Source organism: Aulonocara stuartgranti, assembly GCF_965226115.1.
Source record: "Aulonocara stuartgranti genome assembly, chromosome: 3".
Taxonomy (NCBI): Eukaryota; Metazoa; Chordata; class Actinopteri; order Cichliformes; family Cichlidae; genus Aulonocara; species Aulonocara stuartgranti.
Genome location: NC_138941.1, coordinates 52,341,791 through 52,413,879, shown reverse-complemented (window position 1 = coordinate 52,413,879; position 72,089 = coordinate 52,341,791). Strand labels below are relative to the sequence as shown.

At 41.9% G+C, this 72,089-nt stretch overlaps 2 protein-coding genes and 1 long non-coding RNA gene across 3 annotated transcripts; all 3 read left to right on the top strand.

Moving 5' to 3' along the window:
- The first annotated feature begins 21,023 nt into the window (after nt 1-21,023).
- On the top strand, nt 21,024-22,532 carry LOC309703779. The gene is made up of 5 exons (XR_014276031.1): nt 21,024-21,217; nt 21,311-21,401; nt 21,513-21,933; nt 22,233-22,401; nt 22,497-22,532. It is a non-coding gene; the product is annotated as an uncharacterized lncRNA (long non-coding RNA).
- Nucleotides 22,533-27,725: 5,193 nt separating this feature from the next.
- Nucleotides 27,726-30,507, top strand: LOC309702684 (uncharacterized protein). Its single transcript, XM_082527294.1, has 2 exons — nt 27,726-27,760; nt 28,007-30,507. The coding sequence occupies exons 1-2, from the start codon at nt 27,734-27,736 to the stop codon at nt 30,212-30,214; spliced, it is 2,235 nt and encodes a 744-aa protein (XP_082383420.1). The 5' UTR covers nt 27,726-27,733; the 3' UTR covers nt 30,215-30,507.
- A 28,902-nt stretch (nt 30,508-59,409) lies between these two features.
- LOC309703110 (uncharacterized protein) lies at nt 59,410-61,771 on the top strand (the record flags this gene model as incomplete). The annotated part of the gene is made up of 5 exons (XM_082527821.1): nt 59,410-59,537; nt 59,892-60,058; nt 60,163-60,414; nt 60,661-61,117; nt 61,755-61,771. The coding sequence occupies exons 1-5, from the start codon at nt 59,468-59,470 to the stop codon at nt 61,769-61,771; spliced, it is 963 nt and encodes a 320-aa protein (XP_082383947.1). The 5' UTR covers nt 59,410-59,467.
- Between the last annotated feature and the right edge of the window lie 10,318 nt (nt 61,772-72,089).

Genomic DNA, 72,089 nt, shown 5'->3' with positions numbered 1-72,089 from the left:
AATTAGCCTAGTTAGCCTAGGCCTGCCTGGGCCTCCATCTCAGCTGCCTGGGCCTCCACCTCAGCTTTGTATGCATAAAATGTGACTCCCCATGCCACCACAGGTCACTCGCCGTATTACCTCATGCTTGGAGTGCACCCCCACCTTCCTGTAGATGCTTTACTGGGGCAGGAGCAGGTGCTTGATAAGAGACATGACTGGCTGGTTGTGCATCAGCAGCGCTTAAATGAAGCACATAACAGAGCAAGGCAGTACACGGAGCAGAAAGCAGCAGAAAGGCTTGAGCTGGACAAAACCCGGGTCTATTGCCCCCCTGTTGAAGTAGGTCAGTTAGTTTATCTGCGACACTGGCCCCAAGGCAGGAACAAAATTCAAGACGCCTGGAGCCCTGTGGTTTATAGGGTTGTCGAAGTCCAGGGCAGCACACATGCAGTGGAGCCTGTGGAGGGTGGGCCAGTAAAACGGGTTCACAGAGCTAACCTTAACCTTGTATTGGCCCAATTCCTGCACCCAGGAAAAAGAAAAATAATGAATCCCCTGTGGTAGTGGGTCCTATGACAGAAGAGAAAACAGGCTGTTCAGATTCAGATCCTGAGTATGTGTTGTTCGGAGAAACCTCATACCCAATTGCAGAGCAGGGGTCTGGTGAAGACGGAAGCAGTTCAAAGCAGTGGCGTTTCAGAGTCTGTAAACACTGATGATGCTCGTGTTACTGCACCGTCTGCCTCTGAGCAGGTGTCCACACCAGAGACAGTTGCTACTGAAACCAACAGGGATATTGGGGTCATTACACCAACACCAGTGCCCCGTCGGAGTAAAAGAGCTAATGCTGGAGTGCATTCAAACCCTTACCATGTCCCTGTATCAGCATGTCATGCCATCACCTTGAGCCCTGAGGTGCTGTCTCAGTTATTGACTAATATGGGTACTGCCCTCTTTAAAGAAGCAGTGCATGAGTTGAGATATACCAATTGAGTCACCGGGGACGTTGACTCTTAAGCAGGGGAGAATGTAGCCAGGTGGAAGTTCGATATTATGGGACATGCCACTGGATGGCGCTGTTTCTTTTGGGGTACCCCTGAGAGCGCAAGGGATCATGGGGATCTACAGAGACATTCACGGGAGTGCTAGCTTGCATTGGTGTTATGTGGGTGTGCAATGCCTTTTTTCGCTGCGTGATCTGTTTTGAATGCAAAGTGTGCAACGTTTAAGGCACCAGGAGTGGCTGCAACCAACTTCGCCATTCATCTCAGAGGGATCTATATTCCGTTTTCTGCTGAATTAATGCACTGTATGTATTTGAGTTCACACTTGTATTATACTATCTCTGTGGGTAAGAGGGAAATGTACCTTGTTAACTGTTTAATCTTGGCTCTGTATCTTAGCAGGAGAAGCCACTACAGTTATTTTTGCACTGCTAAGTTTGTTTTATTTATGTATGGGTTTATATCAGACACAAAATGACACTAGATGTCCTTGAGTTCCAGATGCTGATAAAGTTGGGGAAATAACCTGCAGTAGCAGTGGGTTACCAGTGCACAAAGCTGTCTGTAACAAGTCTGTAACAATTTTATTTCTTTATTTTTACAACCTTTTTATTTTATTCTGAGCGCTTACTTTATCATTCAGATTAAAAGAGTCTTCATCCTCGCCTGGTCCAGCTTCAGCCTGTGCTTCGCCTGGTCCGGCTTCATCTGAGTCTTCATCCTCGCCTGGTCCAGCTTCAGCCTGTGCTTCGCCTGGTCCAGCTTCAGCCTGTGCTTCGCCTGGTCCGGCTTCATCTGAGTCTTCATCCTCGCCTGGTCCAGCTTCAACCTGTGCTTCGCCTGGTCCGGCTTCATCTGAGTCTTCATCCTCGCCTGGTCCAGCTTCAGCCTGTGCTTCGCCTGGTCCGGCTTCAGCCTGTGCTTCGCCTGGTATGGCTTCATCCGACTCTTTGTCCTCGCCTGGTCCAGCTGCATCCGAGTCTTCATCCTCGTCTGGTCCGGCTTCATCCGAGTCTTCATCCTCGTCTGGTCCGGCTTCATCCGAGTCTTTGTCCTCGTCTGGTCCAGCCTCTGCTTCTGCTACGCCTGGTCCGGCCTCTGCCTCTGCTTCTGCTACGCCTGGTCCAGCCTCTGCCTCTGCTTCAGCGTCGCCTGGTCCTGTGCCCTCCAAGCCTCGGCCGGTACGCCTGACACTTGGGAGCCGCCGCTGCCTTCCGCGCGGCCGGCCCCCTGAACTGCTCCGTGGTCTCCTTCGTCGCCGCCGCTGCCTTCCGCATGGTCGGCCCCCGGAACTATTTGACTGTGTTCTCCTGTGCCGTCTGCCGCCGGGCCGGCCCCCTGCTCGAGTCAACTATGGACTTCTGGACCGTCACCCTCCGGGTCGGCCCCCTGAGGAGTTGCGAACTGTTTCCTGTGCTCTTGTTGGACGTTTTGTTTTGTGGCCTTGTTTCTGGCCCTCCGTCCTGGGCCCCCGCCGCCCGCCCTTGGTGGGTTGCCTTGGTTTTGTCTTTTTGGGGTTTTGGGCGTCTGGAATCCGCCCTTGAAGGGGGGGCTCTGTCATGATCCTGGGTCTGCTGACCCAGCGTTTTGTGTTTAGTTTATGTAGCCTTCAGGTTTCCTAAGTTCATCGTTTTCATGCCTAGGTGTTTCTAGTTATTTTCCCCTCGTGTTTCCACCATGTTAAGTCTCCCCTGCTTTTCATGTATTTCATGTCTGTGGCTTATGTTGTCAAGTTCAGGTTGTCATGTCTATGTCTCACTCTGTTTCCTGTTTTATTGTGAAGAGGTCTGGCGTTTCTGTGTTCATCGTGTTCAGTTTTACTCTCCCACTGTGACGTCATTATGTTCATGTGTGCCAGCTGTTTCCCCAGGTGTTGCCACTTCCCTCATTATCATCCTGTGTCCATTTAGTCTGTGTGTTCTCAGTCATTCTTTGTCAGGTCGTCCGTTGTATTCACCCGTTGTACTGCTCCGTTGTTCCTATGTCTCTGCTCCAGGTATCCCTGTCAGTTCGTTATGTTTAGAGTTTTGTATGTTTCGTTTTAGTTCACCCAGTTTAGGTCATTGTTTAGTTTTCATCGATTCCCTATTATTTTGTACCCTCGTTTCTTGCCTTAATAAACAGCTTGTTTTGTTATTCACATCTCATTTCGGTCTGCGCTTGAGTCCTTCCCTGCAACATACGGTCTGCCCTAGCCAGACCGTGACAATTTGTGTGCGCCTAACTCTTTAAAGTTAGGCGTACCGGTACGCCCATGGCAAAAAGTTAGTCTAGAGCCCTGTAGAGTGTTTTTTCACAGGAGCTTCTGCTTCAAAGGTATGATAAACTCAGCTGATAAGAGAACACAATGGAGATGGGGACATCATGGAGGAGTATTCATGAAGAAGAGCCCCAGAAAGCTAAATGAAGATCATTCATACCTATATTAACTGTCCAAGACTGATTTGGGCCTCGACAGAGTCCTGATTCTTCTGATTAGGAAATTAAACGCTGGTTTCTGTCATTCTGATTCTGATTATGGAATGGCTCTCAGTGCAAGTCAATGTAACTTATAGAAATTTATAAAAATTCTTTGAGGTTAGGAGGTTGAGAGGGCTGTGGATCAGAGTAGGATGTCAGGCAGGTGAATTCTGATAATGAAATTACATCCTAGTAGTCAAATGACTTTCAAAGGAAATTAAGGCAATCCTGTGAAAATAGTTTCTTTCATTTGAAAAAGCCAATATTAATGACCTAATGGAACAGTTTATATCTTATACAGCTTAAATAGTTTGGAAATGATCTTCTAAACCCTCAATCATAGAAAGGCTTTTAAGTTAGGCTCAAGAGAAGCGTAGAGTGTTTCTTTTTCTATCTTCTTTTTTCAATTGCTATGTGTATATACACCTCTTTGCATTTTGAATATTAGTCATTATTAATTTCTGGCTGTCTTTCACAGTGAGGCTTCATCCTGTCTTGCAGTTGGTCACAGTAGATGGCAGACCCTTCCTGGGCATGGTACTGCTGGAGGTTTCTCCTGTTAAAAGGGAGGTTTTCCTTGCAGCTGTCATCAAACCCTTTGCTCATACTCAGTTTTCTTTGTATTATTGTAAGGGTCTTTACCTTAAATTATTAGGCAGCTCAAAGCAAATGTTTGTGTCACTTGGCACTGAATTGAGTTTACCTCTGACTTTGTGTAATCAATCACCTGTCATGGTCCTGGTTCATCTGACCCAGCATTTTGTGTCTGTTATTATTAATGCTATATATTCTGGTTGTGGTTTTCTAGTTCTTTGGTTTTGGGTTATGATTTTTCTCAGTTTAGTGTTAAGTCATTATTGCTAAGGATTATCTTATTGCATTGGAGTCACACTGGGTTAAATATGTACACTTGGGTTTTAAGGGGTATTTATTATTTTCTTCTTTTTTTTTTTTTTTGGGTTGTATGGAAGCCCCAAATGCAATTTCATTGTTCTTGACAATGACAATAAATAAATAAATACTAAAATACTAAAGTCATCCCTATCTGTGTGTCCCTTCTGCATGTCATGTCTCTTAGTTCTGTCAGTGTATATTACCTGTTTTATTGTGAAGGTCTGTGTCTTATGTCAGTGCATTCAGTTCTCCCCGTCTCGTCATGTCAATTAGGTTCAGCCGTGTCTCCCTCATGCTCCTCGTGGCACTGTCTGTGTTGTCTCCCCGAGTCTTCTTGTGTTTCTGCCATACGTTTTAAGTTTTCAGGTTTTCAGTTTTATTAATTTTCTCAGTATGTTATCCTTAGTTTCTGTTTATGCCCTCTCCACCTCTGTTTGCACCTAACCTGAATAAAACTCCCTTGTATCTAAGCCGTGCCTGCATTTTGGGTCCTCTATAACAACTCCACACCTCTGTCGCCGCAGCTGTGGAAGTACGGACCAGCTGGACGTGGAGATGCCTGGCCCGTCGGAGCCACCTCCGAGAAGAAAGCAGAGCCGCGCTGCCAGCACGTCTCTCCACAGCAGGGTTTTGGGACTTCAGAGCAGCAAGATGTGGTGAGTGAAAGAGATACTTTTTCTGTTTTTTCAGAAATTCGGACTGTTTATTCTGGGGCTGTTTTTCGTATGCCTAATGGTAATAACGGTGGCTCCCTGATTTTTACCTATGATCACAGAGACTCCCTTTTCTGAAACCATACCTGAGACTGTCAGCTCTGGCTTTAAAGATTTAAGGGACTGCTGTCCACCTGCATCTGCTCACTCTGAACAGTGAGCTGATTTCACTAAAACCTTTTTTCGTTGAGCCTGGTCATTTGTCAATGTGTGATCCTACTCAGCTCCTACTTCAGCCTCCATCATCTCCCCAGTGTGCAGCCCTGCTGTCTGTATTTTCATCGGTTCAGTCTCCAGTGTTGCCGTCGGTTCAGTCTTCAGCTCACTCACCTGCTGCTCAGCTGTCTGCAGTTCAGTCGCCAGCTTGGGCTCGTGTTCCAGTGCCAGCCCAGTCTCCTGCTCTTAGCACTTTAGCGCAGCCTGCAGGTCAGTTACCTACTCTGTTGTCTGTGGTTCAGCTACATCCCCAGTGTGCAGTTCAATCATTAAAGCAGCTTATGGTTCAATCATTAGTTTAGGTATTAACTCAACAGTCAGTACAGTCATCAGTTCAGTCATCCACTCAACCATCAATTCAGCTAGCTATACAGCCAGGGGTCCCCACACCTACTGGCCCTGCATCTGCTCCTGCTGGTGACTCAGGTGAGCTAATCCAGCACTCCGTGGCTCCCAGGAGAGCCTGGCAAGCACTTCCTTCTGTCTGTTGGGGGCTCTGGAGAGCATGGCTAACACTTCCTTTTGTCTACTGGTACAAAAGGTCTTCTGGCTCCACTGAAGGGTCTGAGGGGCCCATTCAGCCATCTTCTGTTCCCGCTGGATGGTCCAAAGGGCCCGTTTAGCCATCTTCTGTACCTGCTAGAGGGTCTGAGGGGCCCATTTAGCCATCTGCCTCTGCTGAATGATCTGAGGGGCCTGTTCAACTGTCTCCTGTTCCCGCTGGATGGTCCAAAGGGCCCATTCAGCCATCTTCTGTACCTGTTAGAGGGTCCCAGGGGCCCGTTCAGCCATCTGCCTCTGCTGGAGGGTCCTATGTTCAGCTATCTTCTGCCTCTTCTGGGGGACCTGAGGAGATGCTCCATACATCTTCAGTCCCTGCTGAAGGATCTGAGGAACTGCTTCAGCACCTTGTGTCCGCTGATAACTCTGGTGAGTCCTTTCAGCCACCATCTGCAGGTCCCATGCTGTCGCCTGCAGCACCGCCACCGGCTCAAACGTGTGTGACGGCCACATCGCCTGTTGTTGTTACTCCATGTAAGATCCAAGATGGCGCCGCGTATGGATGCCCTGGTGCTTCGGTGCGTTACTTCTGTCTTGTTTTTGTGCATAACTTCTGTGTGTGGGCACTCCTCTGGATATTCTTACACCAGAGAAGAGCTTCTTAACCACAGGACTACAACACCTGTGGATTTACTTCCAATATTTGTCGCATCTGCGGCAGATTTACTGCAGACTCTGATCAGGAAAGTGAGACGCCGAAAGAGAGGTAAGCGAGCCGGCGCACTTGTGCGTCTGAGGAGACGTGGACTGCGAACTGCTCTTCCTGGGATCTTCCTTTCCAATGTACGCTCACTCAGGAATAAGTTAGACGAACTGGCCCTGATGAGAAGCATGAACAGAGACTTTGCCTCCTCCTGTGTCTTATGTTTTACGGAGACGTGGCTTTGTGAGGACATCCCGGACTGCGCGCTAAAGCTGGAGAGCTTTCATCTGCTGCGCACGGACCGGCAGGCCTCTCTCTCTGGTAAGACCAAAGGTGGAGGTGTCTGCTTCTACATTAATAGTGGCTGGTGCACAGACGTAACAGTGATTGCTCAGCACTGCTCTTCCTCTCTGGAATACCTTTTTATTCACTGCAAACCGTTTTATTCTCCACGGGAGTTTGCTTCATTCATCCTGGCCGCTGTTTACATCCCGCCAGATGTGGATGCGCAGGCATCTCAGTGCGCACTCGCGGAGCAGATACTGCACATGGAGCGGACATTCCCGGACTCTCTCATCATTGCTCTTGGGGACTTTAACAAAGCCAATCTGAGCCATGAGCTTCCCAAATACAAGCAGTATATTAAATGCCCGACCAGAGAGGAGAGGACATTAGACCACTGTTACAGCACGATCAGCGGGGCCTATCGTGCGGTGCCCCGCGCTTCACTCGGACTTTCTGACGACATTATGATCCACCTGATCCCCGCGTACAGACAGAGGCTGAAGCTCTCCAAACCTGTCGTGAGGACCAAAAAACTGTGGAGCAACGAGGCTGTGGAGGAGCTTCGCACGTGTTTGGAGTATACAGACTGGGACACAATGAAGGCTGCTTCTAACAGCTTGGACGAGTTTACGGACACTGTCACCTCCTATATCCACTTCTGTGAGGACAGCATTGTGCCATCACGCACCAGGGTGAGTTATAACAATGACAAACCCTGGTTTACTCCTAAACTCAAAAAGCTGTGGCTGGAAAAGAGAAAGGCGTTCAGAAGCGGAGACAGGGACTGCTACAGAGAGGCCAAGTACAGGTTCACTAAAGAAGTGGACTAAACACCAGCACTCTGAGAAGATGCAGCAGCAGATCTCAGAGAATGACTCGGCCTCTGTGTGGAAAGGTTTTAGGAATATCACAAACTACAAGCCTAAAACCCCCCACTCCACTGACGACTTACTCTTGGCCAACACCCTTAACGACTTTTACTGCCGTTTTGACGAGCCATCAGGCAGCCTTCACACCTCCAACGGCCCCAACAATAGAGACACTTTGGACACTCATTCCCCCACCTCTCCCCCCTCCACAGAGCCAACACTTCACCTACAACACCCCCCTCCTCACCCCACACAAAAGAGGATTTCACACCACCTCCTCCCACCACAACTCTTCATATTCATGAAGCAGATGTGAGGAAGCAGTTTATGAGTCTGAATGCTCGAAAAGCTCCCGGCCCAGACGGTGTGTCTCCTGCCACCCTCAGACACTGTGCAAACGAGCTGGCCCCAGTGTTTTCTGGCATTTTCAACTCCTCACTGCAGGCATATCATGTGCCGGCCTGCTTCAAGTCCTCTACCATAATCCCTGTCCCCAAGAAACCTAGGATCACTGGACTAAATGACTACAGACCCGTGGCTCTGACATCTGTGGTCATGAAGTCATTTGAGCGCCTGGTTCTCTCCTATCTCAAGACCCTCACGGCCCCCCTCCTGGATCCCCTGCAGTTTGCATACAGAGCCAACAGGTCTGTAGATGACGCAATCAACATGGCCCTACACTTTATCCTGCAGCATCTGGACTCCCCAGGAACCTACGCCAGGATCCTGTTTGTGGACTAAAGCTCTGCCTTCAACACCATCCTTCCAGACCATCTCCGAGGCAAGCTTTCCCAGATGAATGTGCCTGATCCCATCTGCCGGTGGATCACTGACTTCCTGACGGACAGGAAGCAGCATGTGAGGCTGGGAAAGAATGTCTCGGACTCCCGGACCATCAGCACCGGCTCCCCTCAGGGCTGTGTTCTTTCTCCTCTGCTCTTCTCCCTGTACACCAACTGCTGCACCTCCACCCACCAGTCTGTCAAGCTAATCAAGTTTGCAGATGACACCACCATTATTGGACTCATCTCGGACGGGGATGAGTCTGCCTACAGGAGGGAGGTTGAACGTCTGGTGTCCTGGTGCAGCCACAACAACCTGGTGCTGAATGCCCAGAAGACAGTGGAGATTATTGTGGACTTCAGGAAGCACACAGCTCCACTCCCCCCCATCATCCTGTCTGACACCCCCATCACCTCTGTGGACTCATTCCACTTCCTGGGTACCACCATCATCCAGGAACTGAAGTGGGAGCCCACCATCACTTCCGTCATTAAGAAAGCCCAGCAGAGGATGTACTTCCTGAGGCAGCTGAAGAAATTCAACCTGCCAACACGGACGATGATGCAATTCTACACTGCAATCATCGAGTCCATCCTCACCTCCTCCATCACTGTGTGGTACGCTGGAGCCACTATCAGGGACAAACAGAGACTGCAGCATGTTGTGCGCTCTGCTGAGAAGGTGATTGGCTGCAGACTCCCATCTCTGCAGGACCTGTACACCTCCAGGACACTGAGGCATGCAGCTCGGATCTCAGCTGACCCTTCTCACCCTAATGATATAACTGATGATATAATGACAATAGACAAAATACTTTATAACTCAACAACTTTATTAGAAAAAACATATATTGATGTTTTATATTTTAAAAATGTATGAAAACATGTATTTTCACTTATACAAGCAACTGATGCCAAAAGGCATTTCCAGTGGAAATTGGCCGACATATCCTCAGCATTACCATGTATAACATCCACAATACTTAAAAAGAGGTTATACACACACAATATGGTAATATTATGTTGAAGCACAGTACGTATCACTCCGTGAGGCTCCGTAATGCTTCGACAGTCCACCAAGCGGTGCGGGTTTGTAGCTTAGCAAAGTCGTACTGAACATTTGACAGATTTTTGAGCACCGTGTACATAAATTCATTTCGAGTTCAGTAAACACAACCAGAATTCATACATAAGGCACACGGGATTATAAGGGGCTCTGTCAATTTTCAAAAAAACTTAAAGGATTCATTCTAAGTGCGTCGTATTTTCCAAACAACACGGTAATAACGACAGCCCGCTAGCATGACTACCAAAAATAGTGCTTTTTTTGTGTATCTGACGGACAAAAGCTAAACCAGTTCCACACCACTGAAGTTGCAGCATTTTTACAAACCAGTTCTGGTTCATCCGTTTCATTCAACGATCCGCTTTCCCCCTTCTCATTCTCCGTCTCCGCCATGCTTTTTCCGTCATGTGCATATGAAAACAAAGGCACTGCGCATCCGTGTTTCACCCATATTCTATTTTATATTTCATTTTCTTATCGTTGCCCAACATTATACCGGTATTACCATGAATGGTATGATATGGCCCAGCCCTACCACCAGTGTGGAGAGAGAAGAGAAGCTGTATGCATCCTTGGCATTAGTGTAGAGCAGATCTAAGATTCTCTCCTCCCTGGTGGGACAGGCCGCATATTGTGTAAATTTTGGCAGTGTGATGTCCAAGGTGACATTGTCGGGTATGTACAGACAGCAAGCCGAGGGGACATTAGAAAACCCACCCCAGCCCGCCGTTTCTTACAGAGGCAACTCTGGACTGAGACAGAGTCCAGGCCCTCTTCAGGAGACTGTTTCCAGAGCCCAAGCCCTGCGTTGAGGTGAGCCCAACTATATTTAGCCGATACCTCTCAACCTCACGCACTAAATGAGGCTCCTTCCCTGCCAGAGAGGTGACATTCCATGTCCCAATTGACAGTCTTGGGATCAGTCTGCCAGGGCTTCCGCTCTTGGCTGCCGCTTGGTACACGGTACACATGCACGCGACTCCTATGATGCCTCCTGCGGGTGGTGGGCCTGCGAGAGGAGGGGCCCATATAATCTTTTCAGGCTATGCTCAGCCGGGCCCCATGGACTAACAGCCGGCCACCAGACGCTCACCTTTGGGCACCTTCCCGAGCCTGGCTCCAGGCCGGGACCCCAATAACCCTCTCCTGGGAAGGGGAAACTGTTCCCTCAGTGATATTCTAATAAGTTTCTTCTGAATTGCTCTTTGTCTGGTCCCTCACCCAGGACAAATTTGCTATGGGAGACCCTACTAGACATATTATGTATAACTAATACAACTAACTTAATTAACAAGATTTGCACAACTACCATTAGGATTTATTTTTTTTTTAAATTTGAAAGTATACGTTGTAAAAAAATAAAAGAAAATCTAACTTTGACTCTGTAGTATTGAACAAAGTGTTGTATGAATGTCCACATAAACAAAAGCTTATTATCTAAGTTGCTGTTATTAGTAATAGTGGTAGTAGTAATATATATAAATTAGGAACAGATAATTGAATAATTGAATAGGGCATTTTTTTTCTCCTTACTCACACAACCGATAAAGATTATTAATCATAAATATGAATCTGAATGACCCCTGTCAGCATTAAGTAGTCCATCCATCCATTCGCTTCCGCTTATCCTTTTCAGGGTCACGGGGGGCGCTGGAGCCTATCCCAGCTGTCATGGACAGGTCGCCAGTCTGGCATTAAGTACTCCAACAGCTAAATATGAGTAAAAAGCTACAAAAAAAATGACGTAAATCTTAATGTTACACAAACTGGACTTTGCTATCCCCCATTAACCCAGTGCAAGAATGAATACAAACGTTTTTAAAGTGAAATAAACTTTATTGAACTTCCTTTTAATGTGCATTTGTTTAATTGGATGTATTTGTTGAAGTGGAACAGGAGCAAGACCACTGCAGAGAATAAAGTGATCGCAGCAGCAGACGTAAGTGTATCCAACAGGTCAATGGATCCATTCTTTGCCCACACGAACACCTAAAGCGTTTATGAGGATAAGATGTACGTGTTAGTTGATGCATTCTTTTATTGTGGTAAGTATCTCTGTATAACAAATACAAACTGCTCTTGCCTGCAAAGTTCTCCTATAGGATTCTCATCTTGTAGGCTCAGACCAATGCGTGCTTCATTGTCAGCATTTTGAAAATGTATTTCCACTGCATGAAGCACAATGAATTTTTAAATAAAAACGTTGGAATATCATTTGGGACCACTGAATCTGAGGAAATCAAACATATGTAGAACCAACACTTGTACATACCTGACATTGTTCGTCCTTATTGTTCTGCTTGTGACAGAGACCAGTTCCAAAGATAAGCTGCATGCAGAGGAAATAATTATTACTATCTTGGAAGAAGTAGTGAATTTTATTCTATAAGTGGAAGCTCTAAAGATTTCAGTCAAAAAATTGGAAGAATTGTTGATTTGTATGTCTAAACTGGAAGCCCTACTGATTGGGATTAAAAAAATGAAACAAAAAACACAAGAATTAGTAATTATAATAAATAGAATGCTGACTGGACTCACCACTTAACAAATTATACTTCTCCAGACTTTGGCTGACATCACTATCTACTAGCAAATCAGATGATCGATTTCCGCTGTCTGTTATAAGACACTGTGACTTGGAATTGAGGATGACTTCTGAGGAATTGTATGTGTCATTAAAGTAACTGTGTAATCAAATCTACTAATTTGCATATCATCCTTTAGGAATCACATTAGTGTGAAATGTGACTCATTTGGAAATCCACATTGTGAAAGAAAAAACATAATTTGTTTTGAATAAAGTTTCGTGTTCTGTGTGATTAAAATGTGACTTGCTGTCTAAAAGACCTAAAATGATTAGTAAGTCTGCAATTACACTATATATACATGTGAGTACATTATAATTTTGGCCCATCACATTTTGACTCATTTTGGTGCAATTCTTTCCATTACATAATGTTTGAATATCACAACTGTTGATACTGCACCAAATTTGTAATGTTTCACTGTGTGGCTGACAGGAAATAGAACCCAAACACAGGACTCATACACGAGGAGGGATGAACTCAGCTTTATTGCCTGAAAAAACACACGTACTGAACTAAAACAAGGAGCCATAAACAAGAAACTCAAATCAAAAACCAAGGACACGAGGGAGCTACACTGGGAACACAGGGAACTAGGAGGGGGGAGAAAACACACACTGTGAGGGGTTGACGCAACAAGAAACGGAGGTAAAACAAACAATAAATACACAAGGAGAACAAGGAACAGCTGGGAGATACAGCTAAGGGCAATTACACACATGAAAAAAACAGGGAGGACAAACAAACCTGGAACATAAGGTCAGTGGGAGAAACTCAGAGATGGGAGATGAGGAAGGCTGGACAGAGAGACGCAGAGGAACATAGTGAATGAACATAGAGGACCGACACAGGTAGGGCTGATAAAAACACTCAAACACTAACCACAAGAACCAAACCCTAAGAACTAATACCAAAATCAGAATTAACACAAAACCAGTGTTGGGAAGGTTACTTTTAAAATGTATTCCATTACAGAATACAGAATACATGCCCCAAAATGTATTCTGTAACGTATTCCGTTACATTACTCAATGAGAGTAACGTATTCTGAATACTTTGGATTACTTAATATATTATCATGCTGTTTACAACAACGTGAATGTACTATTGCTGTGTGATTTATTACTGTTACTGAAGGTCCGCGGCTCCGAACCATAGTAAAGGGACCTCTGGCTAATACGGTGGGTTCTGTGTCGGCTCGTAGCTAAAAAATAGCTTTACTTTGTTGTGTGGGTCAACTTTGTTTGCGAGACACAGAGAGAGGCGTTGAAAGACTGCTCCAACGGAACTTATTGTTTTTGGAGGAAAACACAAACACTGTGTACAGTCGAGTCTTAATCACGTTAAAATGACATTAACGCCATAACGTGGCAAATCTCTGTTAACAAGATTGCCCGTGCTTGGGGCTGGACGTTAACGAGCTAACTGCGCTAACGCACTAGTTCCCACAAATTGAGCATTGCGTGGCACATCCGACATACTGTTTTACTTTTTTCCATGATGCGCTTACCATCAGGGTCATACTTCACATGAAAACCAAGATAGTTCCAAACACCAGATCTGAATGAGGATGGCGGAGGTTCAATTTCGGGTAGCGTTGAGGCAGTTGCCATGTTGCAATGAGTTTAGCTTCTGTCTTGCTAGCTTGCGCTGCGCTCAGTGGATCTGCACTCAACAGTGCAGCCTAGGCGGAGTAGTCGAACGCAGATCCACTGAGCGCTCAACACAGACAGCATCGTCAGATGAAAGGTTGATAAAATAAATAAAAAATGTTGTATTGTTTGATACATATGCGTACCGAACCGAAAGCACTGTATCGAACGGTTCACACACACACACACACACACACACACACACACACACACACACACACACATATATATATATATATATACACACACACACACACACACACACGCACACATACAAACATTTTAATTTTAATTGATTTTAATCAATAAATCAATAATCAAAACCCACTCCTACTAGCAGGCAGGGCATACTTGGAACGCCATAAACAATTGGCTGGGAAACTATACAGAAACATCTGTGCTGAATACGGCCTGGAAGTCAAATTGGGAGACGCCCACTGGGGTCGTGGAGAATGACCGAACTAAAATCTTGTGGGACTTCCAGATGTAGACGGACAAAATGGTGATGGCTTACCAACCAGACATAGTGGTGATGGAATAAAAGAAGAAGACAGCTGTGGTGACAGACATAGCATTTCCAAATGACAGCAAAATCAGGAAGAAAGAAACTTGAGAAATACAGAAGTCTCAGAGAAGAGATCGAGAAGAATGGTGGGTGAAGGTAACAGTGGTCCTATTGGTAATCGGAGCACTAGGTGTGCTGACTCTCAAGCTAGGCGAGTGGCTCCAGCAGATCCCAGGAACATCATCTATGATCTCTGTACAGAAGTGCACCATCCTAGGAACAGCCAAGATACTGCGCATGGCCCTCAAGCTCCCAGGCCTCTGGTAGCAGATTTGAGCTTGTAGGATAGAGCGCCCTTATGGGCGAGAGGGGAATTGTGTTTTGTTTTTGTTTTTTGTTTTTTTGCCAATTTCAAATGTGATTTATGCTAAAAAGACATTCTAGGTTCAAAATTTAAACTTGTTTTATAACATAAGTAATAAATTCAAATGAGTGATACTTCGCACTAACAACATCTCCAAAGGAAGATATGCAAATTATGTTAGTTAAGTTACATTTAAAGTTCCAAACGAGTAATCCTCCATTCCAAGTTCAGATATACACTATTGGTAAGAGATCACATGATAAAAGCAGAGGGCATGATGGGTTGGAAGATCTGAATGCTAAGATCCCCGTAGGTTATATGCAGAGCTGTTAGTGTTTCAGTTGAAGATTGTGGAATTACATAGAGGTAAGTTGGGATAAAATTCACTAAATCCTTCCAACTGTAAGATCCCAATCCCTAATCTCTTTTGTAACATTTAAATAGTAAAATTCCAACTATTAAATATAAATCACTAATGTTTAAAAGATTTTAATTTCCCTGTTTCCCATTATTCTTATTTCGTTTTTTCATTTTTTTAGGTTTCCTTTCTTAATTCCTACGTGAATGGTGACATATTGTCACAGTCAAGAAACAAGTGAGTAACAAAATGTTTTTATTTTGTTCATACTTTTATACCTTGTAGCACCACACATTAAGACCTATGTAATTGTCTGTGAGCGCCCATTGAATTTATTTTAATCGTACTATCTGCGTATCATTTCGAGTGAAAAATGTTTTTAGGCTTCATCTGCCTGCTAGACAGATTATGTGTCAAATCAAAAAGGAACATAGCCCTACAGTAAATAAGTACACATACAGAAATCAGCGCATAGAGACATTGACCCTTGAAATTCTTTAACACTAACATCTTTTTCAACAGTTCTTCTTTGCTGAAGGGCTCAATCCATTTTTAGAAACTTGTTTAAAAATAAGTGAAATATAAATCAATTATTCATCCATCCAAATCTCTAATTCTTCCAATTCACTTCAATTCAATTCAATATGTAGGTGTGAAAACGCTTCTTTTTCGATCTGTGCATAGTTAACCACTGTTGGGGTCAGTGTCTTTGAAGCATATGCGGTTGGGTGTCCGTCCTGCATCAACACAGCTCCCAAACCATACTTGGATGCATCTACCTGTAGGTGTAGCTCCTTGGTCGTGTCGTAGTATGCCAGTATGGGGCCTGGTTCTCTGGTTATGAGATGCTTCATTTGCTGGAAGACTCTGTCGTGATTCTGATCCCAGACGAACTCCAAGTCTTGCTTGAGCAGCTGACGCAGCGGTGCGTTCACTTCTGATAGTCGCAGTGCGAATCTGGACAGGTAGTTCGCCATTCCAAGTCAAAGGAGCTTGCAAAGAGAGTATTCCAAGCATTGTCTCTAGCTCATTCTTATTCTCAGGAGGCGGCATGTCTTTGATGGCCTGTAGTTTCTTTGGGTCTGGCTGGATGCCCTCCCGGGTGAGTTTGTGTCCAAAGTAACTCACTTCTGTGGCACCTATGACACATTTCTCTGGATTGAGACACACGACGGGCATGGCGTCTGGGTCAATGTGTAAGTCGCATTCTCCTGGGAATATGCCCTTGAACATATCAGCAAACTCCTCCATGACACTTGTGGTCTGTACTGACATGACCAGCTTGACTAGGTTTAGATCCAGGCATGCTCTCAACCAAGGGACAATCAGCACGGAGTGCAAACATTATGAACAATACAACAATTACGACCAGTGTTGTGGGTAAGTCTAAATAAAGTAGATAAAATTATATACTTACTTATACAGTGTCTTGGTAGTCCTACTGACACCCAAAGTATTGTCAACTACAAATTAATCATATACATACATACGCTATCCAGCTGCTAACAAAACCCTAATCATGGCAGCACAGGCACAAGCTCTGAGAACAGGGTCCATAGAGGCTGGGGTCTATCACACCAGACAAAACCCCATGTGAAGTCTGTGTAAAGATGCCCCTGAGACAATCCAGCACATAACAGCAGGGTGCAAGATGCTAGCAAGTAGAGCATACATGGAACATCATAACCAAGTGGCTGGAATAGTACACAGGAACATCTGTGCCAATATGGCCTGGAAGTCAAAATGGGAGACGCCCACTAGGGTCGTGGAGAATGACCGAACTAAAATCTTGTGGGACTTCTAGATGCAGACAGAAAAAATGTTGATGGATAACCAACTGGACTTCTACTGTTTTCTTTCTTCTGTGGAAATCACAGAAGAAGATGGCTGTAGTGTTAGACGTAGCATTTCCGAATGACAGCAACATCAGGAAGAAGGAACACAAGAAGCTTGAGAAATACAGAGGGCACAGTCCTAGGAACAACTAAGATACTTTTGTATCTCAATCATCTTTTGTATGTATTATTGTAGGGTCTATCTTACAATATAAAGCACCTTGAGGTGACCGTTGTCGTGATTTGGCACGACATAAATAAAATTGACCTAAAATGAATTGAATACTGCACAGGGCCCTCAAGCTCCCAGGCTTCTTGTAGCAGACCTGAGCTTGATGGACAGAGCGCCCTGAGTGAGAGGGGAATTGTTGTTTTTTGGGTGTTTTTTTTTGCCAAATTACAAATGCAATATATGCTAAAAAGGAATTCTAGGTTCAAGTTTAAACCTCATTTTATAATATAATACTTATATTATAAGTAAGACCAAACGCCCTTATGGGCGAGAGGGGAATTGTGTTTTGTTTTTGTTTTTTGTTTTTTTGCCAATTTCAAATGTGATTTATGCTAAAAAGACATTCTAGGTTCAAAATGTAAACTTGTTTTATAACATAAGTAATAAATTCAAATGAGTGATACTTCGCACTAACAACATCTCCAAAGGAAGATATGCAAATTATGTTAGTTAAGTTACATTTAAAGTTCCAAACGAGTAATCCTCCATTCCAAGTTCTGATATACACTATTGGTAAGAGATCACATGATAAAAGCAGAGGGCATGATGGGTTGGAAGATCTGAATGCTAAGATCCCCGTAGGTTATATGCAGAGCTGTTAGTGTTTCAGTTGAAGATTGTGGAATTACATAGAGGTAAGTTGGGATAAAATTCACTAAATCCTTCCAACTGTAAGATCCCAATCCCTAATCTCTTTTGTAACATTTAAATAGTAAAATTCCAACTATTAAATATAAATCACTAATGTTTAAAAGATTTTAATTTCCCTGTTTCCCATTATTCTTATTTCGTTTTTTCATTTTTTTAGGTTTCCTTTCTTAATTCCTACGTGAATGGTGACATATTGTCACAGTCAAGAAACAAGTGAGTAACAAAATGTTTTTATTTTGTTCATACTTTTATACCTTGTAGCACCACACATTAAGACCTATGTAATTGTCTGTGAGCGCCCATTGAATTTATTTTAATCGTACTATCTGCGTATCATTTCGAGTGAAAAATGTTTTTAGGCTTCATCTGCCTGCTAGACAGATTATGTGTCAAATCAAAAAGGAACATAGCCCTACAGTAAATAAGTACACATACAGAAATCAGCGCATAGAGACATTGACCCTTGAAATTCTTTAACACTAACATCTTTTTCAACAGTTCTTCTTTGCTGAAGGGCTCAATCCATTTTTAGAAACTTGTTTAAAAATAAGTGAAATATAAATCAATTATTCATCCATCCAAATCTCTAATTCTTCCAATTCACTTCAATTCAATTCAATATGTAGGTGTGAAAACGCTTCTTTTTCGATCTGTGCATAGTTAACCACTGTTGGGGTCAGTGTCTTTGAAGCATATGCGGTTGGGTGTCCGTCCTGCATCAACACAGCTCCCAAACCATACTTGGATGCATCTACCTGTAGGTGTAGCTCCTTGGTCGTGTCGTAGTATGCCAGTATGGGGCCTGGTTCTCTGGTTATGAGATGCTTCATTTGCTGGAAGACTCTGTCGTGATTCTGATCCCAGACGAACTCCAAGTCTTGCTTGAGCAGCTGACGCAGCGGTGCGTTCACTTCTGATAGTCGCAGTGCGAATCTGGACAGGTAGTTCGCCATTCCAAGTCAAAGGAGCTTGCAAAGAGAGTATTCCAAGCATTGTCTCTAGCTCATTCTTATTCTCAGGAGGCGGCATGTCTTTGATGGCCTGTAGTTTCTTTGGGTCTGGCTGGATGCCCTCCCGGGTGAGTTTGTGTCCAAAGTAACTCACTTCTGTGGCACCTATGACACATTTCTCTGGATTGAGACACACGACGGGCATGGCGTCTGGGTCAATGTGTAAGTCGCATTCTCCTGGGAATATGCCCTTGAACATATCAGCAAACTCCTCCATGACACTTGTGGTCTGTACTGACATGACCAGCTTGACTAGGTTTAGATCCAGGCATGCTCTCAACCAAGGGACAATCAGCACGGAGTGCAAACATTATGAACAATACAACAATTACGACCAGTGTTGTGGGTAAGTCTAAATAAAGTAGATAAAATTATATACTTACTTATACAGTGTCTTGGTAGTCCTACTGACACCCAAAGTATTGTCAACTACAAATTAATCATATACATACATACGCTATCCAGCTGCTAACAAAACCCTAATCATGGCAGCACAGGCACAAGCTCTGAGAACAGGGTCCATAGAGGCTGGGGTCTATCACACCAGACAAAACCCCATGTGAAGTCTGTGTAAAGATGCCCCTGAGACAATCCAGCACATAACAGCAGGGTGCAAGATGCTAGCAAGTAGAGCATACATGGAACATCATAACCAAGTGGCTGGAATAGTACACAGGAACATCTGTGCCAATATGGCCTGGAAGTCAAAATGGGAGACGCCCACTAGGGTCGTGGAGAATGACCGAACTAAAATCTTGTGGGACTTCTAGATGCAGACAGAAAAAATGTTGATGGATAACCAACTGGACTTCTACTGTTTTCTTTCTTCTGTGGAAATCACAGAAGAAGATGGCTGTAGTGTTAGACGTAGCATTTCCGAATGACAGCAACATCAGGAAGAAGGAACACAAGAAGCTTGAGAAATACAGAGGGCACAGTCCTAGGAACAACTAAGATACTTTTGTATCTCAATCATCTTTTGTATGTATTATTGTAGGGTCTATCTTACAATATAAAGCACCTTGAGGTGACCGTTGTCGTGATTTGGCACGACATAAATAAAATTGACCTAAAATGAATTGAATACTGCACAGGGCCCTCAAGCTCCCAGGCTTCTTGTAGCAGACCTGAGCTTGATGGACAGAGCGCCCTGAGTGAGAGGGGAATTGTTGTTTTTTGGGTGTTTTTTTTTTTGCCAAATTACAAATGCAATATATGCTAAAAAGGAATTCTAGGTTCAAGTTTAAACCTCATTTTATAATATAATACTTATATTATAAGTAAGACCAAACGCCCTTATGGGCGAGAGGGGAATTGTGTTTTGTTTTTGTTTTTTGTTTTTTTGCCAATTTCAAATGTGATTTATGCTAAAAAGACATTCTAGGTTCAAAATGTAAACTTGTTTTATAACATAAGTAATAAATTCAAATGAGTGATACTTCGCACTAACAACATCTCCAAAGGAAGATATGCAAATTATGTTAGTTAAGTTACATTTAAAGTTCCAAACGAGTAATCCTCCATTCCAAGTTCTGATATACACTATTGGTAAGAGATCACATGATAAAAGCAGAGGGCATGATGGGTTGGAAGATCTGAATGCTAAGATCCCCGTAGGTTATATGCAGAGCTGTTAGTGTTTCAGTTGAAGATTGTGGAATTACATAGAGGTAAGTTGGGATAAAATTCACTAAATCCTTCCAACTGTAAGATCCCAATCCCTAATCTCTTTTGTAACATTTAAATAGTAAAATTCCAACTATTAAATATAAATCACTAATGTTTAAAAGATTTTAATTTCCCTGTTTCCCATTATTCTTATTTCGTTTTTTCATTTTTTTAGGTTTCCTTTCTTAATTCCTACGTGAATGGTGACATATTGTCACAGTCAAGAAACAAGTGAGTAACAAAATGTTTTTATTTTGTTCATACTTTTATACCTTGTAGCACCACACATTAAGACCTATGTAATTGTCTGTGAGCGCCCATTGAATTTATTTTAATCGTACTATCTGCGTATCATTTCGAGTGAAAAATGTTTTTAGGCTTCATCTGCCTGCTAGACAGATTATGTGTCAAATCAAAAAGGAACATAGCCCTACAGTAAATAAGTACACATACAGAAATCAGCGCATAGAGACATTGACCCTTGAAATTCTTTAACAACACAAATTTGCGATGCTTCCAAATCTTAAATAACCGTCCATGTTAAAAAGGAGTTCTTCCTTCAAACTGCCATTAAAATGCCACCAAAGTCCTGATTCCAATTCAAAGTGGTAGGCTTTTTATATATATATCAAGGTTTTCTTATATTTCTCTTCTTATTTTTCAAGTATTGGGACATATGCTCCTCAATTTGAAGACTTGTTGGCAAAAAATTATTCACCTGTTCTGATGTGTATTCTTCTCTACAGGAAAAATGCCACGTCAGATGACAGAATGCCCAATATGCTTGATTCCATATGTTGCAGTTGGGCAGCATTTAAAAAAATACCACCATGTTGTAAACAAAGAAGAATTACATTTACTGCTAAATTACTGCTCTACAGTGTAAGTCACTGTCATACAGTATATGAAAAAAACATTGCAACAATTTAAAGTGGTAGTTGTAGTTACATTTGTCAAACTGGATGTGATATGCAGTTACAGGGGCAGGCTGGACTGTCCAGTATGTAAAGTTAAAAACCGTATAAGACTGGACAAGCACTTGGAAAATGTCCACTGTGAGATTGAGGTTAGTGTTTTGTATAGCTTACATTTTGTTGTTAAATTAGAATGCATTCTTATGTGACATGTTTCACTAACTTTCTCAAACATTGCTGTTCTATTGTTTATACCCTTTCAGAAATCAGATCAGAAGAAAGTAATGAGGACAGCGAAACGATTGGCTAATCTGAAAGCCCTCAAAGCTCTCAGACGTTCAAATCCACAGCCTCCAATGGTGACCTCACTGGACATAGAGCAGCTGACTGAAAGCAGTGATCAAGAGGAGCAAAGTGATAGCAGTGATACCAGTGAAGAATCTGCAGAGATTAGAGAAGACAGCTCAGTCCATTCCCCTGTCAATCAGTCAGATGATGCTCAAGTCCAACATCAGACTTGCAAAAATTGCAAAGAACTGCATTTGAAACTACAACAACTGAAAAGTAAACTGAAAAGACTGAAATCCTCTAAGGATAAACCTGGCCTCAAACCCCTCAACCCCCCAAAGCGCCAGAAATTTGAAAGACATAAACCTGACCCAACAGCCCGGCTTCCTAAATTTGGTATGAATTATTTAACAAAAGTGTTTTTTGTTGTGTAGTGTAATGTGAATTTGGATAACTGGTTGTTCTATTTATTATTGTAGGCTCTATCTTAAAGTATAAAGTGCCTTGAGGCAAATGTTGTTGTGACTTGAATGGAATTTAATTGAATTCTATCAAGGAAGTTAAATCCTGCTAATTAGCAATATCTTCCAAATATCATTGTCAACCAATTCAATTAGAAGAATCTTTTCTGTACTTCATCAATTTGTCATGACACTCCTAATTGCTATGTTGTTACTACACTTTATTTTAAACAGAGAAAGTCCTGAATGCTTGGTTTCAGCACATTTGTGGAACAAGTAAAAAGGATGTCGACAACGCCAAACAACGGGTCCATCATGTCCGTGCCTGGGCATATTTCATGTCTCACAATCAAGTCCCTGCAATGACGTTTGCATTTATGGACAACAGAGAAAGACTGACTGAGTACATTTTTACAAATATCTGTGATATATTAGTCCAGTAATCTCAATAATACTAAAGTGATTACTGATTTGTGTTTGTTTGTGGGCCTTTTTTAGATGGACAACTTATCTGAATAAACATGCCGTGACAACAAAAAGGATTCGGATTGGAAATGTGAGGGCGTTCTTGAAATTTCTAATTGATGCACAACTGCCAGAGGTCAGAGCCTCCCGTAAGGCTTTAAAGGGGACTTTATTTGCACTTCAGTTGGAAATGAAGAAGAGCAGAAGGGAGTTACACACCCACAGGCAAGCCATCAGGATCAAAAAATCACGTAAGATCCAACTTTACTACTTATTCATCACTGTCGTTACCTAGCATGTGTAACAAATACATTATTTATAAATGTCACAATGTCATTACTGTGATGTAGTGAGGAAGGAGGACTCAAAATGTTATAATCTAAAGTATAAATTGTATACAAGTATATATTTTCTGTGCTGTATTTACACAGTGGCATGCAAAAGTTTGTGGAACCCTGATAACTTTCATGGTTTTTCTTTATTAATCATTGGTTGCTTGGATTAGCAATTTCAGTTCAACATATCATATAGCGGACAAACACAATGATATTTCAGAAGTACCACTGTATACAATGTACAAAACAGAAAGTAAACAGAAACTAGGAAATGCAGAGCTGTTAGGCTTCATTTTCTAGTTTCTGTTTACTTTCTTTTTATCTACTTTCTACATGGGAAAACAGTATGTCACCACAAGGAAACAGAGGCACACCATGGATACTAATTCATATACAAAGTTCAGGAGGACAAAAATAAAGCAGAGAGAATCTACCACAGATCTAGAAAACAAAATTGATCAGGGGGTAAATGAATTAAACTAAACAACATAAAATTGGCACCAAAAACAGGAAACGTGACCAGTAACTAACCAGTGGCAACACATAACTAAACATACAAATGCAGAAAGAAAAAACATAAAATATCTAAACAATAAGCAAAATAGTAATCAAATTAAAGATACCTACTGATAAAATGAACTATACTGTCAAAAAACACAAAGACAAAAATGGTCACGGAAATGAGACTATCAAAATTTAGGATATTGATATTTCCTTTTTTCAATTCAATTCAATTCAATTTTATTTATATAGCGCCAAATCACAACAAAAGTCGCCTCAAGGCGCTTCATAGATACAGAGAAAAACCCAACAATCATATGACCCCCTATGATCAAGCACTTTGGCGACAGTGGGAAGGAAAAACTCCCTTTTAACAGGAAGAAACCTCCGGCAGAACCAGGCTCAGGGAGGGGCGGCCATCTGCTGCGACTGGTTGGGGTGAGAGAAGGAAGACAGGATAAAGACATGCTGTGGAAGAGAGACAGAGGTTAATAACAGATATGATTCAATGCAGAGAGGTCTATTAATACATAGTGAGTGAGAAAGGTGACTGGAAAGGAAAAACTCAATGCATCATGGGAATCCCCCGGCACCCTACATCTATTGCAGCATAACTAAGGGAGGATTCAGGGTCACCTGGTCCAGCCCTAACTATATGCTTTAGCAAAAAGGAAAGTTTTAAGCCTAATCTTAAAAGTAGAGATAGTGTCTGTCTCCCGAATCCAAATTGGAAGCTGGTTCCACAGAAGAGGGGCCTGAAAACTGAAGGCTCTGCCTCCCATTCTACTTTTAAATACTCTAGGAACAACAAGTAGGCCTGCAGAGCGAGAGCGAAGCGCTCTAATAGGGTGATATGGTACTACAAGGTCATTAAGATAAGATGGGGCCTGATTATTTAAGACCTTGTATGTGAGGAGCAGGATTTTGAATTCAATTCTGGATTTAACAGGAAGCCAATGAAGGGAAGCCAAAACAGGAGAAATATGCTCTCTCTTTCTAGTCCCTGTCAGGACTCTTGCTGCAGCATTTTGGATTAGTTGAAGGCTTTTCAGCGAGTTTTTTGGACATTCTGATAATAATGAATTACAGTAGTCCAGCCTGGAAGTAATAAATGCATGAACTAGTTTTTCAGCGTCACTCTGAGACAGGATATTTCTAATTTTAGAGATGTTGCGCAAATGGAAGAAAGCAGTCTTACATATTTGTTTAATATATGCGTTGAAGGACATGTCCTGGTCAAAAATTACTCCAAGGTTCCTCACAGCGTTACTGGAGGCCAAGGTAATGCCATCCAGAGTAAGAATCTGGTTAGATACCATATTTCTAAGATTTTCAGGGCCGAGTACAATAACCTCAGTTTGATCTGAATTAAGAAGCAGAAAGTTAGCGGCCATCCAGGTCTTTATGTCTTTAAGACATTCCTGCAGTTTAACTAATTGGTGTGTGTCATCTGGCTTCATGGACAGATATAGCTGGGTGCCATCAGCATAGCAGTGAAAATGTATGCTATGTCTTCTAATGATACTGCCCAAGGGAAGCATGTATAATGTAAACAGAATTGGTCCTAGCACTGAACCCTGTGGAACTCCATAATTAACCTCAGTGTGTGAAGAGGACTCTCCATTTACATGCCCAAATTGGAGTCTATTAGATAGATATGATACAAACCACTGCAGCGCAGTACCTGTAATACCTACAGCATGTTCTAATCGCTCTAATAGGATATTATGGTCGACAGTATCGAACGCTGCACTGAGGTCTAGCAGGACAAGCACAGAGATGAGTCCACTGTCAGAGGCCATAAGAAGATCATTTGTAACCTTCACTAAAGCTGTTTCTGTGCTGTGCTGAGCTCTGAAACCTGACTGAAACTCTTCAAATAAACCATTCCTCTGCAGATGATCTGTTAGCTGTTTGACAACTACTTTTTCAAGGATTTTTGATATGAAAGGAAGGTTGGAGATTGGCCTATAATTAGCTAATACTGCTGGGTCTAGAGATGGCTTTTTGAGTAAAGGTTTAACTACAGCCAGCTTGAAGGCCTGTGGTACATAGCCGATTATTAGAGATAGGTTGATCATATTTAAGATCGAAGAATTAATTTTTCACATGAATGTGTTATATTCAGTACTAAGCTTGGTAAACTTGGAAAGTTTAGGAAGAAGGATAAATAAATTGAAAGGGTTAGTATTCTGGATTGGAAAGTAAGATTTAAGTTCAAAATGGCAATCCAATTCATTTTCATATACTGTGAGCTCTGGTCGCCAGTTCTTCTTCCTTACAAAATAATTTTTTGAAAAAAATTAGGTCTAAACTACAACCTGTTGTTTTTGTGCACCCCTGTTGTTTTTCAGGATGTTTCTTCATAAATCATTGGTTGCTTGAATTAGCAATTTCAATTCAATATATCATAAAATCTGTATTAGGTCTGAAATACAACCTGTTTTATATTTACATCATTGCGTGCAGCATGAATGAGCATGACTGGAGCTGCAGGAACATAAAAACATTCTGTGTCTTTTAGAAATGCTTGTAGATCCTGTCCACATCACTGATTTTCTCAAGAAGGCCACCACACACATCCCTGAAGCACTTGGTAAGTGTGTAGTTCATTTCTCCATAAGGACAACTCTAATAACCCCAATAATATCTCTGCTAATGAGAAATTATATAATATTTACTTACCAGCTGTAATCTGTATGTATATATAGTTCAGAATCTCAGATTTACAGAAATATATGACAGAACTTTTTGCTTTCAATTATAACAGACTGCTCATTTATAATCACTTGTTGGACTTTTTGATTTTTCTTCAAATATATAATACATATACAAACAGTAGCATTTGTGATGTTTATATAGGATTATATTAGGGGGAGTATATAGCAATATAATCAGTGTTGGGAAGGTTACTTTTCAAATGTATTCCGTTACAGAATACAGAATACATGCCCCAAAATGTATTCTGTAACGTATTCCGTTACGTTACTCAATGACAGTAACGTATTCTGAATACTTTGGATTACTTAATATATTATCATGCTTTTTACAACAACGTGAATGTACTATTGCTGTGTGATTTATTACTATTACTGAAGGTCCGCGACTCCGAACTGTAGTAAAGGGACCTCTGACTAATACGGCGGGGTCCCTGTCGGCTCGTAGCCGAAAAATAGCTTTACTTTGTTGTGTGGGTCAACTTTTCTTGCGAGAGACAGAGAGAGGCGTTGAAAGGCTGCTCCAACGGAACTTATTGTTTTCGGAGGAAAACACGAACACGGTGTACAGTCGAGTCTTATTAGCTTACTTACAACTGGGCTCGTCAGGCACTCTTCTTGGCTGAAGTGGTTATTATTATATTTACATGCTTCCAGCTCCTGTTTTTCCTCGACGACAACACGTACCTTTCCACTCCCCTTTTTCTCCCTCCTCGCGCTCACAGACCCATAACGTGTATGGCAGTCCATTCTCCCTGCAACACTGACTACACTGCCCATGATGCTACATTCTTTAGAGCTATGCTTGTAGCATTCTGCCTGTTAGCTTAGCACAACAACAACAACAAAAAGGCGCTCTCTCACCCAGGAAACACACAGTCGCAGAGAGAGAGAGAGAGCGTCGCCCTGTAACCATGGCAACCGTAACGCTGCCGCCTGGAACAACAGAACGTAGCTGTCAAACAAAACCCAAACAGTCCTGACCCGCGACAAAATGAAACAGGAAAGTACTGCAGTGTAATCCATTTATTTCAACAAAGTAACTGTATTCTGAATACCACCTTTTTAAACGGTAACTGTAACGGAATACAGTTACTCATATTTTGTATTCTAAATACGTAATGGCGGTACATGTATTCCGTTACTCCCCAACACTGAATATAATGGATATGCTTCCCTATCCCTTGTGTCTTACTGTGCAACCTCTATGTTACTCAATAGTCGAACTTGAGAAAAATCCCACAACTGAGAACCTAGACTGGTTCTATGGTCTTCTGGCTGGATTTGTCATCTGCACAACTGGGCACAGAAGAGGCGTCATATCAAATATGACAGTTGAGGAAGTTGGCACTGCTGAAGCGGATGGTGATGGCCGGCGGATAATCAGAGTAAAATCATTAAGCAATTATTTCTCTCCCTGATTAAAGATATTTTCTTACCAGCGACATCAATGACTGTGTGCAATGTAATTTAGTTGCTGATTCTTTTACAGGTAAAAGAGCACAAGACCAAGGAAACATTTGGCCATGCACTTGTTCCCCTAACGAAAGACGAATACATATGGTTTCACCGCTTTGTGTACCACCGCCACAGATACCCTGGTGTATCATCACAATTGATTTTTGCCAACACCAATGGAGGGCCTTATGCTAAGATGCTGACATCGTTCCAAGATGCATGGAGGAAGTTTGGTATCCCAGGAAAACCAACCTTCTCTATGATTAGGAGCAGCATCAGCACTTTTGTGAGTAGTTTCCACTTTATGGTGATTCAGTGTTTTTACCTTCCTATCTTTTTAGAGTGATGATATAAAACAGTCACCCTTCCTGGTTTTACTCCCAGTGTTATAATGTTGAAAGGACATTTCTTTTTCTTTTTATTGTCTTCTGTTGTACTTCTTTTTGTGGTTCTGTCCTTAGCTCTGCAAATCTCCTTGAAAATGTCAAATGTTAGTGCAATTAATAACATTATTTAATGTTTACATTTGTAGAGTGGGAGATCCTTGGGAACCCAAAGCAAGGTACAAGTCCACCGGATGATGTGCTATTCTGACGCAACTGCAGAGAGACCTTATGAGGCAGATTTAAACTTTGACGAAGCCTTCAAGTGCCGCAACAATGCTGCAAAGGCACTTGCTGTGAACAATAGAACCAGAGACTCTGAGGAATCTACAACCTCAGAAGACAATGAAGATGTGTTGCAGAGAAGATATGCTGGACCAAAGAAAAGAAAGTCTAGTCAAAATGCCACAAGAGGAGAAATTGTGAAAAAGAAGACCAAACAGCACGCAAACACCATTGACACAGACACATCTGGAAAACACCGACATAAACAGAGTGGCAGGGGAAGAGCAAAAGTGACTACAGAGAGTAGTGAAAGTGAAGATTATGATGATAACCGTGAACACATTGACCTTACAGCAGCAGGTACATTGGGATCCACCAAAGGTAAAGATAATGCTAAAGAAAAGGGAAAAGCCACAAAGGACAGAGGAGACTTGTATAGTCATACTCAGTTTCTTAAAAACAAGTTCAAATGTTGGGAATATCCTAAAATTATCTTAGAAAGAAATGCAATCCAAACACAAATACAAAAAGTTGTTAGACCAAAGGAAACAACTGAGGGTGTGAACCAAACACAAACAGAGACAATAGATGAAGACAATGAAGCCTTGAGGCCAGAAAGTTTGAGTGAAAATGAAAACAGTATGGAAACAGTGACTACAGATAACGAAGAAGACAAAGCTGAAGATGAAAATGGTCCCTTGTTGAACACAACAGACATAGACCAAGAAGTTTCCAGTGGAGTAGTGAGAAAAACTACAGAAAAAATAAAAGGAATGAGCACAGAGGACATAGGCAGAGATAAACATGGACCACAGAAAAAGACAACAACCGAGGAAAAATGCAATTTGAGATCAGAAGGAACAACAGAGGAAGGAATGAGAACACAGACAGAGACTACAGAAAAAGACAAAGCACTCAGCACAGAGGACACAGGGATAAAGGAGCAGAGACCACAGATGGAGACCGCGGTCAAAGAAAAAAACATTTTGAGAGCAGGAGTTACAACAGAGGAAGGAATGACAACACAGAGAGAGACTACAGAAAAAGAGAAAGGATTGAGCACAAATGACAATGGGCAACACACAGTAACTACAGATAAAGACAAAGCACTCAGCACAGAGGACACAGGGATAAAGGAACAGAGACCACAGATGGAGACCACAGCTGAAGAAAAAAATGATTTGAGATCAGAAGGAACAACAGAGGAAGGAATGAGACCACAAACAGAGACTACAGACAAAGACAAGGCACTGAGAACAGAGGACAAAGACATAAAGGAACAGGGACCACAGATGGAGACCAGGGTTAAAGAAAAAAACAATTTGAGAACAGAAGGAACAACTGAAAACAAAGACACAGTTAGAGTAAAAGAAGATGGCCCTGGGACTAGCTATGAGTCTCTGGTGGCACACCCAAAAAAGAGGAAAAGTTCTCTAATGAAGAAAAGCTCTTTGGCGAAGTGTGATGAAAGCAAAGAAACAAGGCAAAAGGGCAACAAGCGAGAAAGAAAAAGACCAAAGAGCCTGACTGCAAAACAGCTGTTAAGTCCAAAGATGCTCAGAAGTCACAAGACTAAAGAGGCACCTAAAGATACCAGCAAAAGACAAAAAGTCATACAAAGAGTCAGAGAAATTACAAGAAAAAATAAGGAAAAGAACAAAGGATTGAGCACAATTGACATAGCTGAAGATAAAAATGGGCAACATACAGAGACTACAGAAAAAGACATAGCACTCAGCACAGAGGACACAGACATAAAGGAACAGGGACCACAGATGGAGACCACAGCTGAAGAAAAAAATTATTTGAGATCAGAAGGAACAACAGAGGAAGGAATGAGACCACAGACAGAGACTACAGACAAAGACAAAGCACTGAGCACAGAGGACACAGACATAAAGGAACAGAGACCACAGATGGAGACCACAGCTGAAGAAAAACATAATTTGAGATCAGAAGGAACAACAGAGGAAGGAATGAGAACACAGACAGAGACTACAGAAAAAGACAAAGCACTCAGCACAGAGGACACAGACATAAAGGAACAGGGACCACAGATGGAGACCATAGCTGAAGAAAAAAATTATTTGAGATCAGAAGGAACAACAGAGGAAGGAATGAGACCACAATGACAACACAAGGACAAGGTCATGTCCAGAGTGAGAATGTGAATGTTAGATCCTGTTGATCTCAGAGTTCTTTGGTTGCAATTTTTAATTATACTAAATTTTCAAGACCTTTGTGATCATGTGAGTTTTTTTGTTACTGATTTTACACAGTTGCTCTGGGTTTTTTTTCTTTACATTTTACTCACTTTGATCATGCAAGTTTTTTAGTTAAGTTTAAGTATTGTTTTTATTTTTTTACTTCTAAAATAATAGTTGTTTAAAAAAAGACAAAATTTGATATGCATATGTTGTTTATAACCAATGCCAAATGGAGAAAAATAAAATCAATAAAAAAAATTCTGTTCAATTTGAAAATGACGTGTCTTTGTTCTACAATCATTAGTCATGGATTTCATTTCCAAGCTGTGATTCCAAATAACTCATATTTTATACAGGCATGCTATGTAGATGTTATTAATAACATTAGCTGAATTAACACAAATAAAAGTCCTCACAAATTATACCTGATTCCAAATAACAACATTGTGATGTGTTTAATGGTAAGCCCAATTACAATTTCTTCTATCTAAATAACTAATTATTCAGTTTTTTTCAATCCAATTTTGGCAAAGAAATGTCTAATGTTTCATTTTTTTCCCATCCCATTTCCTAATGCAAACCATAGAAAATAAATCTTAATCAATTATTCAAAGATATTAAGGGATTTTTTTTTTACTTTTCTCTGTATGCAGTGTGTCTTTGGAAATCGATCCCCCCCCCCAAAAAAAAAAAAAAAAAAACCAGAATAAAAACATCAATCATAGCAGGTGTGTTTTACTGTTTATTCTTTATGCGTTTGACTTCTCAGATTTATTGGTTTTAACTGATGCTGTAGATATTAAAAATTATTTGTGCTCCAATTAGTGGAAATGCAAATGTGAAGTGTTGTTCAAAATAAATCTGTGAAGGTTCTCAGTAATTCAGGTCATCCTAGTTTAGGTCATCGTAGACCCCCTGGGGGTCACTCCTTTAGGGATTAAATCTGGGATTCTCCACCATTTCAAGACTCAAGAGGTTTATTGTCATTTCGTATGGTGTTACCCAGCCTGAAACGAAATACTGTCTCTCACCAGCCTCTACAGTGCAATAAGCAATATGTTTGACCTTAGAACTGAAGAAGCTTCTTGGTAGAGAAGTGAAACATCGGCAAGCAACATAAGGAAATCCAGGCATTTTTCCTTCCAAGCTCCCTAGAAAGCTCACAATGAAGCACCCTTTGGTCAACTCCAGAGCCAACAAGCTGAACATCCTGTATAAGAACTTTGTAGGTAAGAGCAGTTTCTCTTCTTAATACACTGATATTTTATACATTATAATAAATCCAATCATGTTTACATTTTATTCGTAGAAACTGATAACTTTCAGGTGCAGACGTGGATGTTTGGACAAATTGTTCATGTAGATAATCCTCATTGCTGTTTTTTGTGATCATTGCACTCTATGTGATTATTTTGCTCCTGCTGTATTTCAACAACTTCTCACGGCTAGCGGAGTGAGCTGTGTAGAGGAATAACTGAGGACCCAAAAGGTGAAAACAGAAAGTCCACGAGAAACGCAGGAGCTCACGGAACAGTTCACTGATGGTTCAAGGGTTGACCCGTAGGCCATGAGCACAATAGTCCAAAAAGGTTCAGCTCAGGAGGCCCACTGTGTGAAAAGCTGGTCCGGAGGCTGGCTGTACAGAAGGTTCCTGGGACCTTCCAGCGGATGCAGAAGACAGCTGAGGTGATCCCTCGGACTCTCCAGTGGAGGCAGATGACTGGATGGGACCCTCCGACCCTCCAGCGGAGACAGACATGGACCCAGTAAGTACAGGGACCTCAGGCAGACAAAGAGAGGAACCAGCAGTTGCAGGGACCTCTGACAGATACAGAGCAAAACCAGCTGATGCAGGGACCTCTGGCAAGCACAAAACAGAACCGGTAGGCTCAGAGACCTCTGGTATTCCTTACACTGGCTGGAGTTGAGCAGCAAATTGGTTTGGCTCAGGTAGCAACAGCGGGATGCAGTCCTCAGGGAGCTGAAAATGTTCACCAACAAACCCAGCAGAGGACGGAGGCGGAAGGTGAAGTAGTTGTTGGCGCTGGTGTCTTAACCTCCAAGGGTCTTGAGTCGGCTGGTGGCTGGCACTCAGCCTCTGGGAGGCCCTGGAGGGAGTTACTGTCTCTAACATGGCCAGCTTTTTGAGAACCATTAAATGTTTCTATGAAGTGTGTTCCCTGCTTAAGATGAGTAGTTGAAGATGATGGCTGAACCAATGAGTGGACTGATGGCTGAGCTAAAGGCAACTGAGCACATAACTGAGCTAGGGGCGACTGAGCGATGGACTGAACAGGAAGTTGAACTAATGGCTGAGGTGCAGGCCCTGCTAATGGCTGAGCTAGCGGCAACACAGGAGACTTGGATAGTGGCAATACAGGAAATTTGGATAGGAGACTGAACTAAGGGCGACTGAGCTGAGCGTGACTGAACTGAGGGTGACTGAACAGGAGACTGAGCTAATGACTGAAGTAATTGTTGAGGTGAAAATGGAGCTGGTGGCAGAGTTGATGACCAAACTGCTGGCCAGGCAGCTAACAGAGCTTCAGGCCGGGCCGGGCTGCACATCCTCCACCAAGCAGAGCAGGTGAGCAGTGAAGGGGGTGAAGGCGAATGTTGTGGAGAATGTGCAGTACGAGGGATAGCAAACGGGAGGGAGGCATAGCTGATCCTAATAAACGGGGAAGCAAAACTTGATACATTGACATAGGACACAGACTTTCAAAGTAAAAAAGGAAACATAACAGACATGGACTTGACTAGGGGATAAAGCTGATAAGTGGGACAAAAACTAGGGCTGGGTATCATCACGGATTTCTAGAATCAATTCGATTCCGATTCACAATGTCCCAAATCGATTGATTCGATTCAGTTAAATTTTTTGCCTCAGACAGTCAGAAATATTAAAATTCTGATCACGATCATTTTCCTGGCCAGGGATTTTAAAGCAGATGACCTTAAATATATTCTGCAGTAGATCAAAAACGAAAGAAAACAATTAATCAACATATAAACATGATGCTGCTGAAGTGAAATAGAGCAAAGTTACTGAGGTGTTATTAGAGACAAAACCAAGCATTATGCAATTTTGCACAATTTTTAAAAAGTTTACATTTGTTCAGTAGCTGATTGAACAGCAACAATTAGGCTCTCTTTTCGGAAGTAAGTAAAAGCGAAAAAAAACCAGCGTCTGACAGCGTTGTAAACAATGGTAGACTTGTGCGTAATAAGCAAGTAAATAATGCAGAAAACTGAGATTTCTAGACAAGAAACTGTTTTTGAAGTACACAGAGAGAGAGAGAGAGAGAGAGAGAGAGATAGCTCTGCATGAAGTGTGATTTTTATTGTGGTGAAAGCAAAGCACCAAAAGTAAGATGAAATTTATGATGATGTTTATGTGAAGGGAAATGTGAAGCTTATTTTGGATCTTCTTTTGCTGCTGGTTTAGTCAATATTGTTTAGAGAGATACAACCTGCAGCTTCAGAATCTATCGCAAAAAGGGCGTAAACATAAAGCGCTGACCCACTGAAACATCAGAATCAGTGAACTGTCGGCTTTCAGCCCCGAGCGCGTCCGTGTTGTCAGGTGAGAAAGGCGACATCTCACTGATTCTGATCTGTCGGGTGCATGTGTGCAGAATCCACGTACCTGCTCTAAGTCACTGTTTTAGCTGTGAATTAGATTCAAAATCGATTCAGGATTTTAATAAATCAATACAACATTATCTAAGCTAGAATCTATTTTAATCGATAAATCGATAATCAAAATCCACCCCTAACAGCAATCATGGAAGACAGAAAAAGACATCTAAGTGGTTGATGATTGAGCATGTGTCTGACAAACGAATTTTCCTTGAGATAAATTAAGTTCTTAATTAATGACTAACCTCATATTGTGGATGGATTTTCTCAGTTGTTCTCCTGACTGAAGTTTGGTCCATTTACAGCATCCTGCCATGCGATTGCATTTGTTCCTTACCACCGGGAACTGTCATGTTAACTTTTATCGAGTGGAAAAAAAGATGGATGCCTGGATGTTAAACGTAATTATTACACCTGGTAGAGCAGCAACGCTGATCATTTTATTAAAGAATTTAGACAATTTTTGTGATTCCACAGTAATCGTTTGACTTTGGGACCTGCAGCATAGTTTGGGTCCAGCCTTAAAGACTGGATTCTGTTGTTATTATTTAATTTAATAATACATTCCAAGAACTGTTACCCTAGACAATGATTGCAAACTAGATCGTCTGATTGGCTGAAAGACCTGTCTCGTCATTAACTAGGGTGGGAGGAGCAATGATGTCAGAGTGTGATGAGAGTACAGCAAACTGGCAACGATTTGTTTTAAGGTAAGTCTATACAAATCCCTATGTTTTCATTTTTTATCACCCCAATCCCTCGTCCTCCCAATTATGTAATAAAAATAGCTAAACTTCCATAATTTTCATCTTTGTCCCTAGACACTCCAGTATTATAATATAAATGACTAATGCTTTGAACATTGTGCTTATGTACCCGGTATGACTAAGAAACATGCCACTCTATGTGCACCAAACATCTGAACTTAATTTAATGTATTTGTTTATATTTTATGTATTTGATTATATTTTATGTGTTTTTAAAAATAATTTCAACACGGGGCTCAATTGGATTCATTTTTATAGGTGGTTCAGTCAGTAGTAAAATTCTCTGATCCTGATTAATATTATATTTTATTATTACCGCTAATAATAATAATAGTAATAGATAACACCTTTGTTTATGTGGACATTTGTACAGCACTTTATTTAATAGCACAGAATCAAAGTTTATTGATTTCATTTACAAGGTATAATTTCAAATTAAAAGATTCCTAATGGTAGCTGTGCAAATCTTATTGTATTAGTTACACATAAAATTCCTAATGGCTATTCCTATTTTCCAAGATCCATCATCCTATAAAAGACAGCAGAATTCATTTGTCTAAATGCCTGAACAATCATTGAGCACAACAGCCAACTTTGGAGGAGTGGCGGTGGAAACAGGCTTGAATTAGGAGTCCTTGTTGTTACCTTTTAGCAGAAGTTGGAGAAGATGGAGAAGAGGGGTTTATTTGAATGCTGGTTCAATCAGAATTCCATCAATCCAAATGAATAACTCTTTCATTTTATTCATCATATTCCCTAAATCTTCCAGTTATACAATACAAATGATTGATGCTTTCATTTTTTCATCCCAATCCCTTGATCTTTCAATACAGACCTACATTACATGAACCACATTTAGGAGAAAGGAGAAATCAACAATATTCAACATATGGACACCACGGCGCCAGCTGCTCAGGCCCAAGGCTGGAGCCGACCAAAACAACTCCTGGATAACGACTGTGTGATGACTATTCTTCCCATCCCATGCAAGGCCACCTGGGTTGGCTGGCAGACTGTTTACTTAGCCTGATAGGGCGAAGGACACTGTCTCAGCTGGACTCTGGACATGCACACACATACACTTACACTGATGCTGTCCTCCCATAGGTGCCCAGCGTGAGAAGAGGTCTCTTTTTTTTCCTCTTGTACTTTTCCCATTGTTGTGTACTTTTTCAGTGTTTTCTCTGTAACGCTGCCGATCTCCGACTGTATTCCCATGTGATGCCTTTGTTGTGTGTGTAAGTCGGGGGGGGGGGTCCTATTCCTCTGCGGGGCAACCTGCATATGGCCAATAAAGCATAAAGCATTCATTCATTCATTCATTGTATATTGTTTTCCCTTCTTTCATTTTGTACCTTGTGGTCCAGGTACCCAATTTTGCTGTGAAAGTAACGGCACAATGACCATAAACACTCTCTAAGTCTAAGAAATTAAAAATCCCATTTTAACTGTAAATTAAAATCCTTATTTAAAACAAGTTTATTAATTTCTTTGACAAGGTGTAATTCTGAATTAAAATTATACTAAACTAGTAAGATTCACAAAACAGATTAAAACAGAGGCGATCCAGTAATGCTGCACTAATGAAGTTTCTGCACTAATGCTGCACTAATGAAGCTGCACTTGAGTTTCAAGATGGCGCCGAGTATGGCAGCCTCGTCGCGAGCTCCCCCAAGCAACGGCTTTCTTCTGTGTTTAATTTTACTTTTCCTTTATTTTTTCACGAGCAGCACTTGTCTCCTTGTGTACGACCGACAAACCTTACTGGACATAAAAGACGGTCTTTCTTATAACTTTCCGGAGTTCAAGTTTTGCAACACGGACGCTCCGTTTGCAGACCCCCCATTCATCTCACCTAAGACGCCTTTGTTCTCTGGCCCTGGAGGCCGCGAACGCCGACGCAGAGGCAGAAGATATGGTGTTCTGGTTCGACTGAGACGGCGCACTTACAGACCACCGTTACCCAGTTTATTACTGGCTAATGTGCAGTCTCTGGAGAACAAGCTGTGCGAGCTTCGGGCACGGATCTCATTCCAGCAAGAGATGCGGGACTGCTGCGTGATCTGCCTCACAGAAACCTGGCTATCGGACAAAGTACCGGACTCCGCAATACAATACTGCCGGGGTTCTCTGTGCACCGCGCGGACAGGTCACAGGATCTTACTGGGAAAAGCAGAGGCGGTGGTGTGTGTTTCATGATCAACAACAGCTGGTGTGATTATGCGAACGTGCACCCGGTCAAATCCTTCTGCTCACCGGACCTGGAGTACCTGATGATTAAGTGCCGGCCATTCTGGCTACCGAGGGAATTTACAGCAGTGATTATTACGGCTGTTTACATTCCCCCACAAGCCGACACTGACCGTGCACTCAGGGAACTGTACAGCGCGATCAGCAGCGAGGAAACCGCACACCCAGAGGCAGCGTTTATCACAGCCGGAGACTTTAATAAGGGAAACCTGAAGAAAGTCTCACCAAAACTCCATCAACACATCCTTTTTAACACACGTGGAAACCGGCTACTCGACCACTGTTACACCTCTTTCCGGGATGCGTACAAAGCCCTCCCCCGCGCCCCATTCGGCCAATCAGATCACTGCTCCATCCTGCTCCTGCCCGCCTACAGGCAGAAGCTGAAACAGGAAGCTCCAACCCGGAGGGCGGTGCACTGTTGGACGGACCAATCGGAGTCTGCGCTGCGGGACTGTTTTGATCACGCGGACTGGGAAATGTTTCACGTGGCCGCCAGAGACATTGATGAATACACAGACTCAGTCTGTGGATTTATCAGGAAATGCGTGGAAGATGTCGTCCCATCCAGAACAGTTAAATCCTTCCCAAATCAAAAACCCTGGATTAACGGAGATGTTCGCGCGGAACTGGCGGCACAGAACACCGCCTTTGCCTCCGCGAACACATCGGACTACAAACACGCACATTACCAACTCCGGAAGACGATCAAAGCAGCCAAACGTGAGTACAGGGACAGGGTGGAGCAACAGTTTGACAACCCTCGGAGTATGTGGCAGGGACTAAACACTAAACACGATCACAGACTTTAGAGGGAAAACCAGCACACCGCAGACCACGGCCTCTCTGTGTGAGGATCTAAACGTATTCTACGCTAGATTCGACGCAGCGAACACCATGAGACCGGACAGTGTGCGCACCGTGGTGTCTGAGGAGGATGTGCGGAAGTGCTTCAGGAAGGTGAACGCGCGCAAAGCTACTGGTCCGGACGGGATTCCCGGCCGCGTCCTCAAGTCATGCGCGGCTCAGCTGGCTGGAGTGTTCACGCACATCTTCAACCTTTCCCTCTCTCTGTCTGTAGTCCCAGCCTGCTTCAAAATGGCCACCATCATCCCTGTACCCAAATCCTCCACCATCTCCTCATTGAACGACTGGCGACCTGTAGCCCTGACCCCCATCGTAAGCAAATGCTTCGAGAAGCTGGTCAGGGACTTCATCTGCTCTGCACTACCCGACTCACTGGACCCTCTACAGTTTGCATACCGCCACAACAGGTCCACTGATGATGCCATAGCCCTGACACTACACACTGCCCTGTCACACCTGGAGAAGAGAGACACGTATGTGAGAATGCTGTTTGTAGATTACAGCTCAGCATTCAATACCATCGTTCCCTCGAAGCTGGACAGGAAACTGCAGGATCTAGGACTGAGCAGCTCCCTCTGCAGCTGGATCCTTAGCTTCCTGTCTGACAGACGCCAGGTGGTCAGACTGGGCAGCATCACCTCATCCCCCATCACACTGAACACTGGTGCTCCACAGGGGTGTGTACTGAGCCCTCTCCTGTACTCACTCTACACCTACGACTGCACAGCCACTAACAGCTCCAACATCATTGTGAAGTTTGCGGACGACACTACAGTGGTGGGTCTTATCACCAACGGTGATGAGATGGCTTACAGGGAAGAGGTCAGCGCCCTGACCCACTGGTGTCAAGACAACCATCTCACCCTCAACGTCGCAAAGACAAAGGAGTTGATAGTGGACTTCCGGAGGTGCAGAGAAGTACACACCCCCATCACCATCAACGGCGCTGCTGTGGAGAGAGTGAGCAGCTTCCGGTTCCTTGGAGTACATCTGGCTGAGGATCTTACGTGGTCAGTACACACAAACAAAACAGTGAAGAAGGCGCAGCAGCGCCTCTTCTTTCTCAGGAGACTGAAAAGATTCGGCATGAGCCCCCGCATCCTCAGGACCTTCTATCACTGTGCCATTGAGAGCATCCTCACTGGATGCATCACCACCTGGTATGGCAACAGCACCGCCTACAACTGCAAAGCTCTCCAGCGAGTAGTGCGGTGCTCTGAACGGATAATTGGAGGTGAGCTTCCCTCCCTCCAAGACATCTACAGGAAGCGCTGCCTGAGGAAAGCGGGGAGGATCATCAAGGACTCCAGTCACCCCAGCCATAAACTGTTCAGACTGCTTCCATCAGGAAGGAGGTTCTGCAGCATCCGGTCCCGTACCAGCAGACTGAGAGACAGCTTCTTCCACCAGGCCATCAGACTGCTGAACACTTCATAGACACCTCAGCTTCACTACTGGAACTTCAACATTATGCACTCCACACTGTATATAAATGCCACTTGTTTTGCACATATTCAACTCTGTATATTTTATATATTTTATTATTATTATTATTATTATTATTTATTTTTTTTACTATTTAATTTGTAAAAATGTGTATACACACACACACACACACACACACACAAAAACACACACACACACACGTAGGAAAATATTTAGTATACACATCCAGAAATGCATACACTATTATATATTGTACATATATTTATTAGTTTCAGGTTGGCCATTCTTGTATTTTGCTCGTTTGTGTTGTTGTGTTTGCACATCTCTGTTGCTTGTGGGGCTCGCACACAAGAATTTCACTCGCATGTGCTGTGCCAGTGTGCCTGCACATGTGATGTGACAATAAAAAGTGATTTGATTTGATTTGATTTGATGAATTAGACTAACTATTCACTTTAGCTAAAGTTATTACGTTATCTAAAGAGTTGGGATGCTGTGTAAGACATAAATAAAGCTAAAATACAAAGGTTTGGGCACCGTTTTGCATGTTTCCCTACTGTAGGGGTCTCTGCAAGCATACAGAGGGGGTACTCTGAGAGGGTCCAAGATGACAACTTTGGAATTCTACTAGAAACAGTCGATCATATTTGTTTGTCAAAGCTGAATTCAAGGCAAACTACGCTAAATTTGCATTTTTAGCTAACAGCTACAATAAGCATAACAGTTACCGTACGGCTATCATTTGTTAACATGACGCTTGTTCTTATACATGTAATACATTTATTACCAACCTGAGAGTTTATCCGCTGGTCATTCGACATGACGAATGACTTCTGAAGTCTTTTTTTTTTTTTTTGTGGCCTGTCCCATTTGGTTCTTTAGCCGTCAGAATTGTTGTCTGAAGACCAACAAGGATACCCAATGGATTTACTTTGCCAAATGGATCATCGTGGCATTGCCGTATTGGTCCATTTGATCAATCTTTGTTTTTATTATTTATTATATTTTATTTTCAGATGTTACAGACGGGACAGACATGAGTGAGGGATAGGAAAGGGAGAAAGAAAGAAGAAGGAAAGGAAAAACAGAAGGGGAGAGGGACAGTGAGAAAGGGGGGGAGAAAAAAAATAAAAATCTCCTGGATCACCTGCTGAGAGAAGAATAGAAAACAAGCAAAAAAACCCAAAAAAACAGAGCAACATACTAAACACAACACCATTGCATTAATCTAGCTAAGTGTAAACAGCAGTAAATACTAAATATTCAATGTTGTTGTGCAGCACGCAGGACAGACAGCGCACAATGTGCTTCGAAGTAGCAGCCAAGAAAGGTGTAATTTAAGTCTACAAGCAGTGAACACCCGTGTGCATACCTGTGTGGATCAGCGCGCTTGTATTCAAATGGTTTCCACATGTAATGGTCTGCAAGATGTAGCGAGCCATAGCCCCGTCCCCCAGGGCATGAAGCAGGCATGGAGGAGATCCAGGCCCCAGACAACCAGAGGCCCCAGAGTGCGAGAGCCCAAGGAGGACCACCGGAGGGGCATCCGTGCCACCTTCATGGGAAGGGCTGGGGATCCCCAGACGATGCGTCACCCAGTAGCCACCGAGCAGAAGCTAGAGGGGGCTGCACCAGCGTGCCCGCCGGCTCTGCCGGCAGCCAGCTGTGCCAGAGTGAACCGAGCCGCAGGCCCAGGGGCCTTCTGAAGTCTTAATTCAGCTCAAGATGCTGTAGATTCCCGTCAGTAACACTTTCGGTCCGCTAGTAAAACGTAGTTCTATTAATCTGCGCTTGAACCGGAACCGGATGTAAGTTTCAAAAAACTGAATTTTGGAACTGAAATTGAATGGTGAGAAGTGAAACTGAAATTATTCGAGAGCTGAATTTTTAAAGGATAAAATGCAGTTTCAAAGCAAATCAATTCATTTTCAAACCATAAATTCAATTTCAAATTAGACTAATTCAAATTCAGTTTTCAAAAGCATTTATTCAAGTTACAATTCAGATTCAATCTGAGCAATTCAAATTCAAATTGAACTTATTCAAATTCAGTTTCTGATGGCACAGATTTCTGCCCATACCAGTGTTTGAGTTTTATGTATCTTTTGTATTCTTTTGTGCCCTAGTTTAGCTCATCTAGTTTATTTTGAGATTGCTGTTTAGTCCTTTGTTCCTTAGTTGTTTATGTCATCTCCCCCTGTACTAAGTCTCCCTGGTTCATGCGTCATGTCTGCGTGGTTATGTTTAGTTCATGTCATGTCTCCATGTTTCCTGTTTTACTTTGAAAGTCTGTATTCAATGTCAGTGTATTCAGTTTCACTTCTCCTGTCCTGTCGTTAGGTTCATGTGTGTCAGCTGTGCTCCCATGTGTGGCCACTTCCCCTGATCATCCCTCATGTGTATTTAGTCTCTGTGTTTCATACAGTCTGTGTTGTGTCGTCTGTGTTCCCACCCTCCATGTCCTCACGGCCGGCCAGTCTGGCTCAGAAAACCATCGTCATGGTTTTCTGAGTCTCCTTAGTTTATCAGTATCTGTTTCCCAGTTTAGTTTAGGTTCAGTTTAGTCACGGTGTTTCTGCTTTGTGTTGAGACCTGTCATCAGCCACAATAAAGGCTCGCTTTCAGTTTAGGTTTACTCCGGTCTACTCTCTTGTGTTCGCACCTGGGTCCACCACACACACCACCGCACGGTCTGTCCCCTCAGATCGTGACAGTACGACGCAACCATGCCGGACCCAGCGACACAAGAGCAGGAGATCATTCGAACAGTGTAGTCGCTATGCGGCAAGTGGCTGCAGTGTTCCAGAGAGGAGGAACGGGAAGAGTTAGTCCGCCAAGTAGGGGTATGCGTGTCCGTATTCCCCTGGTTATGGGAGGAGCTGCATCCCCTCATCATTGACTTTCTCGTCTCCACTCTCCAATTCCGCCTGCAACAGCAGCTGTCCTGTGTGCGTGAGCCCTCGCCAGAGCCATGCTGTAGCTCCATTTCCCCCCTGCCTCGTGAGCCAGAAGCAGTCAGAGTCGGTACGGTGAGGCTCACCGCCGACACACCCTCGGCTCACGCTCCATTGTCTTCCGCATCCTCGCCACCGCCTGACTGCACTACGCAGCTCAAGGAGATCCCAGCTGCTATTGACTTCGGTGAGGAGGAGCGGCAGCAGGTATTACGGGCGTATTGCGAGGACGAGCTCCGTTGGAAGCCCTGGCTCATCCCCGAGGAGGAGCTCTCGCCAACCGGCCCGCCTCGCACCTGCCGCCCACCCTCGCTGCCTCAATCGGACTACTCGTCTCCTGCTGCCTTTCTAGCACGGATGTGGTTGGAGGACGAGGAGCCGGTCGCCATGGAAAGTCAAGTTTTGTCCACAGCCGCTTCAAAGAGGAAGCGGCGTTCACGCCGCCGTCGCGCACTGCTACGTCCTGTCTCGCCCTCCACGGAGCATCACGAGGATGCTGTGGGGGTCCTGGATGTCGATCTCGAGGAGCTCTCGGGGTCCCCGGAGCTGCCAGGGACTTCTACCCCTCACCCATAGCTGGAATGGCCATCGGGCATACCGAGCATATGCCCGGTGGGCCGCTGGCGATTTTTTGTTTTTATGGGCCGATGGATTTTCTTTTTTTTTTTAGGAAGGGTATATATAATGAAAGGTGTCGGATTGGCCAATTGGTCATGATCGACTCTGGGCTGGACCAATTACAGCCGAGGAGGCCGGATGCACCCTCCCCCTTGTTTATCAATCAAGTGATTTTCGCGCATTGCATGCCGGGAACTAGTGGCAAAACAATCCAAGTACCGCATCAAATGCAAGCATTTGCAGCACCGCAAAACATTCATTCTCCGGTTCCAATACCTTCTTGTTTTTTCTTTGGAATGTACAAAACAAAAGGAGAACAATGCCGGTCCGTACAGACTTGACGAAAAGACAAAGAAAAGATACGAGGAAAAAATCAAAGGAGTGAAAGGGTTAGATCCTTACGAGCACACAGAGTGGACAAAAGACGTCAGCGTGCTGCTCACTTTCACCACGCTCAGATTTATAATTACACGGTTCTTGGAGTGAGTGCATACACTCGTGAAGTTTAGTAACTTCGGGTCACTGCAACAAGCCCAGGTACAGTTTACCGACGGATGGGTAGAGGACCTTGAAATGCACCGTGTAGAACGAAAGACCATCGTACGAACAAAGGTAAGTTTACCAGTCTCACAAATCGTCTTCATAAATACACATTCGTTAACTGTTTATTAATATAACCTTTGAGCTCAACGGCAATTAATTAGTAGTGGAAATAATTTCTGGTAGCATCACAGAAATGTAGCAGTGACAATAATATTGTATGCTGTAATCGTACTGGACAATTAGTGATACAAAACAACTGTTTTCTCCTGTGAATAAAAGTATATGTTTTTGTCAATGTACCATGGTAATAACAGAAGCGAAACGCAATATTGTGTCAGGACAATTCACTATTTATGCACAATAAACAAAGGAGCATAGCGCGACAATTTCTGTTCAGCGCCAGACTTGCTTGTAACCTATATCACCAATTATGTTATGAAAAATGACCTATTAACGACTACAAAACTCTGACCTTTGTGGGAATGCTTGGAGCAGACTAACATGTGAGCTGGAGTGTTCTGAGACGTTATATTTGGTATATCCAGACCATCCGTCGGCTCTTACTTCGGAAACATGGCTTAAAAAATTTCTCTTCAACGACGTAATCCGATAAAAAAAAAAAAGATCTCTTTACCCGTCGGCTTCCGTGGCTGTCATGCGACCGGCTATTGCAGTTAATAATACAGCAGCTTCTTGCCATTTTTTTGGGTTTCTTTTTATCGCTGTGTAACTGAGTTCAATTGAAAGCCTGCGTGCGCTAGTACCTCTTGCCACAAGTTCCCAGAATCCTTTGCGGTTTACCCCGAATGACGTCACATTTTCAATCTTTATCCTGGTGGGCCGGTCTCTAGTCAAAATGCCCGGGCCGATTTTTTGTCCCAGTCCAGCCCTGCCCTCACCCCGCCCGCTTCCATGGATAGAAAGAAGCGGTACTCTCGCCGCCGGCACTCTGAGCCTCAGCCTAAGGAGGTCCCTCAGTTAATGCCATCTGAGGCTTTAACTTCCATCAGCCATCCAGTGGTGAGTACCACTGACTCAGTTTCTGACGTTGTATCTAGCCCCATAGCCAAAGACCTCAAGTCAAAGGAGAGTGTTTCAGGGGCTGCTGTGAATAAAAATTTCTTGTCTGACTGTGACCTGGCTGATTCGGCAGGTTACAGCATCCATGAACTGGTTAACAATCATAACAGCAATAAAGATGACTGTGTCCTCGGCGTCATGACTTCTGAACCTGAATGTAGTACTGATGCAAACAATAAGTGTCTTGTTCTAGAGTTGTTTAACCCTGGTACAGCAAGCTTTGAGCCGACAATGTCTGAATCTGGTACTACGATCAACAGTTCTAATGTTGCCGTTGATGAAAATGTGTCTGTATCCGCCGACACTAACCTAGCACCCAGCTCTTCAGGGTTTTTTAGCGCAGTACAGGACGGATTGTCTGTAAAGTGCAACACTGTGATAACTAACCCACCATTATTTGCAGCCACCAACCGTTGTACTTCTGTACTGTGTCTTCCTACCAAATCAAAGGGTTTTTCTGAGTTAACTAGTGATGAGGACGTTAAGTCTCACACAGTGAACCTGCAGTCGGTGGGTTTTTCTGAAATAATGAAAGATGCTGGGAGTAAAGGTTTAGACTCAAAGTATTCTGTATCATATGAATTTCAATTTAATGTGTTGAAATCATCAGCGAGCAGTCCTAGGTGTGTGTGTGTGTGTGTGAGATCAAGAATTAAATCCTGTTACCTCAGACAATTTAACACTTACCAAGCCACCTCATGCCAGGTTTGAAACTTTGCTTAAACCATTTTCTAAGTCTGAAGAGAGACTGTCTAGCTTTCCTCAAGGAGCAACTAAAGACTGTTTGAACTGTGCTGAAGTCTCTGAAGAGTTAAGATCTAATTTTGTTGTTGCCCCTCTGCTAGCACCCCTTGAATTGCATGTTCAGGACTCTGGGTGCACTTCCAAGGCGGCTGTGACACTGCTCGACCTTATACCCGCATCTGATTCCCAGGTGGGGGCAGCAGCTGTCTAGTCAGCACCCGTCCTAGTTTTGTCCCAGACTCCTCTTATAACGGAGGTGAGTGACTGTGCTTTTTCATCTCATGAGCCTGATATAGTGGAGTGCCCTTTTGTGGGCCCAGCTACGAAGAAACTGGTGCCAAAGACTGCTCTACCATTAATCATGATTTAATAGACATCCATGCTGTGGCCGACCTAACTCTGGTTAAGACTGAGGGCCAGTCAGAGTCGTGTTGTGATAATGAAAGGACTGTGTGTAACTGTTTTGAAGAAGCGCACAATGAAATCACAGACCATGTTCTTGGCTCTGTAGAATTCAGGACTTTTTCTAGTGTTGCTCCCATAGCCGCACCACATGAAGCCAAGGTTCAGGAGACAGTGAAAGGGGTTCACACGTCGACTGTAAAGTCTGCTTTTGAGCCTCCTGGGAATGATTGTGAAACATCAAAGATGGCCAAGGGCCGCGTGAGCTTTCTCTCCGCCTCAGACTGTTTTCTACCGCAGCCAGCTCGTACAGCCGAGACAGAGTGTTGCCCCCGTGTGCAGATTGTAGTGGAGTCTAATACTGTATTCCCTGATGTTGGAATTGCAGACAGTGATCAAGACCACATGTACAGGAATGTGAGCTCTGATGATACTGCTTCTCAGTTGCAGACTGTTAGGCCAGCCATGAGCATGTCTGCCTCTTTATGTGACTCTGAATTCAGCTATGGACTTATGTGTAATCCTACCATGAACTATTGTGTTGACAATGCCGACAGGGAGTTGGTCCACCACACACACCACCGCACGGTCTGTCCCCTCAGATCGTGACACTCTCACATTCACACACTGGTGGAAGCAGCTACAGTTGTAGCCACAGCTGCCCTGGGGCAGACTGACAGAAGCGAGGCTGCCAATATCGCGCCATCGACCCTTCTGGCCAACACCAGTAGGCGGTAGGTGAAGTGTCTTGCCCAAGGACACAATGACCAAGACTGTATAAGCTGGGGCTCGAACCAGCAACCTTCCAATTACAAGACAAACTACCAACTCGAGCTTCGATCGCATCAAAATCCCTCGTCCTTCCAATTATAGAACACAGACAGATAATCCTTTGATCATTTTTATTCCAGTCCCTAGACATTCCAATTATACATTCTAAATCACTGATGCCTCCAATATGGATTGTCTGATTTGCTAATAGACAATGGTGTTAGAGGGTGATGTCAGCAGAGGACATAGAAGTGTGACTGGGTAACTGATTAATATAATGGCCATTCCTTCTATCCAGATGACTAATTCTCCTGGCTTTTAAAAGAAATCCTAATCCCTACAGCTTCAAATTTTAGAAACCAAATCAATAATTCTTCCATTTTTTTCACTCTAAGTCCTAGATCTTCCACTTGTAGTTTAGAAATTACTAATCCTTCAAAGAAACTAATGATAATTTCATCTGTATGCATCTTCCTTTGGAAATTGGTTTCTTTGTTCCTATTCCTACTTTGAGAATGTCAGGTATGTGCAAGTGTGTCTGATCAACATCAGTTTGATATCTCAGATTCAGTGGTCTGAACTAAGATGTCATTTGTTCTTCATGCAGTAGAAATACGGCGGCAGAGTGTTGCTCAAAATGAAGCAATCTTTGGTCAGCTTCAGAGCACACAAGATGAGTATTCTACAGGATACAGTGTTTTCTCTTCTTAATCCACCATTTTTTCCATAATATATAAAATGGACCTGGTGTATGATTCTCATCACTGCTGCTGCAATCACTTTAGTCTTTGTTGTGGTCTTGCTCCTGCTCCATTTCAAGAAATGCATATAATTACAAATAAAACACACACACACACACACACACACACAACCTCTGGCACCTCTGGGCCACCAAAGGGCCGCTGTGGATCTGCCTGATTACCTGTACTCCTGGGCTGCTATTTTAGCTGAGTGCTCAGAAGACGTCTTTGCTGGATCGTTGAGTTATCCTCGTTAATACAGCTCTGATAATCTCAGTTTTTTGTGTGATTTCTTAGTTTTTTCCAACCGGAGTTCTCCTGTGCATAGACTCCTGGACCTGTCCTTATTCCTGGATCAGTTTCCCTGGCAGTGTCGTGGAGTGCAGTGGGCGAGAGTGCTGAAGACAAATGTGAAAGGAGCGAACGAGCAGAGCGTGTTTGGAGTCTTCCTCTACTATGGAACCGTGGATGCTGAGTGGTGTGTGAGTGGAGCGAGTCTTCCTGAAGACAACGATCATCTCCTGGGTTCCCTGCACCAGAACGTCAACTGCTGAACCTCATCTCTGTACACTGACTCATCACTGCTAATGAGTCCAACCACGGTTGTGTCGTCAGTGAACTTGATGATGTGGTTAGAGCTATGTAGGGCGGTGGAGTCATGTGTCAGACGGGTGAACAAAAGAGGGCTAAGAACGCAGCCCTGAGGAGCTCCTGTGCCTGATGGTGCTGGAGATGTTGTCGCTGATTCGGATGGACTGAGGGCTCTCTGGCAGGAAGTCTAATATCCAGTTCTGAAGCGAGGTTTTCAGTCCCAACTTGCTGAGTTTGTCAAACAGTTTTCAGGGGGATATTGCGTTGAATGCTGAGCTAAAGTCTACTAAAGAACATTCTGACATAAGCGTTTTTCTTGTCCAGGTGGGAAATGGACAGGTGGAAAGCAGTGGAAATAGCAACCTCGGTCGACCTGTTTGGCCAGTATGCAAACTGCAGCAGGTCAAGTGAGCAGGGGAGGTTGCTCTTCATGTGTGCCATGACAAGTCTCTGAAATTATTATATCTATATATAGAATTATATCTTGTTAGCACCACATATTAAAACCTATATAATTCTCTGTGAGCACTTATTTAACCCTTGTATGGTGTTCGGGTCTGTGAGACCCGTTTTCAGTTTTTCTCAAAAGAAAAATTAAACAATTAATTATTTTTTCAACCTGAAATTCATTGGCTTTGGCTTATTTTCTGTGAAGAACATAAATCCGAACTAATTTTCAATGACCTCATACTGTACCTCCCCCCACACATTTACATTACATACAAGGTGTTCGGGTCCACTGGACCCAGGTCTAATAAAAGTGTTGAAAGTGCAGGTCCTGTGTTCCCACACTCTGTCTTCCTCCTTTCTGGTGCTGCTGATAGTGTTTTCTTCCGTTCCCGCACAAAGTTGCAACATTGTTGAAAATTCAACTATCAACACGTCTGCTCTTACATTCCCGCACATTTTACCCTCTTTCTTGAGGGATCCAAATTTTATTTTCTCATACCCTGTCCCACCTGCAAATTAGGGGCATAATACTATAAAAAAGACTTTACCAGTGTGGTTCTTTATCACAACTGATCAAGATGGCAAAAGATTATCTGCTGCGAGGGCCATCCAATTGATTTTGGAAGAGAGAGGGGCTTCGGAGGATGATGTTGACAAAGAGGTTTCAGAATATTTCACATTTCTGAAAATTCAGAGTCTGACAGTGACTTTGAAGAAGAGGATGAGGTTGAGCACCATTTAGTAACAAAACGAAGACGAGTACCCCATCTGCTGCCAGCTCCAGGACCAGAACAAGCCCACCAGACAGCAAGTGAAGAAATATGGATGTCAATAACTGGTGAAATTGAATTTGTCTTCTTGCCCAAGAAATGAGCCACCCTGCAGAGCTGTTACTGTGATAAGCCAGGGCCAACACGGCTGACAGTTACTCATGTGCAGGACATCAAGTCTTCATTTTAGCTTTTCATCCCAGATTCCATCCAGAAAATTATTCTGGATTGCAGTAATCTAGAAGGAAGGTGTGTTTTTGGAGAGAGGTGGAAGGAGATGGACCAAATTGATCTGCAGGCCTACTTTGGGGTTCTTATCCTTGCAGGAGTTTTCAGGTCCAAAGGGGAATCCACAGAATCCTGTGGGATGCAGAAACCGGCACGAACCTTTCCGTGCATCAATGTCTCTGGAAAACTTCCACAAAATTTCCAGGATTATCCGTTTTGATAACCGAGACGACAGACCAGCTCGACGGCAGAGAGACAAGCTAGCTGCCATCAGGACAGTGTGGGATAAGTGTGTGCGCCACCTCCCCCTGTTTTACAAACCTGGGCCTAATGTCACCATTGATGAACAGCTGATCCCATTTAGTTGTGAAACATATTGCTTCACGTGTAAATGTGTTGTCTTTCCACTCACTCCACTTGATTATAACTGATTTATTTTTTTATAACGTTTTATAAAAAAAAAATCAAAAAAAATGAGACACATATTAATTCATAAATGTGATCTAACAAAGGTAAAGGGAAAAAATTAACCATGTTTACTGTTCATATGGCTTGTAATTGGGATGAAGTAAACATCTGTTGAGTAATTTAACATAAAATTGTTTGATAGTGTTAATTTGGAAAGCCAAAACTCTAGCGGGTCCACCAGACCCATGAACACTGGCTGAGTAACAAAAATATGAACACCACACAAGGGTTAATTTATTAGGGCCCAAGCACTGAGAGTGCGAAGGCCCTATTGTATCTGCTCCGTTTCTTCTTCTTCTTCTGCTTCTGATTATTATTATTATTATTATTATTATTATTATTATTATTATTATTATTATTATTATTCAGGCAAAACAAGGGCCTTTTTGAGGGCCTAAACATGCTCAAAAACTCATGAAATTTTGCACGCGTGCCAGGTCTGGTGAAAAATTTTGTATTTTAATGGTTTTACATATGAGCGCCACCTATGCCTTGTTAAATGCAGCCCTATGACCACATCGTTTGAGCTACATTTATGAAATCTGGCACACATGTGTATCATGCCGAGACAAACAAAAAAGTCATTGGGCCCATTGACACAAACCCAACAGGAAGTCCGCAATTTAGAAGTGAAGGTGACATTTTGGCTCTAATTTTGCCATTTCCATGCCTCGAACTTTTTCAAACTCCTCCTTGGGATTTGGTTATATAAGCTTCATCTTTGGTCAGTGTCAACTACACACCTGGGCTATGTTAAATTGCGGAGCTTTTGAGTTTTCATGATACGGTGAGCCCGTGGCGCCACGGCGAATTTCGCCATGAAATCTTATTGCCTCTCATTCTGTCATACATTGTCTGCTCTGGACGAAAGAGCACACATATGATAAGGCTCCTACCCTGAACTTATTTCACCTGCCAAATTTGAAATCAGGGACAGCGCCACCTAGTGGGAACAGGAAATGTCATGTTTTACACTTTGGGGTACAGTATTGTGATGGGTGACATCTGAAACCTCAAATTTCTCCAGGAAAGCCTTAAGGAGTTGGCCTTGGGTTACAGTGAAAACTGTGACTTTTTGCGAAAGGGTGTGACCCCAGCAGCATGGCGAATTTCTATGTCTCGCCATGAAGAAACAATATAGTATAACTCTATGAAATCCAGTCTGATCAGTACCAGACTTTACAGGCATGATGTCAGACCCGCCCTGAACAGATTGATGTGCCCATTGTCAGGAATACGCAGAGCGCCACCTAGTGGCAACAGGAAATGTCATGGGTTTAATTTTGTTGTACTGATTTTCACAGGTTCATCGTGGCCACCTCAAAAGCAGTGAATATTACCATCATGATGCTTCAGTGCGAAAATTGCGAGTTTAAACTGAACGGCGCACCCTGGTGGCAACGCGGTTCACCATGAACAATGAAGTGGCTTTTTAGGGCCTTGAAAAGTTTAAAAAGTCTTGAAATTTGGCCCACAGCTTCAATGTGATGAAGGTTTTGTTGTTATGTGGTCACTTTCCTTGAATAGCGCAAAATGGCTCTACAGCACCCCCTACAAAATTTCAAAACATCAGACCCTGCTCTGTGTTTTATGTATGAGTCTGAAACCTGGGAAGCTTATAGGAGATGAAAAAAGTCTCCTGGAGCAACATCCCAAATCCAACAGGAAGTCAGCAATTTTAAAATTAATGTGTAATTTTGGTGACATTTTCCCCTCTTTTCAGGCACCGTTCTTTGACGAACTCCTCCAAGGGATTTCATCAGATTGACGCGATTTCCTGTTTGTGGAATCTAAAGACCTTTGTGATGTCAAATTGCGAAGCTTTTTACGTTCAGGGAAACGGGGTGTTCATAGCGGCACGTGGAGTTTCAATCACTCGCCAAAAAGCAGTAATCTGCTGTCACTCCAAAACACAATGTCCAATCTCTCCCAAAGGTCGCAGGTATGATGAGACTCAAGCTCGGAAATTTTTGTTATGCCATTTGTTAGTAATGGTTAGAGCGCCACCTGGTGGGACGACTATAATCATGATTGAATGAGATGAAATGTTAGCAGGTGGTTAAATGCATGAATTCCATCAATGTGACATCAGATCGGACATGCTGTTTTTAGGTGTTGGGCGTGGCTCGACGCGATGGGGTGCGACGGCCCTCATAACGCTGCTTGCAGTTTTAATTTAATCGTACTTTCTTCAGTTCATTTTGAGTGAAAAATGTTCTTTAGGCTTTGTCAGGGTGCCAGACAGATTATTAGACCATCCATTCGCTTCCACTTATCCTTTCCAGGGTCGCGGGGGGTGCTGGAGCCTATCCCAGCTGTTATAGGGGGAGAGGCAGGGTACACTCTGGACAGGTCGCCAGTCTGTCGCAGGGCTAACACATAGAGACACAGACAACCATTCACACTCACATTCACTCACAGATTCACACCTATGGGCAATTTAGATTGACCAATTAACCTATCCCCACTAACTGCATGTTTTTGCATTGTGGGAGGAAGCCGGAGTAACCAGAGAGAGAACCCATGCAAACACGGGGAAAACATGCAAACTCTACACAGAAAGACCCCAGCCTGATGGTGGAATTGAACTCAGGACATTCTTGCTGTGCAGCAACAGTGCTAACTACCGTGCCACCGTGATTATTAGTGTCAAACTAAATAGGGACTTAGTCCTAAACGTGTATATACACATACAAATATCAACACACAGAGACATTAACCCTATAACTGCCTTAACAACCAACAGAATATTTTTCAAACAGTTGTTCTTTGCTGAAGAGCTCTGTAATCATTATACAAACTGAATCCATTACAAGGTAACCTACATTTCTTTCACAAAATTACATAAACCACTGAATAGTAGGACTACAAAGACTCTGTATATAATTTTATATAATTTATTTAGTCTTAGCCACAACACAAGCCATTATTTGCCTAAATCAGCTTGACCTAGTCGATCCACTGATGGTCCTGGATTGTTGATTACCTGACAGAGTGACCACAATGAATGCATCTTCAATACAAGGTGTCTGACAAGGTGATGGGTAACACAGGGGCATCACAAGAGACCGTCCTCTCCCCTTTCCTCTTCACTCTCTACACCTCAAACTTCAGCCACTGCACTAAGACCTGACATCTTCAGAAGATGGTTGAATGCATTATTGAGCATGACGAGATGGCGTGCCGGGCTGTGGTGCACTCTTTTGTCACACTGAACGGCAGATGATTCTGCCGTTCAGTGTGACAAAGACCAAAAAATTGACTGAAGACCAGGAAACTTGAGATCCCTGTTTCTACCCGAGGGGTGGAGCACTGTAAATATGGCAGCACAAGAACAAGATCTGAGTACAAGATCCATAGAGGCTGGGGTCTATCACAACATGCAAGACCCCAGGTGCAGGCTGTGTAAAGATGCCCCTGAGACAATCCAGCACATAACAGCAGGGTGCAAGATGCTAGCACATGGTTATGGCGTTCCATGTATGCCTTGCCTGCTAGCATCTTGCACCCTGCTGTTATGTGCTGGATTGTCTCTGGGGCATCTTTACACAGCCTGCACCTGGGGTCTTGCCTGGTGTGATAGACCCCAGCCTCTATGGATCTTGTGCTCAGAGCTTGTTCTTGTGCTGCCATGATTAGTGCCTCTGTGCTGTCTTTCAGTCCAGCTTTGTCCAGCCACTGGTAGGATTTCTGGATATCAGCCACCTCCTCTATCTGCCGGTGGTACATACCGTGCAGGGGCCTGTCCTTCCATGATGGTTCCTCGTCTCCCTCCTCTTTCTTGGGTTTCTGCTGCCTGAGGTATTCACTGAGCACTCGGTCAGTTGGGGCCATCTTCCTAATGTATTCTTGGATGTTCGTTGTCTCATCCTGGACTGTGGTGCTGACACTCACCAGTCCCCGGCCCCCTTCCTTCCGCTTAGCGTACAGCCTCAGGGTGCTGGATTTGGGGTGAAACCCTCCATGCATGGTAAGGAGCTTTCTTGTCTTTATGTCAGTGGCTTCTATCTCCTCCTTTGGCCAGCCTATTACCCCAGCAGGGTACCTGATCACGGGCAGGGCGTACGTGTTGATGGCCCGGATCTTGTTCTTACCATTCAGCTGACTCCTCAGGACTTGCCTGACCCTCTGCAGGTACTTGGTGGTTGCAGCTTTTCTAGCGGCCTCTTCATGGTTCCCATTCGCCTGTGGGATCCCCAAGTACTTGTAACTGTCCTCTATGTCTGCAATGTTGCCTTCTGGTAGTTCAATCCCCTCAGTTCTGACTACCTTCCCTCTCTTTGTTACCATCCGACTACACTTCTCCAGTCCGAACGACATTCCAATGTCATTGCTGTATAGCCTGGTAGTGTGGATCAGTGAATCGATGTCTCGTTCACTCTTGGCATACAGCTTGATGTCATCCATGTACAGGAGGTGGCTGACAACTGCTCCGTTCTGTAGTCGGTATCCGTAGCCAGTCTTGTTAATGATCTCACTGAGGGGGTTCAGGCCTATGCAGAACAGCAGTGGGGACAGAGCATCTCCTTGGTAGATCCCGCACTTGATGGTGACTTGTGCTATGGGCTTGGAGTTGGCCTCTAGTGTTGTACGCCACATCCCCATTGAGTTCCTGATGAAGGCTCTTAGGGTCCCATTGATCTTGTACAATTCTAGGCATTCCAGTATCCAGCTGTGGGGCATTGAGTCATAGGCCTTCTTGTAATCAATCCAGGCAGTGCACAGGTTGGTCAGTCTGGTCTTGCAGTCTCGGCTGATTGTTCTGTCTACCAGTAGCTGGTGTTTTGCGCCTCTGGTATTCTTGCCAATTCCTTTCTGTGTCCCGCTCATGTATTGACCCATGTGCCTGTTCATCTTAGCTGATATGATGCCTGACAGGAGCTTCCATGTAGTACTGAGGCAGGTTATTGGTCGGTAGTTGGAGGGGACCGGTCCCTTCTTGGGGTCCTTGGGGATCAGGACCGTCCGGCCTTCAGTTAGCCATTCCGGGTGTCTCTCGTTAACTAGCAGCTGGTTCATTTGTGCTGCCAGACGCTCGTGGAGTGCAGTCAGCTTCTTCAGCCAGTAGGCGTGAACCATGTCGGGCCCTGGTGCTGTCCAACTCTTCATACTGGAGACCCTTTCTTGGATATCTGCCACTGTGATGGTTACTGGACCCTGTTCAGGGAGGTCGCTGTGGTCAGCCCTCAGATCCTCTAGCCACTGAGCATTGCCGTTATGGGTTGCATCCTTCTCCCATATGCTCTTCCAGTATTGCTCCGTCTCCAGCCTTGGTGGTGCTGTTCTCTTATTGTTCCCTTGCCACTGAGAGTACACCTTTGCTGGTTCTGTGGAGAACAGCTGGTTTATTCTCCTGCCTTCTATCTCTCTGGTGTACCTCCTCAAGCGGCTGGCCAAGGCTGTGAGTCTTTGCTTGGCAGTTTCCAAGGCCTCAGGTATAGACAGCTTGCTGTATTTCTTAGGCACCTTATTTGTCGCACCTTTCTGCAACTCCGTTAGTTGGCTAACCTCCCTCCGTGCTACTTTGATCTTGCCCTCTAGCCTCCTTCTCCATGGAGGGTACTGCCCTGTGATATATATATATATATATATATATATATATATATATATATATATATATATATATATATATATATATATGTGATTGATACGGGTGGAAGAGGAATTTTATTTATTTATTCTTTGCCAATTTACAAAAGCGATAAATGGTAAAAAGAAATTCTAGGTTTGAAGTTGAACCTTGTTTTATCATATAACTTATTAATCCAAATGTGGGATACTTCGCACTAAGAACATTCCCAAAGAAGGATATGCAAATGATGTTTGTCATGTCAATTACATTAATTACATTTAAAATTCCAAACGAATCATCCTCCATTCCAAGTTCAGATATACGCTATTGGTAAGAAATCACATGATAAAAGCAGATGGCATGATAGGTTTGACAGTCTGAAGGCTAAGCTCCCCATAGGTTATGTGCAGAGCTGTTAGTGCTGTCAGTTGAAGTCTGTGGAATTACATAGAGGTAAGGTGCGATAAAATTCACTAACTCCTTCCAACTGTAAGATCCCAATTCCTAATGTCTTTTGTAACATTTACTATACTATACTATAATTTTATACTTTATATAGTATATACTACATACTATGTTTGTTCATACTTTTATACCTTGTAGCACCACACATTAAGATCTATGTAATTGTCTGTGAGCATTTATTGAATTTATTTTAATCGTACTATCTGCATATCATTTTGATTGAAAAATGTTTTTTAGGCTTTGGCTGCCTGCCAGGCAGATTATTTTTGTCAAATTTAAAAGGAACAAACGCCCTACAGTAAATAAGTACACATACAGAAATCAGCGCATAGAGACATCAACTCTTTAAAATCTTTAACAACACTAACATCTTTTTTTCAACAGTTCGTCTTGCTGAAGGGCTCTCCAGTGATTAATCCAACTGAATCCATTTTTGGAAATTTGTTTCAAAATAAGTCAAATTTAAATCAATTATTCATCCATCCAAATCTCCAATTCTTCCAGTCCTTAAATATGATTCCCTAATTCTTCACAGTCTTGTATCCAAAGCAAGAACTGTTCCAAGAATTAAATACATAACACCAAAATTTTAAACAACACATTTCCCCAGTAAAACATTTTTTTTAATTATTTTGTAATTATATCATGAATTTATAAGTATACCTACATACATACTAGTATACATATCATGATAAGAATACATATACTATTTCTGCTACTTCATAGTATTTCTGCAAACTCATAGTATTTGTTCCAAAGCATAGTATTTCTGCTATGTTACATTACTATGCTTTGACACAAATACTATGATTTGGCAGAAATACTATAAAATAGCAGAAAAACTAAGATTTAGCACAAATACTAGAATATAGCAGAAATACTCTGTTTGGGCAGAAAAGTATGCTTTGGCACAAATACCATAATTGCGTACAATTCCTATAATATAGCAGAAATACTAGGATTTTGCAGAAATACTGTTTTAGCGGAAATACTAACTTTAGAAACATAATACCTGAATGTCGCTTTTAATTCTCACAACAAGTCCCTGCTCACCATCATGATGTCCAACAATTTTGTGGAAATCAAAGGAAGTGTGTTCAAGAAATTTAAAAACACTTACTAAAGACTTTCAAATTATTTTAATCCCCCTATTAAAAGTGGTAGACTTTTTATTATGTCAAGGTTTTCTTTTAATTCCTTTAATATTTGGTCAAGTACTGAAAAGTGTACACCTCAATTTGAAGATTTGCAGACAAAAAATTATAAACAATTCAACAAATAACTCACCTGTTCTGATGTGTATTCTTCTCTACAGGAAAAATGCCACGTCAGATGACAGAATGCCCAATATGCTTGATTCCATATGTTGCAGTTGGGCAGCATTTAAAAAAATACCACCATGTTGTAAACAAAGAAGAATTACATTTACTGCTAAATTACTGCTCTACAATGTAAGTCACTGTCATACAGTATATGACAAAACATTGCAACAATTTAAAGTGGTAGTTGTAGTTACATTTGTCAAACTGGATGTGATATGCAGTTACAGGGGCAGGCTGGACTGTCCAGTATGTAAAGCTAAAAACCGTATAAGACTGGACAAGCACTTGGAAAATGTCCACTGTGAGATTGAGGTTAGTGTTTTGTATAGCTTACATTTTGTTGTTAAATTAGAATGCATTCTTATGTGACATGTTTCACTAACTTTCTCAAACATTGCTGTTCTATTGTTTATACCTTTTCAGAAATCAGATCACAAGAAAGTAATAAGGACAGCGAAACGATTGGCTAATCTGAAAGCCCTCAAAGCTCTCAGACGTTCAAATCCACAGCCTCCAATGGTGACCTCACTGGACATAGAGCAGCTGACTGAAAGCAGTGATCAAGAGGAGCAAAGTGATAGCAGTGATACCCGTGAAGAATCTGCAGAGATTAGAGAAGACAGCTCAGTCCATTCCCCTGTCAATCAATCAGATGATGCTCAAGTCCAACATCAGAATTGCAAAAAGTGCAAAGAACTGGATTTGTTACTTCAACTCCTGAAAAGGAATCTGAAAAGTCTGAAATCCACTAAGGATAAACTTGGCTTCAAACCTCTCAGCCCCCCAAAGCGCCAGAAATTTGAAAGAAGTAAATGTGACCCAACAGCCCGGCTTCCTAAATTTGGTATGAATTCTTTGGCAATAATATTGTTTCTTGTGTAGTGTAATGTGAATTTTTAGAACTGGTTGTTCTATTTTGGAACTCACATCCCGCTAATTAAACATTACTACTAATTAGCAATATCTTTCAAATATCATTGTCAACCAATTCAATTAGAAGAATGTTTTCTGTACTTCATCAGTTTGTCATGACACTCCTAATTGCTATGTTGTTACTACATTTTATTTTAAACAGAGAAAGTCCTGAATGCTTGGTTTCAACACATTTGTGGAACAAGTAAAAAGGACGTCGAAAATGCCAAACAACGGGTCCAATATGTCCGTGCCTGGGCATATTTCATGTCTCACAATCAACTCCCTGCAATGACGTTTGCATTTATGGACAACAGAGAAAGACTGACTGAGTACATTTTTACAAATTTCTGTGATATATTAGTCCAGTAATCTCAATAATATTAAAGTCATGACTGATTTGTGTTTGTTTGTGGGCCTTTTTTAGATGGACAACTTATCTGAATAAACATGCCGTGACAACCAAAAGGATTCGGATTGGAAATGTGAGGGCGTTCTTGAAATTTCTAATTGATGCACAACTGCCAGAAGTCAGAGCCTCCCGTAAGGCTTTAAAGGGGACTTTATTTGCACTTCAGTTGGAAATGAAGAAGAGCAGAAGGGAGTTACACACCCACAGGCAAGCCATCCGGATCAAAAAATCACGTAAGATCCAACTTTACTACTTATTCATCATTGTTGTTACCTAGAATGTGTAATAAATACATTATTTATAAATGTTATGATGTCATTACTGTGATGTAGTGAGGAAAGAGGACTCAACATGTTATAATGTAAGGTATAAATTGTATTTAAGTATATATTTTGTACACTGCAAAGGTATACATTGTACAAAATAGAAAGTAAACAGAAACTAGGAAATGCAGAGTGACACAAACAGGCAGGCAGCAAAACAGTTTGTCACCACAAGGAAACAGTGGCACACCAAAGCTACTTATTCCAAAGTAAGAGGGAAGTAAAGATAGCTGAGAGAACCTACCACAGATGTAGACAACAAAATTGTCTACATCTGTGGTAGGTTGAAAGTGAGGGGTAAAAGTTATACTAAACAAAAGAAAAATGTCACCAAAAACAGGAGACATGACCAGCAACTAACCAGTGGGGAAACAAAACTAAACATACAAATGCAGAAAGAAAAAATATAAAATATGTCTATCTAAACAATAAGCAAACTAGTAATCAAATTAAAGATACCTACTGATAAAATGAACTATACTGTCAAAAAACACAAAGACAAAAATGGTCAAGGAAATGAGCCTATCAAAATTTAGGATATTGATATTTCCTTTTTTCACAGTACTAAGCTTGGTAAACTTGGAAAGTTTAGGAAGTAGGATAAATAAATTGAAACGGTTAATATTCTGGATTGGAAAGTAAGATTTAAGTTCAAAATGGCAATCCAATTCATTTTCATATACTGTGAGCTCTGGTCGCCAGTTCTTCTTCCTTACAAAATAATTTTTTGAAAAAAATTAGGTCTAAACTACAACCTGTTTTATATTTACATCATTGCGTGCAGCATGAATGAGCATGACTGGAGCTGCAGGAACATAAAAACATTCTGTGTCTTTTAGAAATGCTTGTAGATCCTGTCCACATCACTGATTTTCTCAAGAAGGCCACCACACACATCCCTGAAGCACTTGGTAAGTGTGTAGTTCATTTCTCCATAAGGACAACTCTAATAACCCCAATAATATCTCTGTTAATGAGAAATTATATAATATTTACTTACCAGCTGTAATCTGTATGTATATATAGTTCAGAATCTCAGATTTACAGAAATATATGACAGAACTTTTTGCTTTCAATTATAACAGACTGCTCATTTATAATCACTTGTTGGACTTTTGCTTTTTCTTCAAATATATAATACATATACAAACAGTAGCATTTGTGATGTTTATATAGGATTATATTAGGGGGGGTATATAGCAATATAATGGATATGCTTCCCTATCCCTTGTGTCTTACTGTGCAACCTCTATGTTACTCAATAGTCGAGCTTGAGAAAAATCCCACAACTGAGAACCTAGACTGGTTCTATGGTCTTCTGGCTGGATTTGTCATCTGCACAACTGGGCACAGAAGAGGCGTCATATCAAATATGACAGTTGAGGAAGTTGGCACTGCTGAAGCGGATGGTGATGGCCGGCGGATAATCAGAGTAAAATCATTAAGCAATTATTTCTCTCCCTGATTAAAGATATTTTCTTACCAGCGACATCAATGACTGTGTGCAATGTAATTTAGTTGCTGATTCTTTTACAGGTAAAAGAGCACAAGACCAAGGAAACATTTGGCCATGCACTTGTTCCCCTAACGAAAGACGAATACATATGGTTTCACCGCTTTGTGTACCACCGCCACAGATACCCTGGTGTATCATCACAATTGATTTTTGCCAACACCAATGGAGGGCCTTATGCTAAGATGCTGACATCGTTCCAAGATGCATGGAGGAAGTTTGGTATCCCAGGAAAACCAAACTTCTCTATGATTAGGAGCAGCATCAGCACTTTTGTGAGTAGTTTCCACTTTATGGTGATTCAGTGTTTTTACCTTCCTATCTTTTTAGAGTGATGATATAAAACAGTCACCCTTCCTGGTTTTACTCCCAGTGTTATAATGTTGAAAGGACATTTCTTTTTCTTTTTATTGTCTTCTGTTGTACTTCTTTTTGTGGTTCTGTCCTTAGCTCTGCAAATCTCCTTGAAAATGTCAAATGTTAGTGCAATTAATAACATTATTTAATGTTTACATTTGTAGAGTGGGAGATCCTTGGGAACCCAAAGCAAGGTACAAGTCCACCGGATGATGTGCTATTCTGACGCAACTGCAGAGAGACCTTATGAGGCAGATTTAAACTTTGACGAAGCCTTCAAGTGCCGCAACAATGCTGCAAAGGCACTTGCTGTGAACAATAGAACCAGAGACTCTGAGGAATCTACAACCTCAGAAGACAATGAAGATGTGTTGCAGAGAAGATATGCTGGACCAAAGAAAAGAAAGTCTAGTCAAAATGCCACAAGAGGAGAAATTGTGAAAAAGAAGACCAAACAGCACGCAAACACCATTGACACAGACACATCTGGAAAACACCGACATAAACAGAGTGGCAGGGGAAGAGCAAAAGTGACTACAGAGAGTAGTGAAAGTGAAGATTATGATGATAACCATGAACACATTGACCTTACAGCAGCAGGTACATTGGGATCCACCAAAGGTAAAGATAATGCTAAAGAAAAGGGAAAAGCCACAAAGGACAGAGGAGACTTGTATAGTCATACTCAGTTTCTTAAAAACAAGTTCAAATGTTGGGAATATCCTAAAATTATCTTAGAAAGAAATGCAATCCAAACACAAATACAAAAAGTTGTTAGACCAAAGGAAACAACTGAGGGTGTGAACCAAACACAAACAGAGACAATAGATGAAGACAATGAAGCCTTGAGGCCAGAAAGTTTGAGTGAAAATGAAAACAGTATGGAAACAGTGACTACAGATAACGAAGAAGACAAAGCTGAAGATGAAAATGGTCCCTTGTTGAACACAACAGACATAGACCAAGAAGTTTCCAGTGGAGTAGTGAGAAAAACTACAGAAAAAATAAAAGGAATGAGCACAGAGGACATAGGCAGAGATAAACATGGACCACAGAAAAAGACAACAACCGATGAAAGATGGATGAAACTAGGAAGTTGGAGATTTCTGAAGCTGTTAAAGAGCCTCAGTCCAGCAATGATGGTGTGCCAGTGAATGTAAGTTAACAGAGTAACACAGCCAACAAGAAATGAAATATCAGATGAAATGAGTTACTGCATCAAATACTAAGAATCTCCTCTCTTCATTTGTCTTTGCAGGCAGACGGTGTTGCTGATGGGAAAGGAAAATGACTGCCAATAAAGACACACAAACATAGCTACACACACACAAGCATGCATGCACCTGCACACATATGTTCATATACAACAATGTTCAGATAAAGTTCAATAAAGTTCTTGTTGTTCAACTGCAAAATCCTGTGTTTTCTTTCTCACACTGATGGAGGATGGGAAAAGTCCACAGTCATGGTATTCAAAAAGAATATAATGCAAAGATTTGCAGCTGAATCACAACATGAGGAGCAGCATTGTAATGTAATCCTTCTTATATAATACTGTTATATACCTACTTACTACTTGAAGCACTATAGATTAAAAGTCCCATTTTAACTGTAGATTAAAACAACACTTAAAAAAACAAGTTTAATAATTTGTTTGAAAAGGTGTAATTCCAGATTAAAGTTACAGTACACTAATAAGATTCACAAAACAGATTCACTGAATGTTATTTATTATAATTACAGAAAAGACTCCAAGCGAATCATCTTCAATTCCAAGTACTAGTACCTGGTAATATAGGCAGAATTAATAATGTGATTGGCTGAAAGGTCTTTATAGTCATGAGTTTGGGTGGGAGGGGCAGTGATGTCAGAGTGTGGTAAGAATACAGCAGACTGGAAGAGATTTGCTTCAAGGTAAGTTCAATCAAAATCACTAATGCTATAATTTTTATGATATTAATCTCTAGTTCTTCAAATTGTTAGAATACAAATCAATATTTCTTCCAGATTTTCCATTCTAATATTTAGATCTTCCACTTATAGAATAAAAATCACTAATTCTTCCAAGATAGTAATGGTTATTTCCTCTGTATGTGTCTTATCTTTGGAAACTTGGCTTCATCACATGCAGAAGAAGGAAGAACAATGTCAGGTATGTACAAGTGTTAGTTCTACATATGTTTGATTCCTGAGATTCAGTGGTCCCACATGGTATTCCTAAGATTTTTATTTGTCCTTCATGCAGTGGAAATACAGCTGCAAAATGCTGACAATGAAGTGCGCATTGGTCTGAGCCTACAAGATGAGAATCTTACAGGAGAACATTACAGGCAAGAGCAGTTTGTCTTTGTTACACAGAGATACTTACCACAATAAAAGAATACATCCACTAACATTCTATCCTCATAAATGTTTTAGATGTACATGTGGGCAATTATTGGATCCATTGACCTGGTGGATACTACTTGCAGTTGCAGCTGCAACCATTTTATTCTATATGGTGGTCTTTCTCCTGCTCCATTCCAACAAATACATCTAAGTAAATAAATGCAGATTAAAAGGAAGTTCAATAAAGTTTATTTCTTTACAAATATCAAAATTGTGTGTCTTCATTCTCACACTGGGTTAATGCGGGATGTCAAAGGTTGTCTAACATCAAGATTTATGGTGGTTCAAAATGCAGACAAGAAAAGAAAACTACAGGTGAATCCAAATGTGATGCTCATTGTTGTTCCCAAGACTAAGCAAAAAATGCAATGTAATATATTTGTACTAATCTTTAGCTGTTAGACTACTAAATGCTGACAGGGGTCGTTTGGATTCATATTTATGATCATTAATTTTTATAGGTTGTGTGAATGAGCAGACAAAAATGGCCCTTTTTGGGATTAATAAAGTTATGTGAGATTAGTTAAAAAGAAAAAAATGGGCATTTGTGAAACATTTTATTTAATAGTACAGAGTCAAAGTTTATTGATTTCTTTTACAAGGTATAATTTCAAATAAAATGATTCCTAATGGTAGCTGTGCAAATCTTGTTATTAAGTTAGTTGTATTAGTTACACATAAAATTCCTAATGGGTATTCCTATTTATTTGAAGGTTCTCCAATCAGAGTTAGTGGATCAAGCTGGAACCAGGGAGGTTGTTGCAGCTCTTCAAGGGTCTCAGTTTCAGAGCAATGACGTTCCATCCACTGTAAATTCATGGAGCACAGGAATACAACAAATCATTAATAAAAAATAAAAAAAAGATTGCAAAAGACACTTAGAATCGCCACCATAAATTTGTCTTTGCAGCCAAGGAGTTCTAATTATGGGAAAGAAAAATAAATGCTAGACAAGACATACAAATATGACCACCACACACGCACACACACACACAAACAGTTAAGAGGTCAAGATTAGTCAGAAATATATATCTAATTGGTTGGTGATTGATTATTTATTGTCAGATGTGAACTCAATTCAATTCAGTTTTGCTTAGTGCCATATAGTGCCAAATTCCACCAACAGTTTCTTCGAGCTGCTTGGAAAGGTAACGACCCTTACAATAATATCAAGAAAACAGAAAAAAAATTACTATGGCCCTTGTGAGCAAAAGCTATGGTGACAGTGGCAACGAAAACCTTCCTTTTAACAGGAAGAAACCTCCAGCACTACCAGGCTCACAGAGGGGCTGCCATGTGCTGTGACCGGCTGGGATTCTGTCTGCATATCAATTCAATTCAATAAAACTTTATTGATCCCAAAGGTTGACCCCGAAGGAAATTGGTTTAAGGGTGCCGACCTTTTGCCAGCGCCAGCTTACCCTTCCGACCATACATACATTACACAAACATCACATGGGGAAGACAGGTCCGAGAGGTATAATAATGGAAAATCCACAACACGAGGAAAGACGAAGAGAAAAAAGAACTCCTCCAAGACTGAGCTCACACAGGGAGATCAGTTTGAGAACAGAAAGAAACACATAAGCACATAGCACATGAATCATAGATTAAAAGTCCCATTTTAACTGTAGATTCAAAAAATCCTTTATTCAAAAAATTTGTTTTATTCTTTTCTTTGTAATTCCAGATTAAAGTTATAGTACACTAACAAGATTCCTAAAGGATGGTAACCAAATGCAATTCATTAGGTTTGTTGAATTAATTACACAAAATCATTTGGGACCACTGAATCTGAGGAAATCAAACATATGTAGAACCAACACTTGTACATACCTGACATTGTTCGTCCTTATTGTTCTGCTTGTGACAGAAACCAGTTCCAAAGATAAGCTGCATGCAGAGGAAATAATTATTACTATCTTGGAAGAAGTAGTGAATTTTATTCTATAAGTGGAAGCTCTAAAGATTTCAGTCAAAAAATTGGAAGAATTGTTGATTTGTATGTCTAAACTGGAAGCCCTACTGATTGGGATTAAAAAAATGAAACAAAAAACATAAGAATTAGTAATTATAATAAATAGAATGCTGACTGGACTCACCACTTAACAAATTATACTTCTCCAGACTTTGGCTGACATCACTATCTACTAGCAAATCAGATGATCGATTTCCGCTGTCTGTTATAAGACACTGTGACTTGGAATTGAGGATGACTTCTGAGGAATTGTATGTGTCATTAAAGTAACTGTGTAATCAAATCTACTAATTTGCATATCATCCTTTAGGAATCACATTAGTGTGAAATGTGACTCATTTGGAAATCCACATTGTGAAAGAAAAAACATAATTTGTTTTGAATAAAGTTCCGTGTTCTGTGTGATTAAAATGTGACTTGCTGTCTAAAAGACCTAAAATGATTAGTAAGTCTGCAATTACACTATATATACATGTGAGTACATTATAATTTTGGCCCATCACATTTTGACTCATTTTGGTGCAATTCTTTCCATTACATAATGTTTGAATATCACAACTGTTGATACTGCACCAAATTTGTAATGTTTCACTGTGTGGCTGACAGGAAATAGAACCCAAACACAGGACTCATACACGAGGAGGGATGAACTCAGCTTTATTGCCTGAAAAAACACACGTACTGAACTAAAACAAGGAGCCATAAACAAGAAACTCAAATCAAAAACCAAGGACACGAGGGAGCTACACTGGGAACACAGGGAACTAGGAGGGGGGAGAAAACACACACTGTGAGGGGTTGACGCAACAAGAAACGGAGGTAAAACAAACAATAAATACACAAGGAGAACAAGGAACAGCTGGGAGATACAGCTAAGGGCAATTACACACATGAAAAAAACAGGGAGGACAAACAAACCTGGAACATAAGGTCAGTGGGAGAAACTCAGAGATGGGAGATGAGGAAGGCTGGACAGAGAGACGCAGAGGAACATAGTGAATGAACATAGAGGACCGACACAGGTAGGGCTGATAAAAACACTCAAACACTAACCACAAGAACCAAACCCTAAGAACTAATACCAAAATCAGAATTAACACAAAACCAGTGTTGGGAAGGTTACTTTTAAAATGTATTCCATTACAGAATACAGAATACATGCCCCAAAATGTATTCTGTAACGTATTCCGTTACGTTACTCAATGAGAGTAACGTATTCTGAATACTTTGGATTACTTAATATATTATCATGCTGTTTACAACAACGTGAATGTACTATTGCTGTGTGATTTATTACTGTTACTGAAGGTCCGCGGCTCCGAACCATAGTAAAGGGACCTCTGGCTAATACGGTGGGTTCTGTGTCGGCTCGTAGCTAAAAAATAGCTTTACTTTGTTGTGTGGGTCAACTTTGTTTGCGAGACACAGAGAGAGGCGTTGAAAGACTGCTCCAACGGAACTTATTGTTTTTGGAGGAAAACACGAACACTGTGTACAGTCGAGTCTTAATCACGTTAAAATGACATTAACGCCATAACGTGGCAAATCTCTGTTAACAAGATTGCCCGTGCTTGGGGCTGGACGTTAACGAGCTAACTGCGCTAACGCACTAGTTCCCACAAATTGAGCATTGCGTGGCACATCCGACATACTGTTTTACTTTTTTCCATGATGCGCTTACCAACAGGGTCATACTTCACATGAAAACCAAGATAGTTCCAAACACCAGATCTGAATGAGGATGGCGGAGGTTCAATTTCGGGTAGCGTTGAGGCAGTTGCCATGTTGCAATGAGTTTAGCTTCTGTCTTGCTAGCTTGCGCTGCGCTCAGTGGAGCCTAGGCGGAGTAGTCGAACGCAGATCCACTGAGCGCTCAACACAGACAGCATCGTCAGATGAAAGGTTGATAAAATAAATAAAAATGTTGTATTGTTTGATACATATGCGTACCGAACCGAAAGCACTGTATCGAACGGTTCACACACACACACACACACACACACACACACACACACACACACACACACACGCACATATATATATATATATATATACACACACACACACACACGCACACATACATACATACACATACAAACATTTTAATTTTAATTGATTTTAATCAATAAATCAATAATCAAAACCCACTCCTACTAGCAGGCAGGGCATACTTGGAACGCCATAAACAATTGGCTGGAAAACTATACAGAAACATCTGTGCTGAATACGGCCTGGAAGTCAAATTGGGAGACGCCCACTGGGGTCGTGGAGAATGACCGAACTAAAATCTTGTGGGACTTCCAGATGTAGACGGACAAAATGGTGATGGCTTACAAACCAGACATAGTGGTGATGGAATAAAAGAAGAAGACAGCTGTGGTGACAGACATAGCATTTCCGAATGACAGCAAAATTAGGAAGAAAGAAACTTGAGAAATACAGAAGTCTCAGAGAAGAGATCGAGAAGAATGGTGGGTGAAGGTAACAGTGGTCCTATTGGTAATCGGAGCACTAGGTGTGCTGACTCTCAAGCTAGGCGAGTGGCTCCAGCAGATCCCAGGAACATCATCTATGATCTCTGTCCAGAAGTGCACCATCCTAGGAACAGCCAAGATACTACGCATGGCCCTCAAGCTCCCAGGCCTCTGGTAGCAGATTTGAGCTTGTAGGATAGAGCGCCCTTATGGGCGAGAGGGGAATTGTGTTTTGTTTTTGTTTTTTGTTTTTTTGCCAATTTCAAATGTGATTTATGCTAAAAAGACATTCTAGGTTCAAAATTTAAACTTGTTTTATAACATAAGTAATAAATTCAAATGAGTGATACTTCGCACTAACAACATCTCCAAAGGAAGATATGCAAATTATGTCCATTAAGTCAATTACATTGTTTACATTTAAAGTTCCAAACGAGTAATCCTCCATTCCAAGTTCAGATATACACTATTGGTAAGAGATCACATGATAAAAGCAGAGGGCATGATGGGTTGGAAGATCTGAATGCTAAGATCCCCGTAGGTTATATGCAGAGCTGTTAGTGTTTCAGTTGAAGATTGTGGAATTACATAGAGGTAAGTTGGGATAAAATTCACTAAATCCTTCCAACTGTAAGATCCCAATCCCTAATCTCTTTTGTAACATTTAAATAGTAAAATTCCAACTATTAAATATAAATCACTAATGTTTAAAAGATTTTAATTTCCCTGTTTCCCATTATTCTTATTTCGTTTTTTCACTTTTTTAGGTTTCCTTTCTTAATTCCTACGTGAATGGTGACATATTGTCACAGTCAAGAAACAAGTGAGTAACAAAATGTTTTTATTTTGTTCATACTTTTATACCTTGTAGCACCACACATTAAGACCTATGTAATTGTCTGTGAGCGCCCATTGAATTTATTTTAATCGTACTATCTGCGTATCATTTCGAGTGAAAAATGTTTTTAGGCTTCATCTGCCTGCTAGACAGATTATGTGTCAAATCAAAAAGGAACATAGCCCTACAGTAAATAAGTACACATACAGAAATCAGCGCATAGAGACATTGACCCTTGAAATTCTTTAACACTAACATCTTTTTCAACAGTTCTTCTTTGCTGAAGGGCTCAATCCATTTTTAGAAACTTGTTTAAAAATAAGTGAAATATAAATCAATTATTCATCCATCCAAATCTCTAATTCTTCCAATTCACTTCAATTCAATTCAATATGTAGGTGTGAAAACGCTTCTTTTTCGATCTGTGCATAGTTAACCACTGTTGGGGTCAGTGTCTTTGAAGCATATGTGGTTGGGTGTCCGTCCTGCATCAACACAGCTCCCAAACCATACTTGGATGCATCTACCTGTAGGTGTAGCTCCTTGGTCGTGTCGTAGTATGCCAGTATGGGGCCTGGTTCTCTGGTTATGAGATGCTTCATTTGCTGGAAGACTCTGTCGTGATTCTGATCCCAGACGAACTCCAAGTCTTGCTTGAGCAGCTGACGCAGCGGTGCGTTCACTTCTGATAGTCGCAGTGCGAATCTGGACAGGTAGTTCGCCATTCCAAGTCAAAGGAGCTTGCAAAGAGAGTATTCCAAGCATTGTCTCTAGCTCATTCTTATTCTCAGGAGGCGGCATGTCTTTGATGGCCTGTAGTTTCTTTGGGTCTGGCTGGATGCCCTCCCGGGTGAGTTTGTGTCCAAAGTAACTCACTTCTGTGGCACCTATGACACATTTCTCTGGATTGAGACACACGACGGGCATGGCGTCTGGGTCAATGTGTAAGTCGCATTCTCCTGGGAATATGCCCTTGAACATATCAGCAAACTCCTCCATGACACTTGTGGTCTGTACTGACATGACCAGCTTGACTAGGTTTAGATCCAGGCATGCTTTCAACCAAGGGACAATCAGCACGGAGTGCAAACATTATGAACAATACAACAATTACGACCAGTGTTGTGGGTAAGTCTAAATAAAGTAGATAAAATGATATACTTACTGATACAGTGTCTTGGTAGTCCTACTGACACCCAAAGTATTGTCAACTACAAATTAATCATATACATACATACGCTATCCAGCTGCTAACAAAACCCTAATCATGGCAGCACAGGCACAAGCTCTGAGAACAGGGTCCATAGAGGCTGGGGTCTATCACACCAGACAAAACCCCATGTGAAGTCTGTGTAAAGATGCCCCTGAGACAATCCAGCACATAACAGCAGGGTGCAAGATGCTAGCAAGTAGAGCATACATGGAACATCATAACCAAGTGGCTGGAATAGTACACAGGAACATCTGTGCCAATATGGCCTGGAAGTCAAAATGGGAGACGCCCACTAGGGTCGTGGAGAATGACCGAACTAAAATCTTGTGGGACTTCTAGATGCAGACAGAAAAAATGTTGATGGATAACCAACTGGACTTCTACTGTTTTCTTTCTTCTGTGGAAATCACAGAAGAAGATGGCTGTAGTGTTAGACGTAGCATTTCCGAATGACAGCAACATCAGGAAGAAAGAACACAAGAAGCTTGAGAAATACAGAGGGCACAGTCCTAGGAACAACTAAGATACTTTTGTATCTCAATCATCTTTTGTATGTATTATTGTAGGGTCTATCTTACAATATAAAGCACCTTGAGGTGACCGTTGTCGTGATTTGGCACGACATAAATAAAATTGACCTAAAATGAATTGAATACTGCACAGGGCCCTCAAGCTCCCAGGCTTCTTGTAGCAGACCTGAGCTTGACGGACAGAGCGCCCTGAGTGAGAGGGGAATTGTTGTTTTTTGGGTGTTTTTTTTTGCCAAATTACAAATGCAATATATGCTAAAAAGGAATTCATGGTTCAAGTTTAAACCTCATTTTATAATATAATACTTATATTATAAGTAAGACCAAACGCCCTTATGGGCGAGAGGGGAATTGTGTTTTGTTTTTGTTTTTTGTTTTTTTGCCAATTTCAAATGTGATTTATGCTAAAAAGACATTCTAGGTTCAAAATGTAAACTTGTTTTATAACATAAGTAATAAATTCAAATGAGTGATACTTCGCACTAACAACATCTCCAAAGGAAGATATGCAAATTATGTTAGTTAAGTTACATTTAAAGTTCCAAACGAGTAATCCTCCATTCCAAGTTCTGATATACACTATTGGTAAGAGATCACATGATAAAAGCAGAGGGCATGATGGGTTGGAAGATCTGAATGCTAAGATCCCCGTAGGTTATATGCAGAGCTGTTAGTGTTTCAGTTGAAGATTGTGGAATTACATAGAGGTAAGTTGGGATAAAATTCACTAAATCCTTCCAACTGTAAGATCCCAATCCCTAATCTCTTTTGTAACATTTAAATAGTAAAATTCCAACTATTAAATGTAAATCACTAATGTTTAAAAGATTTTAATTTCCCTGTTTCCCATTATTCTTATTTCGTTTTTTCATTTTTCTAGGTTTCCTTTCTTAATTCCTACGTGAATGGTGACATATTGTCACAGTCAAGAAACAAGTGAGTAACAAAATGTTTTTATTTTGTTCATACTTTTATACCTTGTAGCACCACACATTAAGACCTATGTAATTGTCTGTGAGCGCCCATTGAATTTATTTTAATCGTACTATCTGCGTATCATTTTGAGTGAAAAATGTTTTTAGGCTTCATCTGCCTGCTAGACAGATTATGTGTCAAATCAAAAAGGAACATAGCCCTACAGTAAATAAGTACACATACAGAAATCAGCGCATAGAGACATTGACCCTTGAAATTCTTTAACACTAACATCTTTTTCAACAGTTCTTCTTTGCTGAAGGGCTCAATCCATTTTTAGAAACTTGTTTAAAAATAAGTGAAATATAAATCAATTATTCATCCATCCAAATCTCTAATTCTTCCAATTCACTTCAATTCAATTCAATATGTAGGTGTGAAAACGCTTCTTTTTCGATCTGTGCATAGTTAACCACTGTTGGGGTCAGTGTCTTTGAAGCATATGCGGTTGGGTGTCCGTCCTGCATCAACACAGCTCCCAAACCATACTTGGATGCATCTACCTGTAGGTGTAGCTCCTTGGTCGTGTCGTAGTATGCCAGTATGGGGCCTGGTTCTCTGGTTATGAGATGCTTCATTTGCTGGAAGACTCTGTCGTGATTCTGATCCCAGACGAACTCCAAGTCTTGCTTGAGCAGCTGACGCAGCGGTGCGTTCACTTCTGATAGTCGCAGTGCGAATCTGGACAGGTAGTTCGCCATTCCAAGTCAAAGGAGCTTGCAAAGAGAGTATTCCAAGCATTGTCTCTAGCTCATTCTTATTCTCAGGAGCCGGCATGTCTTTGATGGCCTGTAGTTTCTTTGGGTCTGGCTGGATGCCCTCCCGGGTGAGTTTGTGTCCAAAGTAACTCACTTCTGTGGCACCTATGACACATTTCTCTGGATTGAGACACACGACGGGCATGGCGTCTGGGTCAATGTGTAAGTCGCATTCTCCTGGGAATATGCCCTTGAACATATCAGCAAACTCCTCCATGACACTTGTGGTCTGTACTGACATGACCAGCTTGACTAGGTTTAGATCCAGGCATGCTTTCAACCAAGGGACAATCAGCACGGAGTGCAAACATTATGAACAATACAACAATTACGACCAGTGTTGTGGGTAAGTCTAAATAAAGTAGATAAAATGATATACTTACTGATACAGTGTCTTGGTAGTCCTACTGACACCCAAAGTATTGTCAACTACAAATTA

Excerpts from the sequence above, each read along its gene's own strand:
- LOC309702684 (XM_082527294.1), top strand. The coding sequence starts at position 27,734 with ATGATTAGGAGCAGCATCAGCACTTTT. Across the intron at positions 27,761-28,006 it reads GGAGCAGCATCAGCACTTTT|AGTGGGAGATCCTTGGGAAC; the intron begins GTGAGTAGTTTC and ends TTACATTTGTAG.